This window comes from Lepidochelys kempii, chromosome 28, assembly GCF_965140265.1.
Source record: "Lepidochelys kempii isolate rLepKem1 chromosome 28, rLepKem1.hap2, whole genome shotgun sequence".
NCBI lineage: Eukaryota > Metazoa > Chordata > Testudines > Cheloniidae > Lepidochelys > Lepidochelys kempii.
Window position 1 is genome coordinate 4,539,946 of NC_133283.1, and position 70,243 is coordinate 4,610,188.

At 49.1% G+C, this 70,243-nt stretch overlaps 1 protein-coding gene and 5 non-coding genes across 10 annotated transcripts; 3 read left to right on the forward strand and 3 right to left on the reverse strand.

Moving 5' to 3' along the window:
• Positions 1 to 18,985: 18,985 nt before the first annotated feature.
• Positions 18,986 to 38,573, reverse strand: LOC140904208 (uncharacterized). 5 transcript variants are annotated; one of them, XM_073326603.1, is made up of 8 exons: positions 38,408 to 38,573; positions 37,552 to 37,638; positions 36,734 to 36,756; positions 35,318 to 35,430; positions 34,984 to 35,016; positions 30,612 to 30,700; positions 29,579 to 29,705; positions 18,986 to 22,761 (listed from the first exon to the last, which is right to left on the reverse strand). In XM_073326603.1, the coding sequence occupies exons 1-8, from the start codon at positions 38,471 to 38,473 to the stop codon at positions 21,191 to 21,193; spliced, it is 2,109 nt and encodes a 702-aa protein (XP_073182704.1). In that variant the 5' UTR covers positions 38,474 to 38,573; the 3' UTR covers positions 18,986 to 21,190. The 5 variants fall into 5 exon arrangements, with proteins under 5 accessions (XP_073182704.1, XP_073182703.1, XP_073182707.1 ...); XM_073326602.1 differs by having other exon boundaries at positions 18,986 to 22,764; positions 38,408 to 38,571; XM_073326606.1 differs by lacking the exon at positions 38,408 to 38,573 and adding an exon at positions 37,841 to 37,893 and having other exon boundaries at positions 18,986 to 22,764.
• Positions 38,574 to 45,744: 7,171 nt separating this feature from the next.
• On the reverse strand, positions 45,745 to 45,818 carry TRNAT-CGU (transfer RNA threonine (anticodon CGU)). Its single transcript has one exon. It is a non-coding gene; the product is annotated as a tRNA-Thr (tRNA).
• Positions 45,819 to 48,189: 2,371 nt separating this feature from the next.
• On the forward strand, positions 48,190 to 48,263 carry TRNAT-UGU (transfer RNA threonine (anticodon UGU)). The gene has a single exon. It is a non-coding gene; the product is annotated as a tRNA-Thr (tRNA).
• Positions 48,264 to 50,952: 2,689 nt separating this feature from the next.
• On the reverse strand, positions 50,953 to 51,034 carry TRNAS-GCU (transfer RNA serine (anticodon GCU)). The gene has a single exon. It is a non-coding gene; the product is annotated as a tRNA-Ser (tRNA).
• Positions 51,035 to 54,882: 3,848 nt separating this feature from the next.
• On the forward strand, positions 54,883 to 54,954 carry TRNAC-GCA (transfer RNA cysteine (anticodon GCA)). The gene has a single exon. It is a non-coding gene; the product is annotated as a tRNA-Cys (tRNA).
• Positions 54,955 to 60,084: 5,130 nt separating this feature from the next.
• TRNAA-UGC (transfer RNA alanine (anticodon UGC)) lies at positions 60,085 to 60,156 on the forward strand. The gene has a single exon. It is a non-coding gene; the product is annotated as a tRNA-Ala (tRNA).
• Positions 60,157 to 70,243: the final 10,087 nt, after the last annotated feature.

Genomic DNA, 70,243 nt, shown 5'->3' on the forward strand with positions numbered 1-70,243 from the left:
GGTGCCTGATTGGGTAATGTCAAAGTCAGATTCAGGACTCACATAATTTGTCAGACCATTCTGTTTATTAGCAAAGTGCTTTGCCAATGCACCCAGATGTGTGAGCCCCCTGCAAAGGCTCAAGCTAACTTATTTATACAGATAAGCCAAAGCCAATTTAACATAAGAGACAAAAGGAAGCAGAAACTGACAAATATACATACATATCTTACTTGCATACTAATGTTTACCAATCTCCTAGCTCAGTAGGAGCTCTAAGTTAATTAGTTTGAGGATCCATTGTCTCACACTCCTTAATGTTTCTCTTCCTGACAACTATATTTCAACAAACCCTTCAAGTAGCATTTCTTTAATGAATTATAATTTCAATATAATTCATTCTATTTTCACAGAAACAAGGACTTTCAGGCTGTAGAAATGATGGAAACCAATGAGGCAATGAATGTGTCCGGTTCCAGTTTCAGACTTCCAGATACTCGCATGTTGAGTCCTGATTCTCTGGTTTTGTGTCTGATGCTCCGGCTTCACAATAAAGCTGATGTTGGCACAGCTGCCCCCATGTAGCTGCACTGGTGTAGCATGCTATTACAGATGCTCTAAGCCAATGGGAGAGATCTCTCTCGTCGGACTTCATTAGTCCAGCCCCCTCAAGCTATATGTCCTGCTGACGTAGCGCTATCTACACAGGGCGTTAGGGCTGTGTAACTACATTGCTCAACTCTGGATTTTTCACACCCCTGAGCAATATAGTTATACCGATAAATGCCTTTAGTGTAGGACAGTTTTCTCTTGTGTTTTATGCATTTACATCCCTTCTCCTCTACCTCCTACCAATTTGAAAGATTAAAAAGTGTGAAAAGAGAGATTTTTTTTCCTCGTGATGCAAACATTCCCACATAGGAGACCCCTTCCACCAACACACATGGCAGAAGAACCAGCGATATATGAACTCACAGAAGTGGTTGGGACCTACGTTGGGACAAACCACAACTTGAGCCAAGGTTCAGTTGTTGGCAGTGGGGGTTAAAAGAAAACAAACATAAATGACAAGAATTTGAGCTCTTTGAATATGTTATTGTTTCCAGTGAAAATGAATGTATTGGTTAAAGAGTAGGAGATTAATTGTGGGATAATCTGAATCACTTTGTAAAACAAAGTGTCTCATTTTTCGTTTTGTTAGTCATACAGGAAGTGACAGCTGATCTTGAAAAGTTAATTTGCTTTAATTTACCCCCTGTAGTGTAAGGAGTTCTGGTAGAAAACCTCACTCCAATGGTTGGGGTGGAAGAATGTGTGTGAGAATGTATAAGTGAATATTGGCCCAGTATAGATTTTAAATTTTTGTGTTTCAAATAGAACTTATTTTGCTTAGTTTCAAAGTCTATTTCTAGTGAAAGCAAAATTATTCGAAGAGACAATTTGTAGAAGTTTTTACAAGTTCTTACACTTAGACTGTAAGGGTCACTGACTTCCCCACTTCTCTAATTTGCAAAGGAAAGGCATGACATCTGTCATAGGATGTGTTCAGCAGGTAGGAAAGTTGCAGTCCTCAACCACCAAGGAAAAGGCTGAAGTCCATTACCTTTTAGGTCAAGAAGCCATCTAAAGTCTGGTCTATGCTGAAAAGCGATGTTGACGTAGCCACCTCTCTCGGGGTGTGAAAAGTCCACTCCACTGAGAGTAGTTAATGTGACCTCAGCCCCAGCGTAGACAGTGTTAGGTTGTCAGAAGAATACTTCCAGTGTTTGAAGTATAGACAGAGCCTGAGACAGACTGATCCCCTATGGGAAGTGAGTCATGACATGAATTCCAATTTTGATCCACTTCCCTATATGTGAGAGAGGTACTAGTATGGAGGGCTGGGCCAGCTGTCCGATCGCCTGGTTCCTCAACTGTAGCTACAGCTCTTCGTACCCATCCACCCAAAGACTGAGAGAAATGGAGAGTTCCAACTGTTGTTATTTTAGTATCTTATTGTTCCTTTCTCTGTTTTTTGTGCTGACCTTTCTATTATACCAGGGGGTGAGGGTATAGCTCAGTGCATGTTGTGACAAAGCTCTGTCCTTGTCTCTATGGGTCCCACGTTACCTGGTGGATTTTGCTAGCCTCAGAGGCTCACTGTGACCCTCCACATATCCCTTCTCTCTCTAGAGGCAAGGGTCACAGCTTACTGAGCCATCATAAGCCAGCAAGGGAGGTGAGGAGAAGCAACCCTCCCTCGCACAATCTCTGTTTCCCAGTATCCATGATTAATCGGGGAGGGGGGAGGCCGGGCCCGCCCTCTACTCTGGGCTCCAGCCCAGGGACCCTAATAGTAGCAGCTATGGTAGCTGTCTTTTGGGAAATAGGACGTGTACAATTCCCTGGGCCGCTTCCCCACAGCAGCCCCCACTCAGTATCTGCTTCGCTGTTACCTCAGGGCCTCCTTCCTTGGACCTGATGTGGATTTGCACTGGTTGGTTCCTCCAACAGCACGGCTTCCTCCTACAGATCCTGACACATGCGCCTCACTGAGGAACTGGGAGGCTTTTCACTAGTTCCAGCCAGGCCTTGATGGGCTTCAGGTGTTCCAATCAACCTAGCTATCTCCACTGCTTTCTAGAAGGATCTTAATTGGCCCCAGGTGTCTTGATTAACCTGAAACAACTGCCGTTTGGTTACCATAGTACCAAGGATTTGTTTAGCCTGGGGCTAAAATACCTGTTCCTCACGACTTAACTATAGCCGTCTTGCCTTGCCCCGTCGCAATGTGTGACAAAAGCTTATTGGTGCCAATTGGCAAAGGGGTCACTGTCATTCACAAGCAACTCCTGTCTCAGACCTGACAAATTCACCACACCTGAGACCCAGAGCAGGGGTGGGGGAATCTTCCTTACAGTGGGGGAGCCACCGGCATCCGAACTGTGATGCCCCCATGACACCCCTTTCCCCCCAGCCCTCACTCCGCCCCTTCTCCCTGAGGCCTCAATCTCACACCGCCCCTTCTCCCTGATGCCACCCCTCCCTCCCTCCGAGACCACACCCACAGAACGCCTCTTCCCCCAAGGCTCCACCTTGTTCCCCCCTCCGTCGTCCGTTCTTAGGGCTGCTAAAAAGTGCTGGGCCCATGGCCCTCTAAACCCCCCTCGTCCTGCACCCTGACACACAGCCAGGCAGGCAGCAGTGTGTGTGAGTGTGTGTATGTGACAGAAACTGCTGGGCTGTGCTGAGCCAGTGAGGGAAGTGGGGGCTGATGTTGGGGCTGTCCCGCTCCCCCTGACTCAAGACTGGGGTGTCCCCCCTCCTCCTGACTCAGGACTGGGGTGTCCCCCCTCCCCCTGACTCAGGACTGGTTGCTTCCAGCAGCTGTCTGAACTTAGGGACAGCGTGCCAACACACTCACTCTTCCACAACACACACGCTCCCCGAACACACACACTGTCTGTCCCCAACACACACACACTCTCTGCCCGCCACACACACTGCAGTTGAAAAGCAGCTGGCAATCGAGTCGGATGCCCATGGAACAATGGGATAGAGAAACCTGCCTCTCGTGATGCTGTACCGGCCCACAAGGCATTGCAAGCCCTTCTCACAGCACCCTGCAGCCAGTTGCACAGTGGGATAGCGACCCACAATGCACTGCTCTCTGTGGCGATCCAAGAGCTGCTAGCCTAGATGCGCTCCAGTGACACAAGCAGCCTAGTGTGGACATGCAACAGCGGCTTAATTAAAATGCTTTAACTAAAGCAGCATAACTCCCCATCTCCCCATCTGGTTTGGGAACTAGAACCACTGGAGATGACCATGCACTTCCAGAGGGGTGGATTACACCCATCTGTAACATATCCTGGATCTCCCAGTCTATAGCAGTTTTAGCTTGAGGAAATACCCGGTAAGGTTGGACTTTAATTGGGTGAGCATTACCTGTGTCAATGGAGTGGTATGCCTGTTCAGTCAGTCCTGGGGTGGCTGAGAACGTCGGCACATAGCTAGTGCACAGCTCCTTGATCTGCTGTTGCTGCATACGCCCAAGGGTCATGGAGAGGTTCACCTCTTCCACACCACCAGCACTTTTCCCTTCATAGTAGACACCTTCAGGCCACTCAGCGTCGTCTCCTCCCTGGGCTGTAAACTGACAAACCTTTAATTCTCTGGAATAAAAGGGCTTTAGAGAATTAATCTGGTACACCTTAAGCTTTCGGCTGGAGGTGGGGAATGCTATGAGATAATTAACAGCTCCCAGGCTCTCCTGGACCATGAATGGCCCTTCCCACAATGCTTCCATTTTATGGGCCTGGAGCACCTTTAAGACCATGACCTGGTCCCCAACTTTGAAGGAACGCTCTCTGGCATGTTTATCATACCAGACTTTTTGCTCTTTTTGAGCATCCTGTAAGTTTTCTTTAGCAAGGGCTAAAGAGGTTCGGAGGGTGTTTTGTAGGTTGGTTACAAAGTCCAGAATGTTAGTTCCTGGAGATGGTGTAAATCCCTCCCATTGCTGCTTCACCAACTGTAATGGCCCCTTAAGCTCACGGCCATATACAAGTTCAAATGGGGAAAACCCTAAACTGGGATGTGGTACAGCTCTGTAGGCAAAGAGTAACTGCTGCCACACTAGGTCCCAATCATTGGAGTGCTCATTTACGAATTTACGTATCATGGCTCCCAAAGTTCCATTAAACTTCTCCACCATGCCATTTGTTTGATGGTGGTAAGGGGTGGCAACCAAGTGATTTACCCCATGAGCTTCCCAGGGGTTTTCCATAGTTCCTGCCAGGAAAGTAGTCCCTGCATCTGTGAAGATGTCGGAGGGCCAACCTACCCTGGCAAAAATGTCTGCTAGTGCCTGGCACACACTTTTAGCCCTGGTGTTGCTTAGAGCTACTGCTTCCAGCCATCGGGTGGCAAAATCCATGAAAGTCAGTATGTGCTGCTTTCCTCTGGGTGTCTTTTTCGGAAAAGGACCCAGAATATCCACAGCTACTCGCTGAAATGGAACTTTAATGATGGGGAGTGGCTGGAGAGGGGCTTTGACCTGCTCTTGGGGTTTTCCCACTCTTTGGCATACTTCACAAGACCGGACATAGGTAGAAACATCCTTGCCCATTCCCTCCCAGTGGAATGAGCCCCCCAAAACGGTCTTTGCTCCTGTTCACCCCAGCATGGCCACTAGGGTGATCGTGGGCTAAGCTCAAGAGCTTGGCCTGGTATTTAGGTGGAACTACCAACTGTCTCTGAGGATGCCAGTCTTCCTGGTTTCCACCAGAAAGAGTTTCCTGGTATAAAAGTCCTCTTTCTACAACAAACCTGGATCGATTAGAAGAGCTGAGAGGCGGTGGGTTGCTCCGTGCCGCCGTCCAAGCTCTCTGGAGGCTTTCATCTGCTTCCTGTTTGGTCTGGAACGGTTCCCTTGATGCTGGAGACATCAGTTCCTCATTGGATTGTGGACCTATGTTTGGTCCCTCTGGAAGCGATGTAGGGGATGGGGCTGTTTCCATTGACTGTGAACCGCTCTCCGCTGGGACACTATGTTGGGGTTCAGGCTCTGGCTGAGCCTCTTGTGTAGGGTTATGGGCTGCTGCCGGTTCAGGTTTGGTGGGGACCTCTGGTGTTGAGGTTGCAAGTACTGGATTCAGTGCTGGCAATGGGTCTGGTGCTGGTTGTTCCGCTGGTTCCGGTTCTGGGACTAGTTCCATTGGGGTCTCTGGGACTGGATCCACTACTGCTGTTGCAGACATTGGCCTGGGGTCTGGGTCCATCACCTCTGACCAGGTCCTGATAGAAGTTTCTGGAACAGAGCTAGGCCTCACGGCTTGTTTAGCGTGGCTGCGGGTGACTGTTCCCACCCTCTTGGCCTGCTTCACATGATTGGCCAAGTCTTCCCCCAACAGCATGGGGATGGGATAATCATCATAGACTGCAAACATCCACGATCCAGACCAGCCCTGGTACTGGACAGGCAACTTGGCTGAAGGCAGATTGAAAGAGTTGGACTTGAAGGGTTGAATCGTCACTTGGATCTCGGGGTTGATTAAATTGGGGTCCACTAAGGAAGCATGGATAGCTGACACTTGTGCTCCAGTGTCCCTCCACACGGTGACCTTCTTCCTGCCCACACTCACAGTTTCCCTCTGCTCCAAGGGTATCTGGGAGGTATCTGGGCCTGCGGATCTTTAGTGTGATTCTGGTGCAATGAACTGTAACCTGTTGAGGTTCTTGGGGCAGTTGGCCTGTACATGCCCCAGCTCGTTACATTTAAAACAGTGTCCAGTTGATGGGTCACTGGGGTGAGGTGGGTTGCTGGAGAAGGGGGTGGTGGGATGATAAGGGGTCTGGAGGGTTCTTTGGGAGGTAGGTAGGGCCTTCGCCAGCCCCTGGTAATAGGGTGTGGTCTGGGGTGGTCCCTTCTGGTCTCCGCTCCAACTGCGACCAGTTTTCTTCTTCTCTGCCACCTCCACCCATCTGGCTCCAATCTCTCCAGCCTCGATTACAGTTTTGGGCTTCCCATCTAGGATGTATCTTTCTATTTCCTCAGGAACACCCTCTAAGAATTGTTCCATTTGCATTAGGAAGGGCAAATTCACTGGAGATTCAACACTTGCTCCTGATATCCAGGCATCCCAATGTTTCACAATGTGGTAGGCATGTCGGGTAAATGACACGTCTGGTTTCCACCTTAGGGCTCTGAACCTCCGACGAGAATGCTCGGGTGTTATCCCCATTCTGACTCTCGCCTTGGATTTAAACAGTTCATACTTGTTCATGTGTTCTTTAGGCATTTCAGCTGCCACCTCAGCTAAGTGTCCACTGAGCTGCGGCCTCCGCTCTACCATATATTGGTCGGTAGAGATGCTGTACCCAAGGCAGGCCCTTTTGAAGTTTTCTAAGAAGGCCTCCGTATCATCGCCTGCCTTGTAGGTGGGGAACTTTCTGGGATGGGAAGTGGTACCTGGAGAAGGATTGTTGGGCTATTCTGCTGAGCCTTTACTTTCTCCATCTCCAGTTCATGATTCCTCTCTTTTTCCTTCTCCTCCTCCACATGCTTCCTCTCTTTTTCCTTCTCCTCCTCCACATGCTTCCTTGCCTCCATTTCCCTCCTGTGGGCAGCCTCCTGTACCTCCTTCTCCAGCCGCATGAGTTCTATCTGTCTTTCAGGTTCCTTTTGTTTTTCAGCAGCCTCAAATCTGGCTAATTCCAGCTTTTGTTGAGCCGTGGATTCTGTCATCCTAACCTCTGTGTTTTTAACTGACTTTACACCCGAGGTTTAGAAATTAACAAACAAATCTTGGCTGTAAAATTTTGCTGTGCTGGAATAGGATACCTATTCTCTGATAAAAAGAAAAGGAGGACTTGTGGCACCTTAGAGACTAACCAATTTATTAGAGCATAAGCTTTCGTGAGCTGTGAGCTGTAGCTCACGAAAGCTTATGCTCTAATAAATTGGTTAGTCTCTAAGGTGCCACAAGTCCTCCTTTTCTTTTTGCGAATACAGACTAACACGGCTGTTACTCTGAAACCTATTCTCTGATAGTGATTGTCAGCCTACAGAAAAAGACAATTCCATTCATCTCTGCTCTGGCCCCAAATCAAAACAAAAAACCACCAACTACTTGGAAACCTGCTTACCAGCAGCCCAAAGGAAAAAAAATTCCTTTTCAAACCTGTGCTCCTTGTTAAAAAAAAAAATTAAAATCCTAAAAAAAACCTCTGCCACTTTTGTCTCCAGGCAAATGGGTAGAATACCCCCTATTTACTTTTAGGGGAAAAAAAACCTCCGGTTTGTGAATACTGAACTTCCCTGCAGGAGATTAATTACTCTGCCTCCAGGCAAAGAAAACCTGTGATTCACAAATATACTCCCCTTTTCTCTCTGCTCTGGCCCCAAAGCAGAGAAAAAACTAGCTGCTTTCAGTTGGACCTCCTTTCCAGCAGCCCCAAAGAAAAAAATTTCCTTTTTAAAATCTGTTGTTCTGGTTCAAAAAATCTCAAATTGATCTCAAAAGGATTTCAGGTTAATCCCACCGCTCTGCCACCATGTCAAGGTTCCTTCCCCACTCTGAGCGCTAGGGTACAGATGTGGGGAACTGCATGAAAACCTCCTAAGCTTACTTTCACCAGCTTAGGTTAAAACTTCCCCAAGGTACAAAATTATTTTACCCTTGGATTTCCACTGCCACCACCAAACTTTATCTGGGTTTACTGGGAAACAGATTTTGGACACATCTTTCCCCCCAAAATCCTCCCAACCCTTGCACCCCACTTCCTGGGGAAGGTTTGGTAAAAATCCTCACCAATATCTGAGTGTGTGTTTGCTGGGAGAGCAGTGTGAGAGCCTGAGGGAGTGCCTGATTGGCTGGTAGCCTGCAGGGGGAGGGCACTGGGGCTGTCTGTTTCTTTGTTTCAGGGAAGCCTGGCTGTTTAAAAATAGCCAGAGCTTCCCGAACCAGCTGAGCAGCGGCGAACCAGCTGAGCAGCGGGGAACAGCAGAGCAGCACACAGCAGGAGTTTGCCTGGGAGTTCGCCTGGAGTGAGCCCAGTGAGGCTTACATCTTGCCAACTTCTCTGAGGAAGCTCATAGTAGGAAGGTGATATGGAAGGGGGGGGTTCAGCTGTTGTGACCTGCACTGGATGTGCCATGTTTCTCTTTCTTCCACAGGACAGAAGCGACTTTGTACAAAGTGCAAGCTGCTCTCCATATTGGAAGAGAAGATTGAAGATCTGGAGCAACAGATAACGACCCTGCGTTGCATACGAGAAACAGAGGATTTTCTGGACAAAAGTCAGGATATGCTTCTACGGGCACAAAGCTCTAAAGATTTAGAGCAGGTTGCACAGCGGAGCCAAGAGGCCAGTGAAGAAGCTTGGCAACATGTGACCTCCAGAAGAAGAAGGGGGAATGTCCGGGTTCCAGCAATGCGGACACAGGTAACTAACCGCTTCCATGTTCTCTCCACAGGTACCATTGCGGAGAGTGGACCAGATGATATGTCTGGGGGGAGAAAGCAGAAGGAGACTCCGCTGGTTGGAAGGCATGAGATGCACTGTCCTGAGATGGGGGGTTCCACGACCACCACTCCCAAGAGAAGGAGGTGGGTGGTGGTGGTCGGGGACTCTCTCCTCTGGGGGACTGAGTCATCTATCTGCTGCCCTGACCGGGAAAGCCGAGAAGTCTGCTGCTTGCCGGGGGCTAAGATTCGCGATGTGACAGAGAGACTGCCGAGACTCATCAAGCCCTCGGATTGCTACCCCTTCCTGCTTCTCCACGTGGGCACCAATGATACTGCCAAGAATGACCTTGAGCGGATCACTGCGGACTACATGGCTCTAGGAAGAAGGATAAAGGAGTTTGAGGTGCAAGTGGAGTTCTCGTCCATCCTCCCCGTGGAAGGAAAAGGCCTGGGTAGAGTCCATCAAATCGTGGAAGTCAACGAATGGCTACGCAGGTGGTGTCGGAGAGAAGGCTTTGGATTCTTTGACCATGGGATGGTGTTCCATGAAGGAGGAGTGCTGGGCAGAGACGGGCTCCACCTTACAAAGAGAGGGAAGAGCATCTTTGTGAGCAGGCTGGCTAACCTAGTGAGGAGGGCTTTAAACTAGGTTCACCAGGGGAAGGAGACCAAAGCCCTGAGGTAAGTGGGGAAGCGGGATACTGGGAGGAAGCACAGGCAGGAATGTCTGTGAGGGGAGGGCTCCTGCCTCGTACTGAGAATGAGGGGCGATCAGCAGGTTATCTCAAGTGCTTATATACAAATGCACAAAGCCTTGGAAACAAGCAGGGAGAACTGGAGGTCCTGGTGATGTCAAGGAATTATGACGTGATTGGAATAACAGAGACTTGGTGGGATAACTCACATGACTGGAGTACTGTCATGGATGGTTATAAACTGTTCAGGAAGGACAGGCAGGGCAGAAAAGGTGGGGGAGTTGCACTGTATGTAAGGGAGCAGTATGACTGCTCAGAGCTCCAGTACGAAACTGCAGAAAAACCTGAGTGTCTCTGGATTAAGTTTAGAAGTGTGAGCAACAAGGGTGATGTAGTGGTGGGAGTCTGCTATAGACCACCGGACCATGGGGATGAGGTGGATGAGGCTTTCTTCCGGCAGCTCGCAGAAGCTACTAGATCGCACGCCCTGGTTCTCATGGGTGACTTTAATTTTCCTGATATCTGCTGGGAGAGCAATACAGCGGTGCATAGACAATCCAGGAAGTTTTCGGAAAGCGTAGGGGACAATTTCCTGGTGCAAGTGCTAGAGGAGCCAACTGGGGGGGGGGGGGAGCTTTTCTTGACCTGCTGCTCACAAACCGGGAAGAATTAGTAGGGGAAGCAAAAGTGGATGGGAATCTGGGAGGCAGTGACCATGAGTTGGTTGAGTTCAGGATCCTGACACAGGGAAGAAAGGTAAGCAGCAGGATACGGACCTTGGACTTCAGGAAAGCAGACTTCAACTCCCTCAGGGAACGGATGGGTAGGATCCCCTGGGGGACTAACATGAAGGGGAAAGGAGTCCAGGAGAGCTGGCTGTATTTCAAGGAATCCCTGTTGAGGTTACAGGGACAAACCATCCCGATGTGTTGAAAGAATAGTAAATATGGCAGGCGACCAGCTTGGCGTAACGGTGAAATCCTAGCGGATCTTAAACATAAAAAAGAAGCTTACAAGAAGTGGAAGATTCGACATATGACCAGGTAAGAGTATAAAAATATTGCTCGGGCATGTAGGAATGAAATCAGAAGGGGCAAATCGCACCTGGAGCTGCAGCTAGCAAGAGATGTCAAGAGTAACAAGAAGGGTTTCTTCAGGTATGTTGGCAACAAGAAGAAAGCCAAGGAAAGCGTGGGCCCCTTACTGAATGAGGGAGGCAACCTAGTGACAGAGGATGTGGAAAAAGCTAATGTACTCAATGCTTTTTTTGCCTCTGTCTTCACTAACAAGGTCAGCTCCCAGACTGCTACGCTGGGCATCACAACATGGGGAAGAGATGGCCAGCCCTCTGTGGAGAAAGAGGTGGTTAGGGACTATTTAGAAAAGCTGGACGTGCACAAGTCCATGGGGCCGGACGAGTTGCATCTGAGAGTGCTAAAGGAATTGGCAGATGTGATCGCAGAGCCATTCGTCATTATCTTTGAAAACTCGTGGCGAACGGGGGAAGTCCCGGATGATTGGAAAAAGGCTAATGTAGTGCCAATCTTTAAAAAAGGGAAGAAGGAGGATCCTGGGAACTACAGGCCAGTCAGCCTCACCTCAGTCCCTGGAAAAATCATGGAGCAGGTCCTCAAAGAATCAATCCTGAAGCACTTGCATGAGAGGAAAGTGATCAGGAACAGCCAGCATGGATTCACCAAGGGAAGGTCATGCCTGACTAATCTAATCGCCTTCTATGATGAGACTACTGGTTCTGTGGATGAAGGGAAAGCAGTGGATGTATTGTTTCTTGACTTTAGCAAAGCTTTTGACACGGTCTCCCACAGTATTCTTGTCAGCAAGTTAAAGAAGTATGGGCTGGATGAATGCACTATAAGGTGGGTAGAAAGTTGGCTAGATTGTCGGGCTCAACGGGTAGTGATCAATGGCTCCATGTCTAGTTGGCAGCCGGTGTCAAGTGGAGTGCCCCAGGGGTCGGTCCTGGGGCCGGTTTTGTTCAATATTTTCATAAATGATCTGGAGGATGGTGTGGTTTGTACTCTCAGCAAATTTGCGGATGATACTAAACTGGGAGGAGTGGTAGATACGCTGGAGGGCAGGGATAGGATACAGAGGGACCTAGACAAATTGGAGGATTGGGCCAAAAGAAATCTGATGAGGTTCAATAAGGATAAGTGCAGGGTCCTGCACTTAGGATGGAAGAACCCAATGCACAGCTACAGACTAGGGACCGAATGGCTAGGCAGCAGTTCTGTGGAAAAGGACCTAGGGGTGACAGTGGACGAGAAGCTGGATATGAGTCAGCAGTGTGCCCTTGTTGCCAAGAAGGCCAATGGCATTTTGGGATGTATAAGTAGGGGCATAGCGAGCAGATCGAGGGATGTGATCGTCCCCCTCTATTCGACATTGGTGAGACCTCATCTGGAGTACTGTGTCCAGTTTTGGGCCCCACACTACAAGAAGGATGTGGATAAATTGGAGAGAGTCCAGCGAAGGGCAACAAAAATGATTAGGGGTCTGGAACACATGAGTTATGAGGAGAGGCTGAGGGAACTGGGATTGGAATGACCAGGGATGAGTGTAAAAACATTGCTCGGGCTTGCAGGAGTGAAATCAGGAAGGCCAAATCACACCTGGAGTTGCAGCTAGCAAGACATGTTAAGAGTAACAAGAAGGGTTTCTTCAGGTATGTTAGCAACAAGAAGAAAGTCAAGGAAAGTGTGGGCCCCTTACTGAATGCGGGAGGCAACCTAGTGACAGAGGATGTGGAAAAAGCTAACGTACTCAATGCTTTTTTTGCCTCTGTCTTCACGAACAAGTTCAGCTCCCAGACTACTGCCCTGGCAGCAGACCATGGGGAGGAGGTGAGCAGCCCTCTGTGGAGAAAGAAGTGGTTCGGGACTATTTAGAAAAGCTGGACGAGCACAAGTCCATGGGGCCGGATGCGTTGCATCCGAGAGTGCTAAAGGACCTGGCGGACGTGATTGCAGAGCCATTGGCCATTATCTTTGAAAACTCATGGCGATCGGGGGAGGTCCCGGTCGACTGAAAAAAGGCTAATGTAGTGCCCATCTTTAAAAAAGGGAAGAAGGAGGATCCTGGGAACTACAGGCCAGTCAGCCTCACCTCAGTCCCTGGAAAAATCATGGAGCAGGTCCTCAAGGAATCAATTCTGAAGCACTTAGACGAGAGGAAAGTGATCAGGAATAGTCAGCATGGATTCACCAAGGGAAAGTCATGCCTGACTAATCTAATTGCCTTCTAGGATGAAATAACTGGCTCTGTGGATGAGGGGAAAGCAGTGGACGTGTTCTTCCTTGACTTTAGCAAAGCTTTTGACACGGTCTCCCACAGTATTCTTGCCAGCAAGTTAAAGAAGTATGGGCTGGATGAATGCACTATAAGGTGGATGGAAAGCTGGCTAGATTGTCGGGCTCAACGGGTAGTGATCAATGGCTCCATGTCTGGTTGGCAGCCGGTATCTAGCGGAGTGCCCCAGGGGTCGGTCCTGGGGCCGGTTTTGTTCGATATCTTCATAAATGATCTGGAGGATGGTGTGGATTGCACCCTCAGTAAGTTTGCAGAGGACACTAAACTGGGAGGAGTGGTAGATACGCTGGAGGGTAGGGATAGGATACAGAGGGACCTAGACAAATTGGAGGATTGGGCCAAAAGAAATCTGATGAGGTTCAACAAGGACAAGTGCAGAGTCCTGCACTTAGGACGGAAGAATCCCATGCACCACTACAGACTAGGGACCAAATGGCTCGGCAGCAGTTCTGCAGAAAAGGACCTAGGGGTTACAGTGGACGAGAAGTTGGATATGAGTCAGCAGTGTGCCCTTGTTGCCAAGAAGGCCAATGGCATTTTGGACTGTATAAGTAGGGGCATTGCCAGCACATCGAGGGACGTGATCGTTCCCCTCTATTCGACATTGGTGAGGCCTCATCTGGAGTACTGTGTCCAGTTTTGGGCCCCACATGACAAGAAGGATATGGAGAAATTGGGAAGAGTCCAGCGGAGGGCAACAAAAATGATGAGGGGACTGGAACACATGACTTATGAGGAGAGGCTGACGGAACTGGGGATGTTTAGTCTTCAGAAGAGAAGAATGAGGGGGGATTTGATAGCTGCTATCAACTACCTGAAAGGGGGTTCCGAAGAGGGTGGATCTAGACTGTTCTCAGTGGTACCAGATGACAGAATAAGGAGTGATGGTCTCAAGTTGCAGTGGGAGAGATTTAGGTTGGATATTAGGAAAAACTTTTTCACTCTGAGGGTGCTGAAGCACTGGAATGCGTTACCTAGGGAGGTGGTGGAATCTCCTTCCCTAGAAGTTTTTAAGGTCAGGCTTGACAAAGCCCTAGCTGGGATAATTTAGTCAGGGATCGGTCCTGCTTTGAGCAAGGGGTTGGACTAGATGACCTCCTGAGGTCCCTTCCAACCCTGATATTCTATGATTCTATGATTTGCATAGGTGACCACAGACCCAAACCCTTGCATCTTAGAACAATGAAAAAACATTCAGTTTTCTTACAAGAAGACTTTTAATAGAAGTAAAGGCATCACCTCTGTAAAATCAGGATGGTAGATACCTTACAGGGTAATTAGATTCAAAACATAGAGAATCCCTCTAGGCAAAACCTTAAGTTACAAAAAAGACACACAGTCAGCGATAGTCATTCTATTCAGCACAGCTCTTTTCTCAGCCATTTAAAGAAATCATAATCTAACACATACCTAGCTAGATTACTTACTAAAAGTTCTAAGACTCCATTCCTGTTCTGTCCCCGGCAAAAGCGGCATACAGACAGACACAGACGGTTTGTTTCTCTTTCTCGTCCAGCTTTTGAAAGTATCTTTTCTCCTCATTGGTCATTTTGGTCAGGTGCCAGCGAAGTTACCTTTAGCTTCTTAACCTTTTACAGGTGAGAGGATTTTTCCTCTGGCCAGGAGGGATTTTAAAGGGGTTTACCCTTCCCTTTATATTTATGACAGTTTGCTTGTAACTTTTAAGCTGAACCCCCAAGGAACCTATTTGGGGTGCTAAATTTTTGTAATTGTTTCTTTTAAGATCTAGCAAAAAGCCTAAGTTCCAGATTCATAGATACGAAGGTCAGAAGGGACCATTATGATCATCTAGTCTGACCTCCTGCACAACGCAGGCCATAGAATCTCACCCACCCACTCCTGCGAAAAACCTCTCACCTATGTCTGAGCTATTGAAGTCCTCAAATCGTCGTTTAAAGACTTCAAGGAGCAGAGAATCCTCCAGAAAGTGACCCGTGCCCCATGCTACAGAGGAAGGTGAAAAACCTCCAGGACCTCTTCCAATCTGCCCTGGAAGAAAATTCCTTCCCGACCCCAAATATGGCATAAATTTATCGAGTTTAATCTTAAAGCCAGATAGGTTTTTTGCCCCCACTGCTTCCCTTGGAAGGCTATTCCAAAACTTCACTCCTCTGATGGTTAGAAACCTTTGTCTAATTTCAAGTCTAAACTTCCCAATGACCAGTTTATATCCATTTGTTCTCGTGTCTACATTGGTACTGAGCTGAAATAATTCCTCTCCCTCTCCGGTATTTATCCCTCTGATATATTTATAGAGAGCAACCATATCTCCCCTCAGCCTTCTTTTGGTTAGGCTAAACAAGCCAAGCTCCTTGAGTCTCCTTTCATAAGACAAGTTTTCCATTCCTCGGATCATCCTAGTAGCCCTTCTCTGTACCTGTTCCGGTTTGAATTCATCCTTCTTAAACATGGGAGACCAGAACTGCACACAGTATTCCAGGGGAGGTCTCACCAGTGCCTTGGAGAACGGTACTAAAACCTCCTTATCTCCACTGGAAATACCTCGCCTGATGCATCCCAAGACCGCATTAGTTTTTTTCACGGCCATATCACATTGGCGGCTCATAGTCATCCTATGATCAATCAATACTCCAAGGTCCTTCTCCTCCTCCGTTACTTCTAATTGATGCGTCCCCAGCTTATAACTAAAATTCTTGTTATTAATCCCTAAATGCATCACCTTACACTTCTCATCATTCAATTTCATTCTATTACTATTACTCCAGTTTACAAGGTCATCCAGATCCTCCTGTAGGATATCCTGGTCCTTCTCTGTATTGGCAATACCTCCCAGCTTTGTATCATCCGCAAACTTTATTAGCACATTCCCGCTTTTTGTGCCAAGGTCAGTAATAAAAGGATTAAATAAGATTGGTCCCAAAACTGATCCTTAAGGAACTCCACTGGTAACCTCCCCCTCCAGCCTGACAGTTCACCTTTCAGTAGGACCCGCTGGAGTCTCCCCTTTAACCAATTCCTTATCCACATTTCAATTTTCATATTGATCCCCATCTTTTCCAATTTAACTAATAATTCCCCATGTGGCACCTGTATCAAACGCCTTATGAAATCTAGGTAAATTAGATCCACTGCGTTTCCTTTGTCTAAAAAATCTGTTACTTTCTCAAAGAAGGAGATCGGGTGGGTTTGGCATGATCTACCTTCTGTAAAACCATGTTGTATTTTGTCCCATTTACCATTGACTTCAATGTCCTTAACTACTTTCTCCTTCAAAATTTTTTCCAAGACCTTGCATACTACAGATGTCCAACTAACAGGCCTGTAGTTACCGGGATCACTTTTTTTCCCTTTCTTAAAAATAGGAACTATGTTAGCAATTCCCCAATCATACACTACAACCCCTGAGTTTACAGATTCATTAAAAATTCTTGCTAATGGGCTTGCAATTTTGGGTGCCAATTCCTTTAATATTCTTGGAGGAAGAGTATCTGGGCCCCCCCGATTTAGTCCCATTAAGCTGTTTGAGTTTCGCTTCTACCTCAGATATGGTAATATCTACCTCCATATCCTCATTCCCAATTGTCATGCTACCATTATCCCTAAGATCCTCTTTAGCCTTATTAGATACTGGGCCATTCCTAGATTATCCTTAACCTCCACTCAATCCTCAGTGTTTAGCGGTCCCACTTCTTCTTTCTTGGTTTTCTTCTTATTTATATGGCTATAGAACCTTTTACTATTGGTTTTAATTCCCTTTGCAAGGTCCAACTCTACTTGACTTTTAGCCTGTCTCACTTTATCCCTACATGTTCTGACCTCAATAAGGTAGCTTTCCTTGCTGATCCCTCCCATTTTCCACTCCCTGTAGGCTTTCTGCTTTTTCTTAATCACCTCTCTGAGATGCTTGCTCATCCAGCTTGGTCTACAACTCCTGCCTATGATTTTTTTCCCCTTTCTTGGGATGCAGGCTTCCCATAGCTTCTGCAGCTTTGATTTAAAGTAATCCCAGGCCTCCTCTTCCTTTAGATCCATAAATTCTTCAGTCCAATCCACTTGCCTAACTAATTTCCTTCATTTTTGAAAGTCAGCCCTTTTGAAATTAAAAACCCTAGTTGCAGATTTATTTTTGTTAATCCTTCCATTCAGTTTGAACTGAATTAGCTCATGATCGCTCGAACCAAGATTGTCCCCGACAACCATTTCTTCTATGAGGTCCTCACTACTCACCAAAACCAAATCTAAAATGGCATCCCCTCTAGTCGGTTCAGCAGCTACTTGATGAAGGAATCCATCAGCTATCGCATCTAGGAAAATCTGAGCCCGATTATTATTCCTAGCACTTGTCCTCCAGTCTATATCTGGGAAGTTAACGTCTCCCATGATCACACAGTTTCCATAAGTATTTACTTTATGAAAAACATTAAAAAGGGCTCTATCCATATCCAGATTAGATCCCGGCACACCCCAAGCACTATCCCAGGGGAGGCTCTAATAGTTTTCTTCCCCAATATGATTTTTCCCCAGACGGACTCTGTCTTATCCATTCTATCGCTTCTTATTTCTTTACATTCTACCTCATCATTGATACGCAATGCTACTCCACCACCTTTACCTTCATTTCGGTCTTTCCTAAACAGCATATACCCCTCAATACCTGTAGTCCAGTCATGACGACTATTCCACCATGTTTCTGTTATCCCTAGAATATCTGGTTTCATTTCCTACACCAGTCGCTCTAGTTCCTCCATTTTCTTACCTAGGCTCCTCACACTGGTGTAAAGACATGTTAATTTTTGCTGTTTGGACTCACTCACATTCTGTACCCGATTCGGCACGATCATTCTACAGCCAGTACGACCTATTAGACTGGTATCCACACTGCCCTTCCTCCTTATATCCTACCCACGGCTGTATCCTCTCTTACTTCGTTTTCTTCCCTCTCAATGCTAAAATCCGTTGTGGAGATTACCTGGACATCTCCCAACCATCTCCCCCAAATTCCTAGTTTAAAGCTCTCTTAATCAGTTGTGCCAGCCTCTATTGCCTTCCCTACTCAGATGAAGTTCATCCCGAGAGAACTGTCCTCTGTCCATGAAGGCCTCCCAGTGGCCATACATCCCAAAGCCCTCCTTATAGCACCACTGCCTAAGCCATCTGTTGATAGTCATATTCTTGCCACACCTTTGTTGCTCTTCTCTAGGAACAGGCAGAATCCCACTAAAGATTACCTGAGCCTCCATTTCCTTAAGCGTCTTCCCCAGCCTAGCATAGTCTCCCTTAATACTTTCCAGCAAGAATCTAGCCCTATCATTTGTTCCCACATGAAGGATAATTAGGGGATTCTTTCCTGCTTCCTTTAGGATCCTTTTCAACCTCAAGTCTACATCCCATATCTTAGCACCTGGAAGACAGCACACCCTTCTATTCTCTGGATCAGCTCTGGTTCCAGGCCTGTCTATTCTTCTCAGTAAAGAGTCCTTTTGGTTTTTAATAAAATTTACCTTTTTTAAGAACAGGATTGCATTTTTGGTGTCATAAGTGGTTTGTGCATGATGTTTGATTTGCTCTTCCCGGAAGGGGTGGTGGTGGTGGTGAAAGGGCTTGAGGGTACCCCACAGGGAGGAATTCCCAAGTGCTCCTTCCTGGGTCCAAGGGTGGTGGTGGTTCTTTTTGTTTGGTTGGTTTTTTTTTGTTGTTTTTTGGATTTTTTTTTTTTTTTTGCATTTGGGTGTTGGTAGCATTTACCAAGCCAAAGTCAGAGAAAAGCTGTAACCTTGGGAGTTTAATACAAGCCTGGAGTGACCCGTATTCATTTTTAGAATCCTCGCGGGCCCCCACTTTCTGCACTCAGAGTGGGGATTCATCCTTGACATGAGCAATGTAGTTACACAGCCCTAGCCCCCAGTGCAGATGTCCTACATCAGCAGGAGAGCTTCTCCTGACAACATAGCCACCGCCGCTTGAGGGGGCTGGACTAATGAAGTCCGACGGCAGAGATCTCTCCCATTGGCTTAGAGCATCTCTAATAGCATGCTACACCAGTGCAGCTACATTGGGGCAGCTGCGCCAACATCAGCTTTATTGTGTAGCCATCGTGTCAGACACAAAACCAGAGAATCAGGACTTAACATGCGTGTATATGGAAGTCTGAAATCCGAGGCTGACGCATTCGTTGCCTCATTGGTTACCATCGTTTCTACAGCCCGAATGTCCTTGTTACCCAATCAGGCACCCAGTTTGGGATCTACAGGGAAGGAATGTCCTATGAAGCACTCTCTCTTTGGATCCAAATGGTGAAGGAGGATTGTTCTCAGTCTAACCTTGGTATCCTCTGGAACTGTAATCAGTGACCCTGAACTAGGAAGTAGAGTTGTACAAACAATTTTCCTTGGATCATTGGTCACCATAGCTTCCTTTACTGGAGTGGAAACAAAGAACTGAGTGTGTACACTTTCAACCCCAGTTCTTTCCAAATCCTTGGCCTTGGGTAGGGTAAATTTACACTTCTCTGAAGTAGAATCCTTTACACAACCATTCAAAATCTCAGTAGTGTTCATGAGGAATGGCTTCCCAAACCATACCCAGCTTTTCTTTAATTTGGTGGCACAGTTCCAGGCAAGGGATTGGATACAGGGCTGGATCAGAATCTCTGTTAGTTACCAGAGCTGGAGTTTCTATTCAAAAATTGCTATTTTTCTAAAGCTATTAGATTTCCCACACTGCTTTCATTTTATAAACATTTTTAGCACCTACAAAGGATAAATTCAACAAAAACCCTCTCTTCTATTTCCTCAACATCTGCATCATGAAGAGGACCAATCCCTACGCCACAGAATTAACTAGGAGAGATCTTCTGTAGGGCCTGGGTTACACATGCTTTGGGAACCAAATACAAGGGCATTTTGCCTAGTTCAAAATCACTTACCATGGAATTTTCTCCCCAGATCATCTGTGACAATATTGCCTTAAACAATTGAACTACACTGTGATCATATGCACTTCCTTCTGTTAGCTGGGGTTCTGCTGTTGTTCACCATTTCCGAGCGGAGATTTTAAATCACTATTTTTTCTTTGTTAGCATGTCCAGTAAATTGGAGAGTTCTCTCCTGTTGACAGAACTGCACTTGAACTTTCTCCATGTCATCATGGAGGGATGGGGAAAAAGCAAGGCTGAAGTGAGAAATGATAACGTTAGCAAATGGTCATTTGTCTTAAATTCTCCAATAAATCTGAGCTATAGCCTATCAAACTGAACTAATATCTAATTGGGTGACCAAACAGCCTTCAGGAAAGATAGAAACCCACATCACAGAGAGATAGAATACATGACAATGAAAGTGTCAAGTGAAATTCCAGAGCAGGTTACATTTGATTATTCAGAATCAGGACAAGAGAGTCTCCCATCACATTATCCTCTGATCCATTCAAACATACCTCACTCAACACTGTCTCAATAGTCAGTTATGTTATTTACAAAATTTTTAGTATCCTAGCATCCCCCATAATGGGGGGGGGGGGAGACGGACGGACAGCCACCTTGCCAGAAGAAGCTTTACCAATAGATGGAGCCTGGGATTTAAACTCCAAATGATCACAGTGTGTTTGGGATCCATCTGAATTCCCCTTCCAGGTTTTTGACACTTTCATCTCCAGTCATAGCGACTCTGATATAGGATTAAAGAAGTCAAAGCATCGGCTCCAAGCACAGACAGCTGAGAACGCTTCATCACATGACACTTTGAGAAGTGGAGGGATAGAATGTGATGAAGATACCTTTTATATGAGCCATGCAGAGTGTAACAGTTCTGCAGTGATGGGGAAGGAGGGAATCTCTGAGTCACTCCATCTCCTTGCAGTGTCACAGAGGCTGAAATGACACTTTCCCCCCTGCCCCTGCTCCTCTTCATTTAAATATAATCTGAAAAGTTCCCAATATAACTGCTCTTCAGCACAACCCAGAGCAATGTGAGAACAACTGGCAATGATACAATTTGTATCATTGGTGACTCAAACAATAACTGGAATAGGAGGAATGGTATAAATGTGATGCTTCCTGTTTCCCTGGTAGGAAGTACACACTCGAATTACTCATGGAACAACTGAGTCGATAGAAAGAACCAATGTGTCAACCTCAAAACAGGGCGAACTGCAAAAGGCAAAAATGGACCACTCCTCTGGACAAGCTGAGGGATAATGGTGCTGCAAACAGTTCAAAGAGCTTAAAAGTTACTATTTGGGAATCAGGAAAAATATTCAAGAAAAGGAAGTACGGATAGCCCTAGAGGATTTTACGGTGTTGACCCCCTTGCAGATTCTCTGATGCCTAACATGGGCTGAGTACCAAGAGAAGGTTTTCCCACACTCACGGCATTCATAGGGCCTCTCCCCGGTGTGGATTCTCTGATGTTTAGAAAGGGCTGAGGTGTAAATGAAGCGTTTCCCACACTCACGGCATTCATAGGGCCTCTCCCCAGTGTGGATTCTCTGATGTTTAGAAAGGGCTGAGGTGTGAATGAAGCATTTCCCACACTCACGGCATTCATAGGGCCTCTCCCCTGTGTGGATTCTCTGATGTTCGGAAAGGGTTGAGCTCTTAGTGAAGGTTTTCCCACACTCACGGCATTGATAGGGCCTCTCCCCTGTGTGGATTCTCTGATGTTCGGAAAAGTTTGAGCTCTGAGTGAAGCATTTCCCACACTCACGGCATTTATAGGGCCTCTCCCCTGTGTGGATTCTCTGATGGGTAATAAGGTTTGAGGTGCTAGTGAAGGTTTTCCCGCACTCACGGCATTCATAGGGCCTCTCCCCGGTGTGGATTCTCTGATGGCTAACCAGGTTTGAGGTGCGATTGAAGGTTTTCCCGCACTCACGGCATTCATAGGGCCTCTCGCCGGTGTGGTTTTTCTGATGTTCAGAAAGGGATGAGTTCTTAGTGAAGCATTTTCCACACTCACGGCATTCGTAGGGCCTCTCCCCTGTGTGGATTCTCTGATGTTCAGAAAGGGCGGAGGTGTTGGTGAAGCCTTTCCCACACTCACAACATTTATAGGGCCTCTCTCCTGTGTGGAGTCTCCGATGGGTAATAAGTTTTGAGCTGCGATTGAAGGCTTTCCCGCACTCACTGCACTCATAGGGCCTCTCCCCTCTGTGGATTCTCTGATGTTCAGAAAGGTTTGAGTTCTTAGTGAAGCGTTTCCCACACTCACAGCACTCATAGGGCCTCTCCCCTGTGTGGATTCTCTGATGTTCAGAAAGGGCTGAGGTGTTAGTGAAGCGTTTCCCACACTCACGGCATTCACAGGGCCTCTCAACTGCGTGGATTCTCTGATGAACAGAAAGGGCTGAGGTGTTAGTGAAGCGTTTCCCACACTCACGGCATTCACAGGGCCTCTCAACTGCGTGGATTCTCTTATGGGTAACAAGGTTTGAGCTGCAATTGAAGATATTCCCACACTCACGGCATTCACAGGGTTTCTCACCTGTCTGGATTCTCTGATGCTTTATATGGGCTGAAAAGTCACGGAAGCTTTCCCCGCACTCAGTGCATGTATTTTTGCTCTTTCTCCTGAGGATTTCCTGCTGTGTTGTGCTTTCCTTCAGGTCCTTCTGAGTTCCCCGACAGGAAATACATTTATCCACTTTCTCTCCTGGTTGGTTTCCCTGCTCCTTTTCTGGTCTGGGCTGATTCTCACAGGATTTTCCCTGCTCATGACTCCTGGACTCATTCCTTTCCGATCTTTGCGATAATGCTCTGTGTTTATCCACTTGCTCAGCATCTTCCTGCTGAGAATTCTGCTCTTCTTTCTCACACGCCATTGCATCACCTGCTGTGATAGAGACAGAAACCTCAAACAGGGACGGAAAGGGGAAGGCCAAACCAAAACAAGTGCTTGAGAGAGGTCAAATAAAAATCAGAAACTGAACTCCCCCAAACTTTTCCCCCAAATGGAGTAGTAGGATTTTATGTTGGTATTTTATAGAATTTAGAATGAAGGATAAAGAATAAGAACGTAGCATGTATTAAATGCATTGGTGTATGATTTGATCGTATCCTGCCAGCCACCCTTTTTGAATAACAGAAAGGAATGGCCCAATGGGTCAACGAGTAGAGATCCATCAGCCAGAATCTGTGTCTGGACTGATTTCAAGGCAGTAACAGACCTTTGCGGGTCACCAATTTGTTCTAGGTTTAGCATTTTAAAATAAGTAAACGAATGCCATGATTGTTTTCTTTTGTATTGGAATTTGATGTTCCTGTTCAAAATGTTGTATGTAAATTAATTTTGTTTTGTGTGTGAATGAGAAATGTGTGTGTTAAGAGATAAGTGTGAAGGCCATCGCTGAACCAGATGCACGAGGGAGGAATGAGAGACGGACGCAAGGGCGCCGGGAGGCTGCAACACGCCCCTATTGAAATGTCAAAGGAGGGCAGATTGATGACTCAAAAGATGAGACAGGAACCTATCAATGAGGACAAGACAGCTGTGAACTAAACGAGCATGGGATAGCTCCCTGAGGGACTTGATGAAAGAACAAGATAAAGGATGAGAAGGACTATTTAAGAAAACAAGAACTCAAACAATAATTGATTACAGCATCATGGTGCAAAACTCATTGGTCCTAATGAAGGAAAATCACTATATAAACAGGGGGCCTTCCCATGAAACTTTGGCTTCACCCTGCCAAGATTTCCGCAGAGCACCGTGTGACGATCAACGTAACCCAGCTTCTCCTACCCATGATCAACCTAGCTGGCCAGTAGGTTGATCCGGACTCTGGACTGGTAACTATAGCATCAACTGGCGGGACAATGTGTGTGTGTGTGTGGTGTGTGATTGAATGCGTATACTAAATGTTGTATCTTCAATAAACGCAGCATATTGCCTTTTCCCCTGAAAATGATCCTGTGCGTTTCTTATAAGCATAACAGGGTAACGCCTACAAGGTAGCTAGCTAGCACATCTTGGAGGGACTGTTCAAATTAAGTGGTTCATCAAGAAACACTGGGTTGACAACGGACCATGGGAGAAGCCCATCTACACTGAGTGGACTGTCATGTAAATGTGCTGTCTGGAACCTAGGTAATGGCTTCCTGCAATGACTGAGGGAAAATGGGCATGAACACGTGACTTGCCCATGTGACCTCAAACTCCATCTTGTTGTTCTAATTTTCCACAGTAAGAACAATGGGATGCCCTCCACATGGCAAAAGCTATAAAAGGCCCTGGAAACACCTCCATTTTGTCTTCAATCCTGCTTTTTACCTCTGGAGGAACTTTGCTACAGACTGAAGCTCTGAACAAAGGACTGAATGACCCATCCAAGCTGTGGATGTGTTCCAGAGACTTGACTTAAGCCAGCAGTTCATTCCATCACTGCGATAAGCCTGAACCAAGAACTTTGCCATTACAGTATGTAATTGATTCCCTTAGCCAATTTTAACTCTCACCTTTCTTTCTTTTTATGAATAAACCTTTAGATTTTAGATACTAAAGGGTTGGCACCAGCATAAGTTTTGGGTAAGATCTAAGTTGTATATTGACCTGGGAGTGGCTAGCCCTTTGGGATCAGAAGAACCTATTATTTAATGACATTGGTTGTATTAAATACTCATATCTGAATCCAGTGTTTTTGGTGGTGTTATAAGAACTGGAATGCCTGCGAAAACTGCCTTTATGTTTTCTTGTTAGCCAGTGTGGTGAAACAGGAGTTTACTTTTGTGGCTGGTTTGGTCTATTTTATAAAAGAATAACCACCAGTTTTGTTTTGTGTTTGCCCTATTTCTCAGCAGTTTGTCCTGAATTTGGCATCCTCAATTCTGACCCCTAAGGCACGGTGACAGGGTGCCAAGGGAGGCGGCTGGGTCATGGATTTACAGGAAGTTAGATGACCCAAACTTCATACAGTATCCCTTGGGACCACCCTCTTTAGGGTATGTCTACCGTGCATCAGGAAGTCAGCCACCTTCTAGGCTGGGTCTCACACTAGTGCATTAAAAATGGCTGTGGAGACATTGCTTTGATGTTAGGGCCTCCACCGTTATTTGTAGGGAGTCAGCATGGACTCTGGCTGGGAGGCAGCCTCCAGATGCAGTGCAGACATACCCTTAATGGGCGACATGCTAGCTTTAGCTTTTTCAAAGGGCTAACCCCGGTTTCCCTTAGAACCACAGAGTTAAAAGGAACCACAAAGTTAGTCATCTAGTCTAACCCCCTGCCAAGGTGCAGGATTTGCTGAGTCTAAACCACCAGATGGCTCCAGCCTCCTTTTGAAAACCTCCAGTGAATAAACTTCCACCACCTCCCTAGGCGTCTGTTCCTACTGTTCTTCCAGTTAGGAAGTTTTTCCTGAGAGCTAATCTAAATCTGCTGTCCTGTGGTTTGAACCCACTGCCTCTTGTCCTGCCTTCTGTGACAAGAGAGATGAACTGTTCTCCATTCTTTGTACGGCAGCCCGTAGCGAGGAAGACCAGCAGGGACCACAACCTGCCCCTTGGGCTACAGAGCCAGGAAAGCCACGTCCACCCCTCCGGAAGCTGAGGGGCGGGACAGGAAGCAGAACTACAAAAGGGGGGACTTGTAGCTCAGTTGGGCTGGAGCTGCTGTGGAAGACAGACGCTTATCACCCACTGCCAGAGTGGGACACCGAGGAGCTGCTTGGACTGCCGCCAGTGGAATGGCCAGACCAACCAGGGTCACCGGCCACTTGAGGTGCCGACAAGCTGATGGGGTTGCCAAAGACCACTGATCCCAGGGAAATGCAGGCCAGAGGTACCAAAACCCTGGGGACTGTAGGAAGTAGCCCAGGGAAACTAGACCATCGTCTGATTGAGTGTTGGCCTCACACTAAGTCAATGTGTTGCGGGTGGATCCCCGCTGATCCAGTGGCAGACTACACTGCCACTGTTAGGTCCCTGGGCTAGGACCCAGTGGAGTCAGGTGGGCCAGGGTCTCCCTACCTCCTGCCACCCAGACAGTTGGGTGGTAGCCTCCCCATCTTCAGCCAGGAGGCCTGTGTTGGTCTACCATCCACCGAGCTAGGATGCCAGGCTGTTTGGTGCTTGCCCTTACCTGAGCCCTAGCCTGTTTGCTGCTCGCCTTGGGCAAAGCCCCTAATTGTTTGCTGTCCCACCCTGACTGAGGGCCTGGGCTTGGAGACTTTGCAGCTCTCTCCTGATTGCAGGCCAGAGCATGGACTGTTGGTGCCCAGTCCTGCCTGAGGGCCGGGCACCACAGACTCACTATTGCTCAGCCTGGATCAAGTGGCCTGAGCTTTGAAGACTGATAATCCCCCTTAATTGATTGCAGTGCTAAGAGCATGACCGTGAGGTGGCATGGCCTCCCTCAGGGATAGACCAGGAGGGATGGCCACGCACATTTACACAGCCTTTTGAGTATTTGAAAACGACTATCACCCCCCCAACCCCTTCAACTCTTTTTTTCCAAACTAAACACACCCAGTTACATCAGCCTTTGCTCACTGGCTTGTGTTCCATCCCTTTGATCATCTTTGTCACTTGCCTCTGGAGTCTTTCCAGTTTCTCTACATCCTATCTAGTCACTCGTGACCAAAACTGGACACAGGAGTCCCCCTGAGGCCAAATCAGTGCTGAGTAGAGCATTACCATCACCATTTGTGATTTCAATGCTATGCTTCTGTTAATGCATTTGCTTTTTTTGGTTTTTTTGCATTATCATCACACTGTTGACTTCGTGTTGAGGTTGTGATCCACCACAACTCTCAGATCCTTCTCAGCAGTGCTGCTGCCATGCCAGTTATCCCCCAACCTGTATTTGTGCATTGGGTTTTACTTCCCTAAGAGTAGCACCTTACCCTTGTCTTTGTTGAATTTCATTTTGTGGTCTATAGCCCAGTTTGCAAATTTATCAAGATGCTCTATCCTCCAAAGTGTTGATAACCCCCCCTAGCTTTGTGTCATCTGCAAATTTGATTAGTATGCTCTCTATTCCTACATCCAGGTCATTAATGAAGATGTTAAATAACAGTGGACCCAAAACAGATCCCTCTGACACCCCACTTGAGAAATCCCTCCAGTCTGACATCATTCCATTCATAGTTACTCTTTGTTTGTGGTTGTGTAACCAATTATATAGTCACTTAATGGTAGTTCCGTTAAACCCGCATTTCTCCAGCTTACTCATGGGATTGTGTCAAAAGCCTTTTTGAAGTCCAGGTCTATTTTAGCCACCAAACCAGTTACCCTATCAAAGAAGATGATCAAGCTGGTTTGTCACACTATGTTCTTAGTAAATCCATGCTGGCTGCTCTCGATTGCCCTTCATCCTCCAGGTATTCACAAACTGAATATTTTATTCATTGCTCTAGAAGCTTCTCTGGTATTGAGGTCAGGCTGAGTAGTCTATAGTTCCCCAGCTTCGCCTTTTCCCCCTTTGTAAAGATGGGCACTAGGTTAACCCTTCTCCAATCTTCTGGAACCTATCTTGTCATCTGAGTTTGCAAATTTTGCCAGACGCTCTGAGATTTCATCAGCTAATTCTGGGGTGAACAGCAAGAAAGGAGATGGCGGGAGGGCTAGCTTGGGGGATTAAGAGCTCTGTTCTAGACATTTGAGATGTTGAGCTTGAGTTGATGGCTAGCTATCCACAAGGAGTCATCAGAGGGAGGCTGAGATTTCTGTTTGGACAGAAGGAGACAGGGCTGGAGTAGAGCGGTAGATCTGTGATTGATCAGCATAGGGACAGAAGCTGAATTTGTGTTTATGGGTGAGATTTCCCAGAGATAAAGTGCAGAGGAAGAGGAAGTGACCAAGGACTGAGCCCTGTAGAACCCCCACAGAAAACCAGAGTGTGTGTGTGGGGGGGTGAGGAGGATCTTCTTAAATACACGCTGAAGAGTGGTTACAGAGGTAGGAGAAGAGCCAGGAAAAAGACAAGATGTCAAGAAGACAATCATGGTCAGTGGTATTAAAGGCGGCTGACGGGTCAAGAAGAATAAGGATGGAGTGCTGATTCTGAGCTTTGCTTAGGGAGAGGGCATTAGAGACTTTGGCAAAAGCATTCTCAGCGGAGGGCCCCAAATATCTGCCTCCCTGAAACCTTCCCTTCCCACTGCCACCAGATCCTTCCTGCTCCTTGGAGCAACCACTCCCCATACCCTTCCCACTATCCTCACTCTTCTCCACTTCCACGTATCCCAGATCTCCTACCCAATCCTCCCCCTCCAACACCACCACTGCTGGGACCTCCACCCCCTTTTCTCCATTCCCAGTCTCCCACTCCCCAGACCCATCACACTACCTGTTCCCAGGAGATTCTGCCTCTGATTCCTCACCTCCTCTTCATCCCTCCCTGATTCCCTCTAGTGTAATCTTCCACATACCTATCCCCTTCCTCCCACTACACTCAGCCTTCCCTAGCTTCTGGCACCAAACAAGCACTAGTTCCCCCATCATCTTTTCCCTTCCCACTGCTCCCTGCTCTCCTCTCCCCTCCTCCACAAGAACTCCTGAATAGTAACCTCACACTGCTCTCAGTCATTGGTTGGTGGGGTGAAGAGGACATGCTGTGGCCACTGCCTCTGAGCTACACCAATTCATCTGAGTCAGAGCCGTACCACTGTTAATTCTCAGACTATGTGTATTGTGCATTATGCTTGAATTCTGCAGGAGTTTCTCTTCGACATTTCCCCCCGGATTCCAAAATTTCAGGGCTGAGAGCAATATTTTAAAGTGTTTTAAAATCCACTTGCAGACTCTGGCCTCTTCTGAGCTGCAAAGTTTTGTCAGCATAGCTCTGTTTGTTAGGGATGCAAAAAAACATATCCTTAATTGATAGAATTATGCCGGCAAAATCTCTCATGCAGAAACAGAGCGCCGAAAAAGTCTATTAAAAAAATGAGGACATCAAAAGCCCCCAAACTATATAAATATGGAGTACAGGTTGCCCAGTTCTGCTGCATGCCTTTCCACTAGGTGTGTGGTGGCTAAACTTAAACCTCTGAAAACCAGAAAAGGAAGAGTTAATATACACACCAACCCTAAAATGTAACCTTAACTCTGCCCCTAGCCCTGCAGCTGGCGCTAGCCACTGGGAGTGGCTCAGTATGGCTGGTGCAAAGGTTAACAAACTAACAAAGGAAGTGGAGGCTTCTTCATTTCTTGAAGTCTTCAAGTCAGAGTGGATGCCTTTCTGGGGGAGGATTTAGTCCAACACAGCATATTCAGTTCAGTACAGCAGTAACTTGAGGAAATTTTATGACCTGTGTTATATAGGTGGTCAGACTAGATGTCCTAATAGCCTTTTCTGACCATAAAATCTATGATTCTACAATAGATATGAAGGACTAAGAACATCCTCTTGTTTGTGTTGTGTTCACAGGAGGGAATCCCAGCATTTATCCGCATGCCCCCCAGCTGTGTGCACTGGGTCAGCTGTAGGCGTAACTGGATGGTGGAGGGAGTAGTTTGAGTAGCTTGGCAGAGCTGTGACCATGATATGAAGGGAGGCCCATGTGAACCCTGAGGGACCTAGTCTGCCCCATTTCAATGCACTTAATGGGCTGTTGCTGAGATAGGGCAGAGTAGAGGTGGCGTTGTGGGGGTGGTGTGAACCTCAACTCGGCATTTCCCCTTCTAATAACCAAGGGCACAGGAATCCTTACCCAGCGAGGTCACATTCTCGTAGTTCTCCTGCATGACGTCTCTGGAGAGGGCTCTTTGACGGGGGTCCAGCAGAGCCCACTCTTCCCTGGTGAAATACACAGCCACCTCCTCGAAGGTCACCGGCCCCTGAAAGAGGAAGAGTCCAACCCTCAGTGCTTGCTGCCCCAGACACAGCCCCACTATTTATGGAGGAAGAGAAGCCAATCAAATGGAAGCTCTGGGAGGCTGACAGTCAACAGAGTCCCACCCCACCCTGCTCAGAGCAGCCAGGAGGCAAAACAGGAGGGGAGATAGAGATCCCCTTGTCCGTCGCAGCAGACAGAGGGGGAAGTGGTTTGAGCATTGGCCTGCTAAACCCAGGATTGTGAGTTCAATCCTTAAGGGGGCCATTTAGGGATCTGGGGCAAAAATTGGGGATTGGTCCTGATTGGAGCAGGGGGTTGGACTAGATGATCTCCTGAGGTCCCTTCCAACCCTGATATTCTATGATTCTAAGGTCATCTTCTCATTCATCACACACCTACAAGCCAGAGGCTGATACATGGGATGGGGCCCCCAGTAGGCTCCAGGGTTGGCTCCGCAATAGGAATCCCAACATGCTTCCCATTGCCAGCAGCTGAAAGGAAGGGGAGGGGTTAACTACTCTACGCCCCACTGGTGAGTAACCCTTCCCCCCCCCGCCCCCCCGCTTCATATCTCATAGCAGCCTCTGGCGGGTAGGTTTATGTTCTTCCACTGGGAATCTGATCCCTTTTCCCAGCACTGTCCAGTGTTCCCCAGCCAACCCCATTCTACAAATAGGGTAATTTCCTCCCCCAAACCCCTACGTCTGTTCCCGGAATCCAGGACGTGGGGTCAACAACTCCCTGCAAGTTTGTCACATGCCTTGTCCCCCTCCCTTTCTCCACCCTGGGTATTTCCTGCCCCCATCCCACCTCCAGACTAAACTCCTCCAAAGATCCCAGGCCCTCAGTATTTCCTGCCCCTCTCCCTCCAGCAGGAACCCACTAGCAACCCCGCAATAATCCCTACCTGGACTGGCTCCACGACAGCCAGTTCCCTTCCCCGTCCTGTGAGAGGCTGGGACAATCTGGAGCCAAAGGTGTGGATTATTCTGCCACCTGTCAGGGTGAGAAGGGGGACAGGGAAGATTTCAGAAGGGCCTCTAGTTCCTGTCACATCATGATTTGCCCCGGCCCTTTCCCTGCACAAGATGTTTCTGACTCGCATGCTGGGAAAACATTCCATCACTTTATCACAGCCCAGACCCAACCCCTCCCACCAGCACTAAATCCACTGCCCTAGTTTTAAAACCCTGAGAGCAACTCCCCCAGTGGTGGGGACCAGGCAGGGACAGGACAAAGTCTGCCCAGTGCTGGTGCAGGAAATGAAAGGAATTTTGCTGGTGATATTCAGCTGGAAGGCACTGTCAATAGACACAAAGAGTGGACCATTAAGTGGGGCTCACTTCTATTTTATGCATGACATTCCTCACGCTCACGCTTCAGAGTCTCAGCCACCACTGCCAGGGGTCTGGAAGGCACTTTGCCCCGTAATGTATTCTGAGAGGGTTTTTTTTAATCTCCTTCCTCTGAAGATTCAGGAACAGCCAGAGAAGAAGACAAGTCAGGTTGTCAGTGACCTGGGGGTGGTTTCAGCTTCTTCTGCAACGTGGGGTGTGGGTCACACACTAGGATTACCCGGAAACATCTCACTTAACCATTTCCCTGCCACTGCGGGGGTCTGGGGCACTGGTGCATCTCAGTCCCTCCTGTTCTCTGCCTGGGGCATATAACAGTCTAGTCTCCCGTGGGCTGCAAGACTTTGGTCTCACTCCAGCTGTTGTGTTTAGTGCGGGGGCGGGAGCTGGGTGGTGTTGGTGGCCAGTGCTAGACAGGAGGTCAGACCAGATGTTCCAATGGTCCCTTCTGGCCTTAGGCTTTGACTGGATGTGGGCAGGTTTGGGAGCTTGTGACCTTCTCACCTCCCACTCATTTCTCCTTCATTTTCTGTCTTGTCTTTCCCCCGTCCCCTCCCTCTGCCCGGGAGACTTAGTGACCAAGGATCTCCTGCAATTGCGGATAGCACTGAATGCCAGTTTGGATCCAAACTTTCTGCCTCCTCCCCGTCTCTACTAACCACCCAAGGGGTTTCAGTCTCTCTGGCTGTCATACAGGCAATGAAAGGGTTACTGTGCACAGCTGCAAAAACTGCCTAATTTCCCAGCTGAAATAAGTAAGCGAGTACCACTTACTGCAAGTTTGCGGGGAGGGATAGCTCAGTGGTTTGAGTATTGGCCTGCTAAACCCAGGGTTGTGAGTTTAATCCTTGAGGGGGCCATTTGGGATCTGGGGCAAAAATTGGGGATTGGTCCTGCTTTGAGCAGGGGGTTGGACTAGATGACGCCCAGAGGTCCCTTCCCACCCTGATATTCTATGAACAATTTTTTTCTGACCCCTGAACATTTACTAAAAAAGTAAGACTAAAACATGCATCCATGCCGAGTCTCTGTATAACTTGTATATTTCAAGAGGCTGACAAAGAATACTTGACCGTAATGAACAAGGGAGTGCAGGAGAGGGGGAATGAGATTTTGTTTGCTTTGGATCATAATGAAACGCTCAACATCTCACAGCCTCCTGCCTGCCTTTCCTGAGCCCCCGGGGGTCACAAACCACCAGCCGAGAAACACAAGCCTAGATCTTTATTTTGTATTGTCATTGACTACGACTGGAGAGAGAGGGCTACATTGTACCCAGACAAACCATGAATGAGCCAAGTGCTATGGCATATATGGACCGACCCTGGCAACTGTTAATTCCAATAATACCCACGTTTTGAACTCTCTTCCTTACTTCACTGTGAAAAGAATATGAAAGTTCAGAAGATCTTACAATACCCAAAAGCAACAAGTTGATGAAAATTACGTTAAATTATTTTCAGCCATGAATGTGATGCACAGGTGCAAGAAGACCAAATGCAGAAAATTAAATGAGTCCAAACAAAAGGGGGCTAATGATATCGTTCCGGGACAGTACTAAGAACATGCTTGGAGAACAAGAAAACGTAGGAACAAAGTTACCTATGCCAAATTTGGCCTTAGGGACATGGATTTAAAAATGGGGGAGAGGGAAGAAAGAAAATCATCTATCAACTTGGCAAGTTTGTCTCTCATCACAACTCCTCCAAGGTTCCTCAACCCAAGTCAGAAGCAGCAAACTGATGATCCATGATTCTTAATTTTCATTTTTTAAATTCTGTTATATCCTGTTCCTTTCTTACAAAGGCTGTAAGGGCTTGTCAGTTAAAATATATTCCAAAGAGACCCATTGCTCCAGTGAGCAGTGACTTTCTTAAAGTCTCTAAATGCTTGTAAGTTAAATTATTTTCTAAAAGGACCCCTCAAAAGAGCAGGATTAGTAATGAAACATATTCTGTTCCCCGCAGGCCACTGCCTCCGTGCCTTTCCTCTCTGGTGCATCGCCTTTCAATAATTCTAGCTCTGCTGAAGATGTTCCCCAGAAATTAATTATCCCAGGGGTGAACAGGAATGTATTGGGGGGAAAATTAAGAGTCTATCTTAAATGTATAAAATCATTCCAGGAAACTTTCAAATACATGTTCAAAAAGAGCTCAGCCTTTGTATTTTGTAAAAAAGTCTCAAGCAGACATTCAAAACCAGGAAAAGTTGTCAAAATCTTAGCGGTCTTAAAAAAAAACAAAACAAAACCAACCTTTTAAATCAGACTATGTAAACTTAATGACTAAACACTTAATATGACCGCAATTAAAAATGCCAAAATGAAATGACTAAAATTAAATTAGTAAACAATGCAATACTTAAAAAAAGTAAAAGCAAGAAAAAATTAGAGGACAAAAAAATCTTGCAAAAACTTTAAATGCTTAAGTGACATTGATGAGCTAAAATATTTAAGAGACAAGTCTGCTGAAAATACAGTGGTGCAAGAACAAAGTAACATCGCTTCACATTGTTCCACAGCTTCCAAGGGCTGGAGGCTGCTATCCCCCGTCACTAAAAGCACTGAAGCACTTAGAGGAGAGGAAAGTGATCAGGAACAGTCAGCATGGATTCACCAAGGGCAAGTCATGCCTGACTAATCTAATTGCCTTCTATGATGAAATAACTGGCTCTGTGGATGAGGGGAAAGCAGTGGACATGTTCTTCCTTGACTTTAGCAAAGCTTTTGACACGGTCTCCCACAGTATTCTTGCCAGCAAGTTAAAGAAGTATGGGCTGGACGAATGGACTATAATGTGGATGGAAAGCTGGCTAGATTGTCGGGCTCAACGGGTAGTGATCAACGGGTAGGGCTCCATGTCTGGTTGGCAGCCGGTATCAAGTGGAGTGCCCCAGGGGTCGGTCCTGGGGCCGGTTTTGTTCCATATCTTGATAAATGATCTGGAGGATGGTGTGGATTGCACCCTCAGTAAGTTTGCAGAGGACACTAAACTGGGAGGAGTGGTAGATACGCTGGAGGGTAGGGATAGGATACAGAGGGACTTAGACAAATTGGAGGATTGGGCCAAAAGAAATCTGAGGAGGGTCAACAAGGACAAGTGCAGAGTCCTGCACTTAGGACGGAAGAATCCCATGCACCGCTACAGACTAGGGACCAAATGGATTGGCAGCAGTTCTGCAGAAAAGGACCTAGGGGTTACAGTGGACGAGAAGTTGGATATGAGTCAGCAGTGTGCCCTTGTTGCCAGGAAGGCCAATGGCATTTGGGGACGTATAAGTAGGGGCATTGCCAGCAGATCGAGGGACGTGATCATTCCCCTCTATTTGATATTGGTGAGGCCTCATCTGGAGTACTGTGTCCAGTTTTGGGCCCCACACTACAAGAAGGATGTGGAAAAATTGGAAAGAGTCCAGCGGAGGGCAACAAAAATGATGAGGGGACTGGAACACATGACTTATGAGGAGAGGCTGACGGAACTGGGGATGTTTAGTCTTCAGAAGAGAATAATGAGGGGTGATTTGATAGCTGCTGTCAACTACCTGAAAGGGGGTTCCGAAGAGGGTGGATCTAGACTGTTCTCAGTGGTACCAGATGACAGAACAAGGAGTAATGGTCTCAAGTTGCAGTGGGAGAGATTTAGGTTGGATATTAGGAAAAACTTTTTCACTCTGAGGGTGCTGAAGCACTGGAATGCGTTACCTAGGGAGGTGATGGAATCTCCTTCCCTAGAAGTTTTTAAGGTCAGGCTTGACAAAGCCCTAGCTGGGATGATTTAGTTGGGGATCGGTCCTGCTTTGAGCAGGGGGTTGGACTAGATGACCTCCTGAGGGCCCTTCCAACCCTAATATTCTATGATTCTCTGATTCTATAAAATGGTTATTGGTCTGAAATCTGCCCATGACCCGTCAGAGACAGACACGTACCCATGTCACTTCCCAGCTCCAGTCGCAGCATCTCTAGGGGAAGGAGAGGAAGAGAGAGGAGAGAATTCAGGCCCTCGCTTTCCTGGGGAGGTTCCCATTAGTTATTAATATAACTGCTGTTAACTATGAGATGATGACAGAGATCTGAGGCTGATAATGCAGCCGCTGCAGACAGAGCCAGCCCCAGAGGGCTACACCATGGGGAAGGGCGACTCGCGGAGCTGGGGCTGTGAGATGGAGCCTGGGGTCAGTGACATCCCGAGAGTCCCCGACTCCTCCCCAGGGCCAGGGTCACTCTAACCAGAGGAGACGCCACCCCCAGACTCCCACTCACCTTTGAATCCCAGCAGCCCCTCCTGCAGGACAGCACTTTTCAGAGAGAAATCAGTGAGTCTCCTCTCCAGCTCCACAAACCCCGGCTCCGGCTTCCGAAACGCCCCGTCCTCCCTGCCGGGGAAAGGAAGAGCGGTGAGAAATAGGCCTGATCCCCAGACCCTGAGCCCAGCAACCCCCAAACTCCAGGAAACCTGGATCTGAGCTTTGTAGCCCGAGATGGTCCTTGTCACGGTGAGTCACCCGCCCTCAACCCTGGGCTCTCCAGAGAGATGGGAAGTGGGGAGACACCAGAGCAAGGAACGGAAACATTCTTCAGGAGCTTTCTCCGGGACGCTCTGGTTCTGTGGGGTGCTGAGCCACCTCCCACGCTGGTTTACTGCAGTAACAAGGGGCACCAGCACTGGGATTATGTGGAAGGGGAGGAGACAAAGACCGAAGCCTGGGCAGGTCCTACATGCTGACAGTGGCCACAGACGGAGCTCAGGTCTCCACCAGGGAGTGAACCTGGGCCCTTTAATGCCAACCCCCCCAAGCCCTTCAGTTGAAGCAGTAACCCTGGGGCATCCAGCTCATTTGGCAGAGAGGGTCATATTGCCCTGTCCGTTATGGTCAGTGGGCCAGGGCGTCAGTTTAGGACTCTGTGCCCTGCTCCATTCACAGCAGAACACCCACTGCTCTCCATGGGACACCCATGTGCAAAGGACAAGGTGAGAATCTGCCCTTCGTATAGGAAATACAATTTTAATTCTTAGTATTTTGCTAAGTCTTTGTCTGTCACACTCAGTGTCACTCAGGAGGAAAACAGACCCCCTCCTGGACTCCCCTGTAGGGCCCCCGATAGTTCTTCCCCTCCTTTCTCCATTTCCCTCTTGCTTCCTTGTGTCTCTCCTCTGTTCTTCCCTCCCTACAGCAACCACCAATTTCCACCCCACGAAGGCTTCACTCCCTCCCCTTCCCCCCTGCTCAGGTGATCAGCCAGGGAACGCTGAATGTTGACATCAAAGTGTCCTCCCTTCAGTTGACACCCCGATGACATTAACAGGGGACAGGAGAGTTCACGCTCTCTGAGCTACGGCTTCGGGCAGCCCCAGCAAGGCAACGCTGTCTCCCTTTACTCTGCGGAGATGCGGGGGGCCAGCAATTCGCTTTAAAAAATTCAAAAGCTGAGTTTCTGCGCCCTCAGAACACGGGATGCGGCCGGGAGACAGGCCAGGTCGGGCCCATCGGCCCTGTGTCTAGCAGCCCTGCTGTGACCTCCTGAGCGATCAGACCGTGAACGGCTCTTCTCCTCCCTGAGTCAGCCACTGGGGGAGGCAGAATCACATGCTCCAAGGGCAGGGGGCAGCTTCCTATTCAGTGCAGTTATCAACCCTAATGGCCCATGACGGGGAGCAAAGTGGAGCCCAGGACTTACCTGCCCCCAGTGCTCCCAGCACCCTAAAGAGGGAGAGAAAGAGGAGGCAGTCAGGGGGCATGTCCCTGGGTGGGGAGGCCTCCTGGTCTGCAGGGGAGACACCACTGAAGCCTCGGGTACGAGGGGAATTTCAGGTTGCCATTCCCAGAGCAGCTGCCACCCCCTACCAGGGACTTTCCCCTATTGCCCGCAGGTCGCCAGTGAGGAAACCTTCTCCCCAGGCACTTTACAGGCGGAAGATATTTCTCTGCATTGAGAACCCAATTCCTCCAGTGCTGAGAGACCCAGAAGGCCCCTGGCCCCACTGAACCCATTAACCTGCTGTGAGTGGGGCCTTAGGCCTGGGGCTCAGCATGGTGCGGGAGGGGATTTCATCCTCCAAGTGAAAATGCAGACAGACATTTCCAGGAGAGAAGGCCTTGGGGCTGCAGCATCCAGGACTCCCAGGACCCATCCCTGGTGCTGCTGCCAGACTCACTTTGTGACCTTGTCCAGGGCTCTGCCCCTCCCTGTGCCTCAGTTTCCCCCTTTGTCCCATAGGGATAATTGCCCCGACTCCCCTTTGTAAAGTGCTTTGGGGTCTGGGGCGGAGACGCTCCTATAGGAACGCTGCCCGTGGGCAGGGGCTCTGGGCTCACACAGACTGACCCGCTCCTGCCCAGCAGCCTCCCGCACCCTACGGGCACCATGCCACCCCCGTGTCGGACCCTGGGCTCCGGTGGGGACGGGTCCCTGGATGAGGCTGGCAGGCTGGGCCCTGCATTCGCCGTCACTCGGGGCACCGGGATCCCTGCCGAACCTGGGCCCTGGGCACCTACCAGCAGCTCCTGGCTTTGCCGCGGCTCCTCGGCTTCGGCGGCTTCTCTCTCTTTGCCCGGAGGGGCCCGACGCTCTCGGGGGGGCTCCTGGAAGACGGGGGGAAAGGAGAGGAAACTGCTACAAACGGCTGTCAGATTTCAGGGACCCCTCCTGCCCTGCAGACTCCTGTACAGAGTCGGGGGGCGGGGGGGGGGAGGCTCAGACTGAGAGGAGACGGTGAAACGCAGGGCCCCCGGCTGGGTGCAGCCCGACCCCCAGCGCCCCACGTCCCCCTGCGGGGGGACGGACCTCGCTCACATCCCAAGCAGCCAACTTCAGACAGTCCCAGCTCCAACCCCCAATGCTCCCGCAGGGCCAGATCTGAGCATGGAGCCCCCCCCCCCCCCGAAAACATCCCCCCAATCGCCAGCTCTGAGCCCCCCCACCCACCCCGTCAATCGACTCGCCCCAAACTCCCAGCTCCAAGAATCCCCAGCACCAGCCGCTCCCCCCCCCAGCTCCGGCTCTGACCCCCCCCCAGCTCCGGTTCTGAACCCCCCCCGGCTCCCCCATCCCCGGCTCCGGCTCTGACCCCCCCCCCAGCTCCGGCTCTGAACCCCCCCCCAGCTCCGGTTCTGAACCCCCCCCCCCAGCTCCCCCATCCCCGGCTCCGGCTCTGACCCCCCCCCCCCAGCTCCGGTTCTGACCCCCCCCCGGCTCCGGCTCTGACCCCCCCCCCCAGCTCCCCCATCCCCGGCTCCCGGCCGAGCCTGGGCTCCGGGTCCCTCCCGGGCTCCGTGGCTCCGGCCCGGGACACTCGCCCCCCGCGGCAGGAGCGCGTCCGCCCCACGCGTGTCCCCGGCCCCCGCCGCCCACCCGGGCCCTGCCCCGCCGGCCGCCGGCCTGGAGCAGCCTCCGCGCTGCGCTCCCGGCCCCGGCCATGGCCCCGCTGCAAACACACAAAGGCTCCCCGGGCTGGGGGGGGCAGGAAGGGGCGGCTCCCCCCCCCGGGCCTGGCCCTGCCCCAGCGGGCCCCTCGCAGGGCGTTTGGGACACTCGGGGATCGGGGAACCCCCCCCCCCCAACACACACACAGCCTGGGGGGGCAGGAGACCGGCTGGATCGTCTCAGGAGAAAAGCAAGGGGAAGGGGGCTGGTTTTCCCAGCTGGGGATATGCAGAGATTTCCTCTGATTTCGGCTTTGGAGACTGGGCACCCTGTACAAGCCCCTTCCTGGAAAGCGCCTAAATCCCCTGGCCACAGCTCTCCCCTGCCCCGCTGTGGGGAGCTCCCGGGGCAGCAGAGTGGCGCAGCGGAAGCGTGCTGGGCCCATAACCCAGAGGTCGATGGATCGAAACCATCCTCTGCTAGCCTGGCTTTTATTGCCGACTGCCCTGGACAGCGTTCAGCCTCCCTTTATTCCTCCTCTCCCTGCGTGACCCTTCCCCGGCCCTAAAACCCCCGCAGCCACCCTCTCCCCCCGAGTCCCCTCCTGTCAGGAGAGAGCTCTGCACGGTCTGGCTCTGGCTCAGGGGGGCCAGGTTTATATAAGTTTTGGTGGTGCCCAGAATGGGTCCAAGTCCTGCCCCGTTCCTCCCCTTCCCTCCCGCACCCTGTCAAGGTTCCTCCCCCACTCTGAACTCTAGGGTACAGATGTGGGGACCTGCATGAAAAACCTCCTAAGCTTATCTTTACCAGCTTAGGTCAAAACTTCCCCAGGGTACAAAATATTCTACCCTTTGTCCTTGGACTGGCCGCTACCACCAGCAAACTAATACTGGTTACTGGGGAAGAGCTGTTTGGACGCGTCCTTCCCCCAAAAATACTTCCCAAAACCCTGCACTCCACTTCCTGGACAAGGTTCGGTAAAAAGCCTCACCCATTTGCCTAGGTGACTACAGACCCAGACCCTTGGATCTTAAGAACAATGAACAATCCTCCCAACACTTGCACCCCCCCTTTCCTGGGAAATGTTGGATAAAAAGCCTCACCAATTTGCATAGGTGACCACAGACCCAAACCCTTGGATCTGAGAACAATGAAAAAGCATTCAGTTTTCTTACAAGAAGACTTTAAAAAAAAATAGAAGTAAATAGAAATAAAGAAATCCCCCCTGTAAAATCAGGATGGTAGATACCTTACAGGGTAATTAGATTCAAAAACATAGAGAACCCCTCTAGGCAAAACCTTAAGTTACAAAAAAGATACACAGACAGAAATAGTTATTCTATTCAGCACAATTCTTTTCTCAGCCATTTAAAGAAATCATAATCTAACCCGTACCTAGCGAGATTACTTACTAAAAGTTCTAAAACTCCATTCCTGGTCTATCCCCGGTAAAGACCAGCATACAGACAGACACACAGACCCTTTGTTTCTCTCCCTCCTCCCAGCTTTTGAAAGTATCTTGTCTCCTCATTGGTCATTTTGGTCAGGTGGCAGCGAGGTTACCTTTAGCTTCTTAACCCTTTCCAGGTGAGAGGAGCTTTCCCCTGGCCAGGAGGGATTTCAAAGGGGTTTACCCTTCCCTTTATATTTATGACACCCCCCCACAGCTCTGCCTAAGGCTCTGGGAGGGAGTTTGGGTGCAGGAGGGGAGGTGGGCTCTGGGCGGGAGTTGTGGGCTCTGGGCTGGGGCAGGGGGTTGGGGGGCAGGGGGGGGACACTGGCAGGCTCTGGGAGGGAGTTTGGGTGCAGGAGGGGGGCTGGGCTCTGGGAGGGAGTTGTGGGCTCTGGGCTGGGGCAGGGCATTGGGGGGTAGGGGGGGGACACTGGCAGGCTCTGGGAGGGAGTTTGGGTGTGAGTGGGGTGATGGATCTGGGCTGGGGCAGAGGGTTGGGGTGTGGCACTTATCTTGGGTGGCTCCTGAAAGTGACCCGCACCCCCATCTGGCAGCAGCTCCAAAGTGGCCGGGGGGGGGCCGGGGGGTCTCCGGTCGCCCACAGGCCCCACCCCTGCAGCTTCCGTTGGCCGCAGCTTTACAGTGGCAGAATTGGTGCTCGGCGCAGGGGCAGTGTGCCAGAGACACCCCCCACACAGGGGCTGCAGGGATGTGCCAGACGCTTCTGGGAGGGGCGCTCTGCCTGGAGCAAGGGTGGGCAGGAAGCCACGTTAGCCCCAGGAGTGGCGGCAGGGGCCCCTGGGCCCTTTTAAATCGCCCGGAGCCAGCTGCTCAGGCGGCCCTGGGGGGCAGCCACACCGGCCGCTGCTGGGACGGCCCCGGGCGGCTGGCTCTGGGGACGGCCTGAGCAGTGGCCAATGCGGCTCTCCCCAGCCAGAGCCCCGTGGCTCCCGGCAGCTGTCCCAGGGCAGCCAGAGTGGCAGAGGGCCCCCCAGCAGTGGCCAGAGTGACAGGGGCTCCCCCCTCCCCAGCGGCACAGTGGACCCCCTGGAGCTTCCCCTCCCCGCAGCTGGTGCTGTGGGCCCCCCACATTCCCCCCCCCCCCCAAGATTCAATCAGGGGTATTTATGGTATAGGTCGGGGGCCATGACCTGTCCACGACTTTTACTAACAATACCCAGGAACAGTTCTGGGGAGTCGGTTGTAGGCAGCAGAGGGGTGCAGCCTCGCCACCAAGTCTGTTTCCCAGGAGGGGAGAGGGGACTGCAGGGTGATCTCCCACCTCCTTTCATCCAGCAGCCTGTGCTCCTCACTGCCGAGCTGGAGCCTCCACATGTATTTACTGGCAAATAAAACGTGCAGAATTTTAAAATATCGTGCACAGAATCTCCTCAGGAGTGCAGCCTACTCAGGGAACCTCCTTGGATGGTCACTGCTTAGTCAACCCCTCAGCCATCACACCGATGCACAGAGAGAGTACCAAGCCCTCCTGCTAGGCGGGGAGGGAGTGGGGGACGGGGTCGGGTCATACACATTCAGACTGTACGCCTCCCCCAGTTACAAACCGCTGCTGAGTTCCCATTCAGGACATTAGCCTTTACCGACCATTTTTGTCTGTGTTCCTTTTTTCAGTATCGCTTTTTTCTTTCAAAAATACGCAACCCCCTGAACCTGCTTTCAGCAATCAGAATCTGTCAAGGTTCCTCCCCCACTCTGAACTCTAGGGTACAGATGTGGGGACCTACATGAAAAACCTCCTAAGCTTATCTTTACCAGCTTAGGTCAAAACTTCCCCAAGGTACAAAATATTACACCCGTTGTCCTTGGACTGGTCGCTACCACCACCAAACGAATACTGGTTACTGGGGAAGAGCTGTTTGGACGCGTCCTTCCCTCCAAAATACTTCCCAAAACCTTGCACCCCACTTCCTGGACAAGGTTCGGTAAAAAGCCTCACCAATTTGCCTAGGTGACTACAGACCCAAACCCTTGGATCTTAAGAACAATGAACAATCCTCCCAACACTTGCACCCCCACCCCTTCCTGGGAAATGTTGGATAAAAAGCTTCACCAATTTGCATAGGTGACCACAGACCCAAACCCTTGGATAAGAGAACAATGAAAAAGCATTCAGTTTTTTACAAGAAGACTTTTAATAAAAAATAGAAGTAAATAGAAATAAAGAAATCCCCCCTGTAAAATCAGGATGGTAGATATCTTACAGGGTAATTAGATTCAAAAACATAGAGAACCCCTCTAGGCAAAACCTTAAGTTACAAAAAAGATACATAGACAGAAATAGTTATTCTATTCAGCACAATTCTTTTCTCAGCCATTTAAAGAAATCATAATCTAACACATACCTAGCTAGATTACTTACTAAAAGTTCTAAGACTCCATTCCTGTTCTGTCCCTGGCAAGAGCAGCATATAGACAGACACAGACCCTTTGTTTCTCTCCCTCCTCCCAGCTTTTGAAAGTATCTTGTCTCCTCATTGGTCATTTTGGTCAGGTGCCAGCGAGGTTACCTTTAGCTTCTTAACCCTTTCCAGGTGAGAGGAGCTTTCCCCTGGCCAGGAGGGATTTCAAAGGGGTTTACCCTTCCCTTTGTATTTATGACAGAATCATAGAACCATAGAAGATCAGGGTGGGAAGGGCCCTCAGGAGGTATCTAGTCCGACCCCCTGCTCAAAACAGGGCCAACCCCCAACTAAATCATCCCAGCCAGGGCTTTGTCAAGCCTGACCTTAAAAATATCTAAAGAAGGAGATTCCACCACCTCCCTAGGGAGGAAGAAAGAAGAGTAGCAAAATATGGAAACTGGACTTCAGAAAATCAGACTTTGACCCCCTTAGGGAACTGATGGGCAGGATCCCCTGGGAGGCTAATATGAGGAGGAAAGGAGTACAGGAAAGCTGTCTGTACTTTAAAGAATCCTTATTGAGGGTGCAGGAACAAACCATCCCGATGTGCAGAAAGAATAGCAAATATGGCAGGCGACCAGCTTGGCTTAACAGTGAATTCTTCGGGGAGCTTAAACACAAAAAGGAAGCTTACAAGAAGTGAAAACTTGGACAGATGACTAGGGAGGAATATAAAAATATTGCTCGAGCATGCAGAGGTGTAATCAGGAAGGCCAAAACACAACTGGAGTTGCAGCTAGCAAGGGATGTGAAGGGTAACAAGAAGGATTTCTATGTTAGCAACAAGAAAAAGGTCAGGGAAAGTGTGGGACCCTTAATGAATGGGGGAGGCAACCTAGTGACAGAGGATGTGGAAAAAGCTGAAGGACTCAATGCTTTTTTTGCCTCTGTCTTCACAGACACGGTCAGCTCCCAGGCAGGTGCACTGGGCAACACAGTATGGGGAGGAGGTGAGCAGCTCTCAGTGGAGAAAGCACAGGTTAAGGACTATTTAGAAAAGCTGGACATGCATAAGCCCATGGGTCCAGATCTAAGGCATCCGAGGGCGCTGAGGGAGTTGGCGGATGTGATTGCAGAGCCATTAGCCATTATCTTGGAAAACTCGTGGCGATCGGGGTAGGTCCCAGACGACTGGAAAAAGGAAAATATAGTGCCCTTCATTAAAAAGGGCAAGAAGGAGAACCCGGGGAACTACAGACCAGTCAGCCTCACCTCAGTCCCTGGAAAAATCATGGAGCAGGTCCTCAAGGAAACCATTTGAAGCACTTGGAAGAGAGGAAGGTGATCAGGAACAGTCAACCACTTACTCCTGTGCACCAACTTGCCTTCTTTTTCTCATGAGCCTGGCTAGCTCAGTTGGTGGAGCCTCAGGCTTTTAATCTGAGGTCCAGGGTTCAAGGCCCTGGTCAGGTGATGAACTATATGCCTAGATAGCTGTCTCTTTGACATTACTTTTCCTCTTCAGGATTTTGCCTTTCCTAAGAAGGGCCTTTTTGTTGTGTGATTGAAGGGGCAACTTCCTGACATCCCCTCTGTCCTTGCAGGCTGGAGGAATAAAGGCCTGTGGACATATAGCATGTTCCTCCTTTGCACACACATACAAACACACAAAATATCTCTAAAGAATTAGAATCACCTGCTGCCTTCCCCTGTCCTGCTGAAACCCTAAACGAGGATGCTCTTCATCCCAAACCCACATCCCCTCTATTCCCAGTGCCCCTCAATCCCAACTCACGGTTTCCCTCCTTCCCTCCAGCAGCATGTGCTTCAGACCCCCTCAAGAAGCTTTTCTTGCAAGGTTTCGTGTGTGTGTCTGCATGTGGCTTTTACAGTATGTTGGAAATGTTTATATTAAATATGTAAGTAGGGTCGGAATGAGCGCTCCCCTGACATCTAATGATGAGCTGTGGAAGAGGACTTCTGAAGCTGATCTTGTTTGCATGGGCAGAGACAACCTGCCTAGGTGCTCAGCATGATGGGATTGCTTGCTGAAATGATCACTTTGGGCTGGTGTTGGATTCCCAGTCTCCTTGTTATTGGGGCAGGAGTGTTAAAGCGTTGTTGTCCTTGTTGTGTGAATCGAGGGCAGCAGAACTCTACTTGGCAGGCCCCAATTGAGGGACTCACCCTCAACTGAATAGCACTTGCTAGGCAGGGGACATGGGTTCCAAAGCCAGGCAGATTGAGGAATAGAGTTGAGAGGCATGGGTAATCAATCACAATCAAATACTAAAATTTAGGTGTTTGACCAACTTTGGGACTGGGTGGCTATGGAGGGATGAGTGAGTCCCTAGACAACCTAGTGAGTATGGTGCCTTCTTATTTTCCTCCTTTTTCCACCCAGGATGGGGGGTGAACTCTACAGATGCACCGCTGGGTGTGTACTGACTAAGGACAACAACTGTGAGTGGGATGCAGGGAGGGGATGGCTCATGTTAAAGGACTTTTGGTTGCTGGACTTAAGAACCTGAGGGAGAAGGGCACTGCCCAGCTTATTTGGGGGTGGGTCTTTTGCTGCTGGTTTATGTTTGTGTTGTGGCTGCTGATGTGACTTCTACTGACCCTGGGCTCACATTGCAATGTAGACATACCCTGAGAGCGCATCGATCCTGTGATAAAAGCCCTGCAGCCCGGCTGTCCTGGATCGTCTGACATGGACTTCTGGGGCTCACATTTTGGGGCTAAAAATTGCAGTGTAGACATTTGGGCTCAGAGACCCTCACCCCTTGTGGGATATCAGAGGCTGGGCACAAGCTGGAGTGTCTACACTGTAATTTCATAACCCTGCCCCACAAACCTGAATCAGCTGAGCCAGGGTTTGAGAAGAGTGACTTGGGTATGTTAGCGGCGGTGTAGACACAATGCTCGGCTGTGTCCACACTGCAATGAAACACCCAGGGCGGTCCCGTGCCAGCTCAGGCTCCCGGAGCTTGGGCTGGGGGGTGGTAAGTTTCCAGTGTGGACATCTCAGCTCAGGCTCAGTACCGGGCTCTGGGACCCCACAAGCTTGGGAGGGAGTTTCGCAAGTGAAAAAGGTAAAAGGGCAGTGGAGTATTCCCCTGGGCTCAATGGCAGTTCTCCATTGGTCTGTCTGCTTTGGGGCAGGGACAATAACACGTCCTGCTGCATTCCTTATTTCAAAGGCTGGCTTATGGTTTTCATTCTCAGACTCGTGCGCACACAGATTCTGGCAGCCACAATTAGACATTTGGTGTGAGAGCTCAGACAGGTCCCTGTCCCAGAGGGAGGGGGGTCATCTGCAAGGGGACTGAAACACAGACCTACCAGCCCTTAACACCCAAACTTTCAATAACTCTCTTATCAGTGTCTGTGAGTGTAATTTAAACCATAGGAAAAAGCCATTCTCGGCTAGACCAAAGACCCATCTAGCTCTGGTTCTTTGTCTTCTGACAGTAGCCAGTCCCAGGTGCCCCAAAAGCCACTCAACAAGGCACCACAGGGAGTCGAACCCAGGATCTCCTGTTTACGAAACAGGTGCTTTCGCCAGCTAAGCCATGGTGCCTGCCCGTCCCTGACTCCCTGCCAGACCCCACCTGGGCCTGACAAGCTTTGCTTGTGTTTGACTTCCGCAAAGCAGGGGAGCAGCTGACGTTTTCCTTGCAAGCTGTGGGGGTGTGAATCCTTGGCCAGGTCCGCACTACAAAGTTCTTTCAGCATCGTTCTGTTGCTCAGGCGTGTGAAAAGCACACGACGCTCCCTCGGTCGGCAGCTTTTGGCTGGTGCATACACTGCGATGCCACGTCTGGTGAGAAAACGGCCCTGTTTTGGCGACAGAATAAAACCACCTCGATGAGAGGCCTAGAGCTTTTTGCAGGGCACTTAAAGCAACAACGGGTCAGTGTAGACGCTGCCGGTCATTAGATCACCATTACTGACCTCCGCCGGTATCCCACAATGCCCGCCCTGAACCCGCCCGCCCTGCCTTCCTGCTGCAGAGGCTGGGCCCCCCTCCCGTTTCGTCGCTCCGGGAAGCTCTGACGGCTGAGCCGGCGGCTCTGCTCCGGCAGCCAGGAGCAAATCGCTGCCGTGGGACGCTGCCCCCTCCCGCACTGCGACCACGGAGCAGGGGTGACGGAAGCTTCCTCACAGGGGCCGGGGGGGCCACCCGCATCCAAACTGCGGCACCCCCATGATGCCCCTTTCCCCAAGGACCCGCACTCATGCCACCCCTTCTCCCTCAGGCCCCAACCTTACACCGCTCCTTCCCCCTGAGTCCCCGCCCCAGGCCGTGCCCCCGAGGCCACATCCACAGAACGCCTCTTCCCCCCAAGACTGCACCTTGTCCCCCCCCCGTCGTTCGTCCTTACGGCTGGTAAAACGTGGTGGGGCCATGGCCCTCTACCCCCCCGTTCCCGTGCCCCCGACACAGAGCCAGGCTGGCGGCAGCAGGTGTGTGTGAGTGTGTGTCTGTGACAGAGACGGCTGGGCTGGGCTGAGCCAGCGAGGGAAGCAGGGGCCGAGGTCGGGGTTGTCCCCCTCCCCCTGCCTCCGTAGTGGGGTGTCCCCCTCCCCCTGCCTCAGGACTGCTGGCTTCCAGCGGCCGTCCGCGCTTAGAGGCAGCGTGCCGACACACTCCCCGAACACACACCCGGTCTCTGCTCACCCTGCGGCTGGAAAGCAGCTGGCAATCGAGTCGGATGCCCGTGGGACAGAGCAACCTGCCTCGCGCGATGCGGCACCGGCCCACGAGCCACCGCCAGCCCTTCCCAAAGCTCCCCGCGGCCAGTCGCCCAGTGCGAAGGCGACCCACAGCGCACGGCTCTCTGGGGCGAGGCAAGAGCTGCTAGCCTGGATGCGCTCCGGTGACACAGGGAGGATTTAATTAAAAGACTGCAACTCGAGCCACGTAACTCAGTAGCGTAGACGTAGCCTGAGAGCGAGACAAGACCGAGCTCCGTTGGCCCGAAGGGCGCTCGGGCAGTGAAACAGAAGAGCCACAAGTTCCTCTGTCGTTGACAGGATTTGAACCTGGGCAGGGAGACCCCCAAGGGATTTCTAGCCCATCACCATAACCGCCTGGCCACCGCTTCCTGGCTGATGCAGGTTTCTCACGACTCTCTAGTTCTGTTCTCACTGAGTGATCGTTTGGGGTGGGGGGAGAGAAAACCTTTTGAAGTGATAAACACCCATTTTTTCATGGTCTGTGTGTATAAAAACATCTGCTGTATTTTCCACAGTTTGCATCCGATGAAGTGAGCTGTAGCTCACGAAAGTTTATGCTCAAATAAATTGGTTAGTCTCTAAGGTGCCACAAGTCCTCCTTTTCTTTTTGCGTTTCCAATTGTTTCCTCAGACCAGCGTCCACAACACACTCACTGCTGTGCGGTTGTGTAAGTGTGCCCAGGGCTGAACAGCGAGAATTCCTGCCCGTTTCCCTTCTGGCTGGAGCATGAGGAGAGTGTGTCTGTGGTTAATGACGTTGCTGTAGATTGTTGTCCATTTCCTGCCTCGATAATTCAGACAGTCCCTTTCCCCGTCATATCCCCGGTCCATCAGTGATGGCAATAGCAGGGGGCAGGTTTTCTGTGGGGCACAGAGCTTTGCCAGGGAGTTGGTGGCTCCTTTCTTTCCTCATCCTGGAGGAAACTCAGCTTTTCATTCCATCCTTGATGTTTCATGGAATAACAACTGCAGCATGAAGAAAGAGGACGGCAGGGCGGGTCTCAGGGGAGGGACAGGGAGGTGCGGGTGTAGGCTACACTGACTTAATTTTGTAGCATAGACCTGTCCAAAGAATCACACACACACCTTGGGAGCAAAACTTCACCTGCTTCTCTGCTTTACAGAATCCAACACAAGCAACGCTTGTCCGGCCGTGGGGGGCGTTGGCAGGGAGTCAGGTCTGGGCAGACACCATACGTTAGCCAGAGACAGGCACCATGGCTTAGCTGGCTAAAGCACCTGTCTTGTAAACAGGAGATCCTGGGTTCAACTCCCAGTGGTGCCTTGTTGAGTGGCTTTTGAGGCACCTGGTATTGGCTGCTGTCAGAAGACAAGATACAGAGATAGGTGGACCTTTGGTCTAGCCCTGTAAGACTGTACTGTTCTTATCATTTAAATTACACGCACAGCCACTGATGATAGAGTTTCTGAAAGTTTGAGTGTTAAGAGCTGATAGGTCAGTGGTGCAGTCCCCTCGCAGATGACCCCCTCCCTCTGGGACAGGGGCAGGTCCAAGCTCTCACACCAAGTGGCTCATTGGGGCTGCCAGAATCTGTGGGCGGCTCATTCAGTTTACGCCACGGGTTGAGTCCTGCTTTGTGCACCGTGTCTGAGAATGAAAATCCTAAACCTCCCTTTGAAATAACGAATGCAGCAGGATGTGTTTTTTGTCCCTGCCCCAAAGCAGACAGAAAAATGGAGAAATGCCATTGGGTCCAGGGGAATACTTCACTGCGGTTTTACCATTTCCACTTGCTAAACTCCCTCCCAACCTTCTGGGCTCCTAGAGCAGGGTCCTGAGCCTGAGCCGAGACACGTACCCTGATTAATGTGACACGGGCCAGCTGTGGGTGTTTCATTGCACTGTAGACGTATCCTAACGTTATGTCTGCACAGCGATTAAAACAATCAAGGCACCTGTCTCAGACCCCAGGGCAGCTGACTCAGGCTTCTGGGGCTGAGGCTGCAAGACGATAAAATGACAGTGGAGACGGATGGGCTTGAGCCCAATCTCTGAGGCCCCACGAGGGGTGAGGGTTTCCAAACCCAGGCTTCAGCAGGAACACCAGTATCTGCACCCCAGCTTTGAGCCCCACAGCTTGAGCTCCAGGAGCCCACGTCAGGCGACCCAGGCCAGCCCTGCTGCCATCTTTATCCCGGGAGAGAGGGACTCTACGGGGACGTCTCCATTGCAGTGTCAGCCCAAGGGTGGCAGGCTGTGCTCAAAGCAGCACCCTGGAAGCCCCATAGTCACCACTCTCATAGAATTAAGGTATGATTTGTACAAAGTCGGCCTGGTGAGCTATCATTTCAAAAGTCGTGATCTGGTGAACATTAATATCTTGTTGGGTGGTGTGTGTTAGCATTATCTGGGAAGTTATGAAGTTTTGCTCTGTGTGCGTTACTAACATATGTTATGAGGCTGAGAAATGCCCATCACCAGCCTTTCTGGAGGAGCCAGACTCGCTGCTGGCCCATTAAATGTATCCACACTCCCAAGGTCTATCCCAGGAACCGTGTACAATGCAGACTTCTCCGAGATAGCCCAGAGACAATGGACACTGCTTGACTCACATCATAGCAAAGGAACTTCCTAGCAAGTTGGAAGAAACTATGAAAGAGGGGAAGAAACATCATGACTTGGCTTCTCTCCCCCACAACTCAACACCTGGCAACACTTCTGGAGGACAAAGACTGAACTGAAATAATTGTAGAGATCAGAAGAGAATAATTGTCATAAAAATAAAGGGAAGGGTAACCACCTTTCTGTATATAGTGCTATAAAATCCACGCTGGCCAGAGGCAAAATCCTTTCACCTGTAAAGCGTTAAGAAGCTCAGATAACCTGACTGGCACCTGACCCAAAATGACCAATGAGGGGACAAGATACTTTCAAATCTGGGGCGGGGAGGGGAAGGCTTTTTTCTGTCTGGGTGATACCTTTGCTGGGAACAGATCAAGGATGCAAGCTCTCCAACTCCTGTAAAATTAGTAAGTAAACTAGCTAGAAAATGCATTAGGTTTTCTTTGTTTTGGCTTGTGAAATTCACTCTGCTAGAGGGAATGTGTATTCCTGTTTTTGCGCCTTTTTGTAACTTAAGGTTTTGCCTAGAGGGATTCTCTATGTTTTGAATCTGACTGCCTGTGAGATTATCTTCTATTCCAATTTTACAGTGTTTCTTGTATCTTTGTTTTGCTCTTCTAATAAAGTTCTGTTCTTTTAAGAATCTGATTGGGTTTTTAGGGTCCTAAGAAACCCAAGCTGGTCTGTGCTCAACTTGTTTATTCTCAGCCTCCCCAGGAAAGGGGGTGTAAGGGCTTGGGGGGATAGCTGGGGGAAGAGGAACTCCAAGTGGTCCTTTTCCCTGGTTCTTTATTAAAGCACTTGGGGGTGGCAGCATAGCCTAGTCCAATGGCAAAGATTTTGTGCCTTGGGGAAGTTTTTAACCTAAGCTGGTAGAAATAAGCTTAGGGGGTCTTTCATGCGGGTCCCCACATCTGTACCCCAGAGTCCGGAGTGGGGATGGAACCTTGACAATAATAATAATCCATTCAAATCAAAGTCCCCAAACAGACTGGTATTGATTTCTCAGCAGAAAATTTTCCATTTGGGGGATTTTGTTTTCCCACTCAGACCTTGCCAAGGGAAGCAGAGAGAAAATCTTTGAGTTGCCTCCTTCAGAACAGCTTGGCCTAGACACTCTAGCTGTGGGCCACTGTCGTGGCCTTGCTGAGGTGGGGGCATTTTAATTATTTGGGCAGGTCCCAGGGTGTTTGGGGGAGATTATGAGGATGTTACCTAAGAAACACAGAATTCTTTAAGAAATCTGGGATTTAGACATATTTTACTGAAAGCAAGAGAGGTCTGAGTTCCTGAGAAGGTTTTTGTTTACAGGAAGCAATGTGGCTCGATCTGTCATTGTACCAAAGGGGAGACGGCGGTTTGTGAAGAAGGGGAGAAGACTAAATGCACACAACAAAGATGGGATTTGAACCCATGCGTGCAGAGCACAATGGATTAGCAGACCATCACCTTAACCACTCGGCCACCTCATCTGAGCTGCCAAAAAAGAGACGGGAGGAGATGTCTAAGGCCAGCAGAGGTAGGGACAATAAGGAGTTTTTAAACACTAAGTGTAAGGAGGGTCTGAATGACCTCCCCCTCACATCTAGTGATGAGCTGGGGGAAAGACTTCAGGAACAGACCGTGTTTACATAGACAGGCCTCCTCTGCCTAGGTATGCAGCAAGTATCCTATGTACAAAACAAACAAACAAAATATAAAGGTAATTCTTCGGTTTTCCTGCAGTCAGGCAAAAAAATGTGAAAAGAAAGGGGCATTTTTAAGCAATCATCTGTCCCCACCCAGGGGCTGGGGAATGCTTATTTTGTTTTTCAGACACTTTCTGGGCAAGCTGGCACCAGTGGAAGAAAACCCAGAACGCCGTGGGTCCCCTGTCGCAACAAAACATTGTGTTCTGTGTTTGTCTTGTTGTTCCTGTTATTTTGGTGGATATTGTAAATTCTTCAGGCGTGACACCCCCTTTTAATTGGGCATGTCGTGCTGCCCCTTTCGGGGCCAAGGGAAAATGTACCCTAATTCAACCTCTTCCACCCTCTACTCCGCCACCTCCCTCCAAATTGCCTCTGACACCCCCATCCCCACGGTGGCCTACCCCCATCCAGAGACCTGTGGTTCTTAATGCAACTGGTTTACAAATGACTATCGCTCTGTTCCCCACTGACTGGTCTCTCAGTACAAGATTTCCTAACTGTTCTCAGGTTTCAGAGTATGCATCCGATGAAGTGAGCTGTAGCTCACGAAAGCTCATGCTCAAATAAATTGGTTAGTCTCTAAGGTGCCACAAGGCCTCCTTTTCTTTTAACTGTTCTCAGTTTACCAAAGTAGGTGAAAGAATGTTGCTATGAGGAATTTCAAACTCATTTGAATTGGATGGATGGGAATTAAACAAGAACATCCGAAAACGGCGAGCCCTCACAAATTACCTCTGGGAAGGCTGAAACTCACTGCAGGAAGCTGACTCAGCAGCTCGAATCCAACGCTTGGAACGTGCCCTGGGGCTACTGGACAGAGGGGGATTACGAGAGGGATTTGCACTTAGCTCAACGGACCGTTTGTTGGGATATGTTATTCTAAGCCTCGATCAGGGTTGGACGAGACCTCAGGAGGTCATCTAGTCCAAACCCCAGCTCAAAGCAGGACCAACCCCAACTAAATCATCCCAGCCAGGGCTTTGTCAAGCCGGGCCTTATACACCTCTAAGGAAGGAGATTCCACCACCTCCCCAGGGAACCCATTCCAGTCTTCACCACCCTCCTAGGGAAATAGTGACAGGTTTCAGAGTAGCAGCCGTGTTAGTCTGTATTCGCAAAAAGAAAAGGAGGACTTGTGGCACCTTAGAGACTAACCAATTTATTTGAGCATGAGCTTTCGTGAGCTACAGCTCACTTCATTGGATGCATGCCGTGGAAACTGCAGCAGACTTTATATACACACAGAGAATATGAAACAATACCTCCTCCCACCGGACACAAATCAGATGTCAAGAATTATAACATTCATAAACCAGTCGGAGAACACTTCAATCTCTCTGGTCACGCAATCACAGACATGAAGGTCGCTATCTTAAAACAAAAAACCTTCAAATCCAGACTCCAGTGAGAAACTGCTGAATTGGAATTCATTTGCAAATTGGATACTATTAATTTAGGCTTAAATAGAGACTGGGAGTGGCTAAGTCATTATGCAAGGTAGCCTATTTCCCCTTGTTTTTTCCTACACCCCCCCCCCCCGAGATGTTCTGGTTTAACTTGGATTTAAACTTGGAGAGTGGTCAGTTTGGATGAGCTATTACCAGCAGGAGAGTGAGTTTGTGTGTGTGTGGGGGTGGGGGGGTGTGTGTGTGTGTGAGAAAACCTGGATTTGTGCTGGAAATGGCCCACCTTGATTATCATGCACATTGTAGGGAGAGTGGTCACTTTGGATGAGCTATTGCCAGCGGGAGAGTGAGTTTGTGTGTGTGGTTTTTGGGAGGGGGGTGAGGGGGTGAGAGAACCTGGATTTGTGCAGGAAATGGCCCAACTTGATTGTCATGCACATTGTGTAAAGAGTTGTCACTTTGGATGGGCTATCACCAGCAGGAGAGTGAATTTGTGTGGGGGGGTGGAGGGTGAGAAAACCTGGATTTGTGCTGGAAATGGCCCAAAGTGATGATCACTTTAGATAAGCTATTACCAGCAGGACAGTGGGGTGGGAGGAGGTATTGTTTCATATTCTCTGTGTGTATATAAAGTCTGCTGCAGTTTCCATGGTATGCATCCGATGAAGTGAGCTGTAGCTCACGAAAGCTCATGCTCAAATAAATTGGTTAGTCTCTAAGGTGCCACAAGTACTCCTTTTCTTTCTAGGGAAATAGTGTTTCCTAATATCCAACCTAGACCTCCCCCACTGCAACTTGAGACCATTACTCCTCGTTCTGTCATCTGGTACCCCTGAGAACAGGCTAGATCCATCCTCTTTGGAACCCCGTTTCAGGTAGTTGAAAGCAGCGATCAAATCCCCCCTCATTCTTCTCTTCCGCAGGCTAAATAATCCCAGTTCCCTCAGCCTCTCCTCATAAGTCATGTGTTCCAGTCCCCTAATCATTTTTGTTGCCCTCCCCTGGACTCTCTCCAATTTGCTTCTGTAGTGGGAGGGGGCCCTGAAAACTGGGCGCAATGCTCCAGATGTGGCCTCATCAGTGCCAAATAGAGGGGAATAATCACTTCCCCCAATCTGCTGGCAATGCTCCACCTAATGCAGACCAGTTACCCATACTGAATGCAGGCTCAGCAATATTTGATAAATTGGTTACCGCTGATCTGCTTTCAATGCTTCTACTAATGCAGCCCAATATGACCAGTGTGACGCAGCAGGGAGTGGGGTGGATTGACTGGGGAATGTCGTCTAGTTCTGCTGGGACTGTCTGCACGGGGGATGGGAGAGCAGGGGATGACTGCACCTGAGTGAGGAGACCTGAGCCTGTAACCTGAGCTGGGAGGGGTTGGACCCAGGTGACACCTTTGCCCGGGAAACTGGACAAAGGCTGGAGGAGGAGCTGGGGGACGGAGGAGTGAGACTCGGGGAGGGGGTTTGTTTTCAGTTTTGGGCTGGGTGGTCGAACGCAGGGAACCCCAGGGCTGGGGTCTAAGCTCCCTGACCCCCAGAAGGACTTGACTGAGGGGTTCTGGCTGTACCCACAAGCTCTGTTTTGGACTGTGTTCCTGTTGTCCAATAAACCTTCCGCTTTACTGGCTGGCTGAGAGTCTCGGTGAATCCCAGGAAGAGGGGTGCAGGGCCCTGACTCCCCCACACTCTGTGACAACCAGTTACCCATATTGAATGCAGGCTCAGCAATATTTGATAAATTGGTTGCTGTCCATTCAGTCGGTTATTTCCTACTTATTCATAATTAATGAAGATTGGGGGAGGGATAGCTCAGTGGTTTGAGCATTGGCCTGCTAAACCCAGGGTTGTGAGTTCAATCTTTGAGGGGGCCATTTAGGGATCTGGGGCAAAAATTGGGGATTGGTCCTGCTTTGAGCAGGGGGTTGGACTAGATGACCTCCTGAGGTTCCTTCCAACCCTGATAGTCTATGATTCTAAGATGCTCTAAGGGGATGAGCGAGAGCTGTCCCGTCCGTGTAGTTAATCCACCTCCCCGAGAGATGGTAGCTATGTCAGTGGGAGAAGCTGTGTCAGTGGGTGGGCAAGCTGTGGGGTCTACATGTATAGATAAAGTTTAATCAAACCCCATTTTTAAAACCACCCATGGTCTGGGAATGGAAAAGGAGCTCTCTGAGCAAAATCCTTAAGATCACTGACTTGCCTATGCCAATGCCATGGGGGTGTAGCTCAGTGGTCGAGTGTTTGACTGCAGCTTAAGTGATCCTTGGTTCAAACCCAAGTGCCCCCTTACAAGCCTGTTCCCTTAACAAAAATAAGCACATATCCATTTCCATTATGTTCGGGAGCTCCACTGAATAGGGATGAATGGAAACACTCAGTGTTTTCCTGTGCAAATGCATAGAAACCTAGCAAACAGGTCCCTCATCTGAAATCACTTCCAATCCTCTGAGTGTCTAGTTTATGTTTTCATCAATGAAACAAAGACACATGAAGACACATTTGCAGATCCTTGGTCTCCATGGTCTACAATGCGTAGAAGAACAAGAACCCCATCCCCTTGGGAGGAATGGACTAGTTTGTGTTACATTCGGTAAGTAAGTTGCCATTGGGACTGAGAACTCTACTGGAGGTGGACAGGAGTCTGCTCCAAAAATAAAATAACCACGATTTACCAAACTACCTGTTACACATTCGATCCTCTCTTTGTGCACACAATATAAATTGGGGCTCGAATAAATGGCCACCTTCCTTGAACACAGATCGTTGTTCCTTGTGACTGTCAGATGCCTTCCAATGGCAGCTGTTTAAAGGGAACGTGCTTCGAGTTCATGATCACCCGCAGTGTCTCTGTAAGGTTACCAACCACAGAGCCGGTTGTGGCTGCATCTAAGTAACCGCAGAGTTAGTGTAGGACCAGATCGTTAATGGCACAGCGTCACTTTCTGGTCTCACTGATCATTTGGGTAGAAACAGGAATGGTTTGGTGGGTTTCTTTTTGTTTTTTTCTCCCTTCATTTTCTCCTAAGGAATGTGTGATCTTGAGCGTGTTATGTTAAGTTCCCTGTGGGTCGGGAAAATTCCATCTCCTTGAAATAGCTGGGGAAGTGGCCTGTTTGTATCACCTAAAATAAAGGAACTTTTGTAAAGCAGTTTCGTCTTTAAATATGCTGGGATAAAAATAGGAAACAGGAAATTCCACGGCCAGACACCAGGCCAGGATCAACTGATGGGGCCGGGATTAATTAATTACAGAAGAAACAAACTCTTGGGAAGTAGCTGTAATTTGTCCCCAAACCTTTCTTTGTTCTCATATGCGATCAGGGATTCTCTTCTAGAAGGCAGAGTTAAGGTTATCTGGGCACATACCGTCGCTCTGTATTCCCTGTTCTTCCAGGGTTTGAGTTTTACTGAACTCAGTTTCTGGAAGGGTAAGAGATATTCACAGTCAAAGTTAACTCTGTGTTAACAAAGGCTCTTGCTATTAACAAATAATGACACTAATCCCTCGCTGCGGTAATTCCACTGACTTCAGTGTACTCTTTCCCCATTTCTAGCTCCAAAAACATAAGCAAATTAAAACAACCTTGAGAACTAAAATGCTGTGAGAAAGTGGAAATTTTAGTAGCTCACATAATTCCGTTTCTGCTGTGTCTCGTGCGTGTGAAAATGGCACAACACGTTAATTAATAAGCGCATCGTTCTTAACTTCTTTAAATATCATGTCGTACATTAACTATATCAAGTGGGTTGTTCAATGCCATGAGGTTTTCACGCACTCCCAAAGCGTATTTTTCATATTACTTAAATGAACACAACTCACTGAGCATAAAATTGTGTATTTCATCCTGTGAAGTGTGTCAGTAGCTGAAATTAATAGGTTCATTTTCTCTCTCCCTGTGAGACACAACAAAATAATTTAGTGATGCTGAAAATGTTCCCGTCTCCTCCAAAACTGCCTTGGAATCACTTTCCCTTTGTAGATTAATCTGCTCCTCTGTCTCTAAGAGGAAAATATGGTTTCTATGAAAAAAAAAACAATTTTTTAATTCAAGGGACTGAGACAGAATGGCCACCTGATGGCGATACAATGTCAGGAATGAGAAAAGGAGTACTTGTGTACTCTGAAAAATGTCAGGAATGCAAAGCAACAGGTTCCTTCCTGGTTTGCACATTAATGGGGACAAGGGATTGAATTCGACTCCCCTCTTTTCACAGACACATTTGTTTAACAGCCGTAAGATACACAGACAGAAATAGTTATTCTATTCAGCACAATTCTTTTCTCAGCCATTTAAAGAAATCATAATCTAACACATACCTAGCTAGATTACTTACTAAAAGTTCTAAGACTCCAGTCCAGGTCTATCCCCGACAAAGACAGCCACAAGTACTCCTTTTCTTTTTACATTTGTTTAATTCTCTGAGGTCAAACATAAGTTTAAATGTTGTACTTAGTACTCTGCCTTGTAGCTTCAACAGATGCAAGATGAATTCCAGCAGCCTTGAGCTTGTTTCCATGTTTAGGAGATTTTCACCTAACTATTCAAGCAACTCACAGTAATGTCCCGAGCTCCCCAAGTCCCATTGACAGCTGAGCTCTTCCTGCCCAGCAGAGACAATGGGTGGTGGGTTAGTTTGTACCCAAATAACTGACAGAGCCAAGCAAAGAGCAAAGAAATGTTTCCTTCAGTCACTAGGTCTCTGTTTCTGTGGCTCACTCTCTCTCCCCTTCTCTGATAACGAGCAACGGTAAGAGAAGAAGAGGTTCAAACATGTGCTAGGTGGTGGCTAGGGTGGGATGACAAATTGAAAACCATCACAGAGCCCTCTACTGTGACACTGAGACGACCCCATTCTGACCTTTCACTGACACTTCATTAATACGTTCCCCTGACGTACGTTGCTAAGATTATTTCAATAGCTCCTACACCGATACCTCCTGCCCCTTCTGGCTGGTTCATTGCGCTGTTTGGAACCTGCACCTAAAATCACCCCCTGCCTGGGAGCAAGATTCAAAACTGCCCAAGGAAACCCCATTGGGTTTCAAGTGCCGCACAAGCAAGGAGGCAAAGGGACAGTACAGGGTCGCAGAGCTTCTCCTTTGTCCCAGGGAGAAGGGTCTAGTGGGCTAGATTAGGGGGGCTAATAGTCATGACTCCTGGGTTCTATTCCTGGCTGTGGGAGGAAAGGGGTGTCTAGGGGATTAGAGTGGGGGGGGCCTAGGAGTCAAAGAGAAAACACCTCCCTTTTTAGCTTCAATGCACATTGAACAAGAACATGGCTTCTCATATCTTAGGTTCTGATGCCATCGTGTGGCCGTTTCATTTCACTTCTTCTTGTGAAAAGGTTTGGGTGCCTTGCTCAGACACGTTATTTCCTGGGGAGAGACGGAGAAGTGGGAGCTGCATGGATTTCATCCTCCGAAAAATAGATTAAAATAATCCCCAGACAGCTCAGTCCCACCCGTCCCCCCTCGCTGCTGCCAGTGAAGCTCAGTTCTGCCCCGCAACCCCGAGAACTGCCGGGTGCAAGCCCTGGGCCTGGTGTGCAGTGGGGTGACGCTGCCTGCCTGGACTTTTCAGGAGAAAAAGTCAGACATGACGCCATGCCTGGTGCAGGAGATGCAGATGTGTTGCTTGGTTGTTTTTCTCATTTTAAATGTACTTGATCATTTTGATGGCAGAAATATTTGAAAGAGACGATGAAAAAAGGAAGAAACCGTGAAAATACCCAAGGGAGAGAGGGGGTTTCTGAGAGCCGGGGTAGCGATGGAGATTTTCATGAAACGGGGACAGGCCAAAGTAGGGAGCAAAGGGGGAGGTTTTTTGTGCAGTTCTATTTTAACCAGCCTCACATCCTGGAGTCCCTAATGTCCCAGCTTACCCGCAACGTGTGACCTACAGCCTCCCCACTGGCAAAGCCAACTGTGACTCCTAAGACAGCCCCACTGGTCTGGCCCTCCTCCCCCCTGCAAAAACTGCAGATCCCCCAGTGCTCCCTCTCCTAGCCGGACTCACTAGCAACCAGATGTCTCTGCAGAACCGCCGTGGTTACTCTTCTGAGTGTCTGTTCAGGGACAGCTACCGGCTTCTCCTGAGAATGCAGCTGAGAAATGGCTCGCCCGTCTCTAGATTCTCTCCTGTGGGCTCTGAGAAGCAGGATGGGGCGTGTATGATAAAGTCCACGCAACATTCCCCTTTCATCCCAGCCCTGGGACGTCACCAGTTGCCACCTATCCCCTGGCAGCAGTGAGGGATGTTTCCCACTGTCCAGGAGACACCAGCCTTGGACCAAAGGCAACTTCAGGCTTCATCTCCCCCCCTTCTTGGAATCAAGTTCATGTTTTTTCCAAGAGTTAAAGCAGCCCGAACCCCCAGGGTCTGGATTAATGTCACAAGTTTGCTATCTCTCCCTGCAAGACAACTTCTTAATGAGAGGAGTTAAATGAGATGAGTGGAGTTAAATCAGTTCTCAGCCTGAGTCCTTTGCTCTTAATCCTGAGGATATTGTCCCACCATGGGGCCATTTCCTGCCTCTCTTTCACACAGAAGGACAATTTTGTTTGCACAGATGCAGGAACATCAAGATCTTTCTCTGTCCCTTGTGCAAAGCAGGGTATCAAATTTCAAGGAACCTTCCTCTTCTGCGATGGAAACAGTGGAGAAGCAGGGGGCCCTGGGCAACTCCAGCCCTGGCCGGGAGATGTTCCCTCCCTGCTTTCTTTATGCTGCTGTTGTTATTTCATGGAGTGTCCAGGTGGAGGGACAAAAGGACTCTGAGAATCTCAGGGCCTCAGGGAAAACCCAACCCCTGCTACCGGGATCACGGAGGTGCTGGGGATTTGAGCAGGAAAGGGACTGTGTGAATTGTCCAGGTGGGGAATGAATAACCACCGACAACTAGATCCACCTCATTAACCACTGACACAGGCTAATCGTGCTGCAGATAGAAGGGAAACTGGGAGCAATGCTTTGCTGTCAGCCATGGAAACAGTGACCCGACTGCACTGCAGTGAATGTGCTGGGGAAAGCTGGACTTTACAGGCAGGTGGAAATAGCAGATCCGAGAAAAGCCTGGAGCCCCCCCCCACCAGTTCTTCCACCGGGGTGAGGTGTTGAGCGACTCACAGCGCCCCCCAGCGCCGTTACCTTTCAGCAGGGGCTGGCAGCTCCAGCCAGTCAATGCAGGGGAGAGGGCCGAGTGTATCTCTGCACCCTGAGTCCAGGGCAGGCCCTCTCTCTCCCCCACATAGAGAAACTGGCCCTGCTGCAAAGTGACCCCTGAGAACCAGCAACCTCCAGGACAGAGGGTTTGGCCCTCAGAGCAGGGAATGTGTCCCCCATGCTGCCGTTAGGCCCCTGGAGGCTCTGGAAACAGGAGGGCTCTGAGCGTAACCCATCCCAAACAGCCCCCGTCTGGGGATGTAGCTCAGTGGTAGAGCGCATGCTTTGCATGTATGAGGCCCTGGGTTCGATCCCCAGCATCTCCAAGTCTCTTTTCACCCTGCTGCTTTGCTCAGGCCCAGAGGGGATGTGGCCCTGCAGGAGTTTCAGTCCTGCTCAGTGCGGGGCAGGTGCCCATTGCACGGAAGGTCTGTGGGGGTTTCTGCTCCTAAGTCACCTTGGTACATTTAAGATTCCCACCCATGGGGTGACTTGGGACAGTAGCGGATGAGAAGGGGGAATCCTCCAGCCCTGGAGGGAAAGGTCCCGTCTGCCCAGACTGAGGGGCAAGGAGACGGAGGGGCAGTCAGTGCTCGGAGAGGAGAGAGGTCAGTGATTTACACCCACCAGGGGACACTGTCTTTTTGAGGCGGGTGCAGCTGGCTTGGGATGGTGCTGACGATGGATAGAAAACAGGCTGGAGTCAATGACAGATGGGACCACAGAAGGGGAAGGCGAAGGACAGCTCCACCGAAGGTCCTGGGTGCTCAGATGCTCCAGGTCTAGGCACCCTGGCCTGTCCTAGAGAGAGAAAAGACAAAGAGGGGCCCAGCCCCCCAACAGTCGTCCCATGGAGAAGAATCTGGTTGGGAGTGGGGTGAAGGTTCCCACTGGACAAAGGGGAGCTGAAGTCCCCCAGCGTCCTGGAATTTAAGCAATGCAAGCTTCAAACCCTGCACGGGTGGGGACTGAGGGGCACCTGCAGAAGGTTGGGCTGGACAGGGGCGGCAGGCTTGTATAATTTTTGGTGGTGCCAGAAGGGTCCACTGGGCTGCGGCCTCAGCTCTACCTTGTACTGGTCTGTAGTGATGCCGTACCCAAGGCAGGCCCTTTCAAAATTTTCTAAGAAGGCCTCTGTATCATCGCCTACCTTGTAGGTGGGGAATTTTTTGGAATGGGGAGCGGTACCTAGAGAAGGAGTGTTGGGGCTACCTGATTGATCCAGCTTAGTCTTTTCCAGCTCCACTTCTAAGCACTTTACCTCTCTCCTCTCCTCCGCTTCCGCCTCCAAGCACTTCGCCTCCGCTTCCAAATCCAAGCGCTTCGTTTCCAAGCTCTTCTTCTCTCTTCTCTCCTCCAAGCATGTTGCCTCTAGGAAGAAATTCCTTTCTGCCTCAGTTGGAACTCGGCCTGGGTTGAGGGCATCCCTCCATCTTGGCAGCTGGATCTTGGTCAGGGGAGGGCTGACTCTTCCCTCCTGGGATGTGCCCGTTCCCCCATCCGCTCCCTGCATTTCCATCATGGAGCTGGATGTCTGGGCTTGATCTGGGTCTGTCTTGTCCGTGGCGTGCCACTTTGGGATTTCGGTGCCCGACCTCACCCTCATGCACAGGCTGCCCTACTCTAGCCTAACTATTTCATTGCCATGGAGATAGAAAAGAAAAAAAAAATAAAGCGTTTGTTGGACTCCCTGGCTTTGCAGGCTGCCAAAAGGAAAAATGTGTCCTTTTAAAATCCTGAGACCTGTGTTTCTGGGTTCAAAATGATCCCACCGCTCTGCCACCATGTCAGAGCTGATTCCCCACTCTGGCACTCCGAGTGCGGAAGCTGGGGGCCCGCCAGGATTCTAACAATTCATACGGGCCACTCCAGGCTGGTATTAAACTCCCAGGGTTACAGCTTCTCTCTGACCTTGGCTTGGTAAACGCTGCCACGACCCAAGTGAAAAACTGCCTCTTGCAAATCCTGGAAAAACTCACTTGGGAAGTTTTCCCTGAGACCCCGCGGCTTTTTTACCCCTCCCTTGGGGAAGCCAAGAAAGAAACAACAAAAAGGAAACCCAGCGGTTGCCACCAGCTAATTGAAAAACATATGTACAGACCTTTTCAGACATAAAACCAATCAGGTTCTTTAAAAAGATAAATTTAACTAAAAACAAAAAGAAAGAAAATACATCCAGAACTTAGGCTTTTGCTAGATTTTAAAAGAAACAATTCCAAAAATTAAGCACCCAAACTAGCTTTCTGGGGGATTCAGCTTAAAGGTTACAAGCAAACAAAAGCATCTAGGGTTAGCACAGAGGAGTCCACAAGCCTTACAGAAAATAAAAGAAATAAACCTAATCGCATCTATCTAAACATCCCCTGTCCCAGTGAATTCTTCTAGGTATGGACAGTGAATTTTCATACCTGGTCCAAACTTTACACAGCATTCCAGATGCCCCTGTCTCTTCAGCCCAGGGAGAACAGCAGAGAGAAAAAGGGAAAACTTTTTTCCCATTTTAAAAAGTTCTAGCCTTCCCATTTGCTCTTTTGGTCAGGTGCCCACTCACTTTTCTTAACCTGGGGGACTTTTTAACCCTTTACAGGTAAAGCAAGCAGCCACCAAGAGGGACTTTATAGCTAACTGGCTGGCTGAGTATCCATAAAAGGGAGTGTCCCCCCCCCCCCAATTTATCACAGAGCCAGGTTGTGTTTGGTGTCTGGGGAAGATGCAGCCTTGAGCACTCTCAAAGATAAAGGAGAGTTCACAGAAGAAAGGGGCCCTGGGCTAAGAGACAATAAACTGTGACTGTATCAGAGAGAAGAACTGGCCCAAGCAGGGATCCCTTACAGAGTGACTTTGCTGGGGGCGGGGGGGGGGGGACTAACTCATGAAAAGTGGTTCTCAGCTCTTTGAACTGGACAAGCGATGCAAGGACTATCCTCTGGGTGAGAAACACCTTATTGGCCAGGAAAGTGACTTGTTAGTAAGTACAGGCTATAAATTGTGTTTCGTGTTTCTCCTTTACCTGTAACCTTGGGTTTTCAACTCCTTATACTGGCTTTGATTTGAATCTCTGTCTCCAGCTCTGTTAAATAGATTTCAGTTGGGTTTTAGTACAGCCACGTCCCAGGGCCTTCTGTTAAGGAGAGTGTTGGAATGAGGGGAAACCAGTGATCTGGGGTGCCCTGCTTGCACAGAGGCAGCAGCTGGTGGACATTGTGGGTATCCAGAAGATGGGGGACTGGGCACTGGAGTGTAACAAAGAAGGGGGGGCGGGTGTAGATTGCTAGCCTGCGTTGGAAAAGAGCAGGGCTCACAGAGCCTGGAGCAAAGTGGCTGGGGAGTGGACGCAGACAGGGCTCCCTCGCGCTGTGACTAGGTGGTGGTGATTCACCCCCAGACGCCTCGGGGTAACCCTGAGAAGTGTCACAGACAGTCAGGCCCAGAGGCCCAGATGCACAAAGGAGTTAGCTGACAGTCCCAGCTTCGGGACCACTGCGATGCACAAAACTCCTGCTATACCCTAGAGGCTCCTAAGTTTTCAGAGTGAAAAATTCCCTGAATGCCCGAGTTTCTGCCTTTGAGTGCGCCCCTATCTCCTGCCTAAGCCCCCCAGTGACTCTCTCAGCACCTAGCTTGTGTGAGGGCCCAGCCCTAGAGACGTGCTGAGAGGCTGTTTAGTGGATCGTGTCACATTCAAAGTCCAGCTGGGGGAGGTGTTCGTGCCCACCTTTAACGTTTAGCCCAGTGGGCAGAGCATCTCTTGGAATGTGGGAGACTCAGTGTTAGGATACAGATATTCAGGCCTGTCCGTAAGGGCCAAGACTCTGAGAGTTTAGGTGTATTCTTATCACTTGGCTAGTTAGAGGTATAAAAGAAAGAATCAAAATCACTGACTGACTGCATAAGGCCTTTTCTCACTGTGACAGTCGGAGGCCCTGTGCTTAGGCTGAGATCTCTGGCTAAGCAGCAGAGGCAGCCATAAGCTGGGAAGCGACCGGTCACCTCCTCACATCCCAAACTAGTCACATTGAAAGGAAGGTGCTATGGAGCTGTTAGGATACAGTCCTGTCCTGATAATGCCTATCGCCTCCAGAGAAAGGGAAGTGCCTAGAAGCTGTAAAAGGAAATTGAGGTTGATAGTTTTCTGTCTGGTAAGAACTCACTTATCAATAGACACAGCTGGGAAACCCTTATGTCTTTATAGATATAGTTGTGAAATCCTCACTTCTGTATTGTTTTGTCATTATAGTTCCCACTTTGCTGTTGTTTATTGGCATGGTCTCTGTCTGGTTCTGTGATTGTTTCTGTCGGCTGTATAATAAATTTTGCTGGGTGTAAACTAATTAAGGTGGTGGGATATAATTGGTTCGCTAATCATGTTACAATATGTTAGGATTGGCTAGTTAAATTTCAGTAGAATGATTGGTTAAGGTATAGCTAAGAATATTACTATATAAATTAGGGGCAAACAGGAAGTAAGTTGGGATTCGAAAATAAGGAAAAAGGAACTTGGATTTAAGCTTGCTGGAAGTTCACCCCAATAAACATTGAATTGTTTGCACCTTTGGACTTCGGGTATTGTTGCTCTCTGTTCATGCGAGAAGGACCAGGGAAGTGGGAGAGTGAAGGAATAAGCCCCCTAACACTCAGGTTCAATTCTATCTCTTGGATTTTAAATGGGGCCCTGCAGATGAGGTAGATGGAGAAGCGCCCATCCTCCTCTGATTTGTGAATCACCCTGGGGTTTAGGTGGGCAATGGGAATCTGGATGCACAGAGGGAGGTAGCAGTGTGCAGGGCCAGAAGCAGAAACATAGGCATCTAGAGCTTTTACCCTGAAAATTTAGGCACCGAGTGAGTTTAGGCACGTACAGGGTTAGGCAGAAGCCAAGCTGATGTTCTGTGGATTTCTGTGCAGCCTAGAACAGAGACTGGGCACCTAACTCTGATGTTGAGACACCTCAGTACATTTTTGGATTGGGGCCACATATCTAGGGCACGGCCTTTCCTATCAGTCCACCCAGCTAAAACTCTTGGCCAGGCTTTCATCTTCCTGCATCTTCATCACTCCAACATCCTTTTTCCTGGCCTGGGCAGAGGCCATCTTGCCCCACTTATATCCATTCAGAATGCTGCTGTGAAGATCGTTCTCCCAGACAGTTGTTTTGACCCCTCTCTTTGCATCCATCAACTGGTTCCCCCTTCTCTAGCACATCTAACAGAAGCTACTTGTGTTCAGTGTCAAGGCCCCTCACAGTCTGTCCACACCCTGCCTATCCTCTCTCATGCGGTACTGAAAGTTTGGCTCTTGCCTCTGATTGTCCCAGGACTCCAGCCTCCGTCGCCCTCTTGTTATATTTTCAAAAAAAACCTTCTCCCATGCTGCTGTATTGATTGGAAAGAGCTGCTCATAAATATCTGCAAAACTCATGAATTAGCCTCCTTTAAACAGCGGCTTAAAACTCTCCTTTGCCCTGACACCTACAAAAAAAATGTGAGAACTGTTAGGCTACTGGGGAGCAGAGACCACAGCCAATCATGCTGCCCAATATTATCTCATGGTTTCCTTGTTTTCCACAACTTGCATGTATCCAAGTGTTGTCTTTTGTCTTATAATTAGATTGGAAGCTCCTTGGGGTAGGGACCATCCTTTTGTTCTGTGTTTGTCCAGCACCTAGCACAGTGGGGCCCTTACTCCACGACTGGGGCTTGTGGGTGCTACAATAATAAACAGCAATAATAAAGGGATAGAGGGGAATCAGTCTATGACTCTCCTATTCAGTGACTGCAGGGGCCATCCCAATCTTTGCATGTGGACTAGACTTTTAATATGCAGAGATAACCCAGTCACAAAGCTTTGCTGGACCCAGAGAGCACTGCGTCGAAGTGATGCCTAGGCTCTTATCACAGTGACATCTGTCTGTCTGGGCCCTGCTGTGTTTAGGTCTCCGATATCAGCGGGGAAACAAATCTCTGAACAAACCCTGATCCTCCCCGCCCCCAGATAACGGCAGTTTGAAAACCAAACCAAACACTCAATCCTCATATGTGAGCAGAGAGGGAGGGTGGGACGGGTTGGGTCACAGAAACCCCTTGGGACCGGCCAACTGATGCGCCTAGACTAGCTCTGAGCCCGTTTTCCCTGCCAGCTTGGGACTCCAGTGCCCTGCCTTGTTCAGCCAGACACGCCAGCCTGCTGCAAACACAGACCCAGGTCTCAACCACGTCCCCCACAAGCTGCAGGCTTAACTGAAAACAGCTTAAGAACTGCTCCTGTCTCCAGCACTCAGATACCCAACTCCCAATGGGGTCCAAACCCCAAATAAAACCATTTTACCCTGTATAAGCTTTACCCTGCTTGCCCTCTATAACACTGATAGGGAGATATGCACAGCTGTTTGCCCCCCCCCCCTCCTTAGGTATTAATACATATTCTGGGTTAATTAATAAGTAAAAAGTGAGTTTATTAAGTATAAAAAGTAGGATTTAAGTGGTTCCAAGTAATAAGAGACAGAACAAAGTGAATTACAAAGCAAAATAAAATAAAACACGCAAGACTACGCCTAATACACTAGGAAACTAAATGCAGGTAAATCTCACCCTCAGAGATGTTCCAATCAGCTTCTTTGACAGACTAGCCTCCTTCCCGTCTTGGTCCAGCAATCACTCACACCCCTGTAGTTACTGTCCTTTCTTCAAGTTTCTTTCAGGTATCCTTTGGGGGTGGAGAGGCTCTCTCTTGAGCCAGCTGAAGACAAAATGGAGGGGGTTCCCCGGGGTTTATATAGTTTCTCTCTTGTGGGTGGAAACCCCCTTCTCCCCCTGTGTAGAATCACAGCTCAACATGGAGTTTTGGAGTCACATGGGCAAGACACATGTCCATGCATGACTCAGTTGTCTGCAGGCCAAGCCGAAAGCTCAGATGTGGATTGGCGTCTATCAAGGTCCATTGTGAACCAAGTACTTCCATTTACTTGAATAACTCCTTCACACTATGTTGACCAAATTTACCTTAAGTGCTTCCTACAGCAAACACTTTAAGTACAAGCATAGAGCCAACGCTCATAACTGCAGCTATAAAAATGATACACGCATACGAATAGGATGAATTCATTCAGTAGAACATAACCTGTGCAAAGATAGGTTACATGGCATTTCTAGCATAAAACATATTCCAGTTATGTCATATTTACACTCACAAGCGCATTTCTATAAAGCATTAGGGGGTGCAATGTCACAGAGGGTCACAGATCAGCACCAGTCTCTGGGCGATGCCTCATTTTCATGCCACAAGAGGGTTGAATTTTGGGAGTTGCAGCAAATAGTTATTTTCCCCCTAGTCCAGAAGGAGCTGATCCCCCAGAGCCTAACAGAGTCCAGGGGTGTATCCAAGCCCCACTGAGGGGTTGCCCATATCAAGGCGCCCAGGTGACTTCAGAGGTGCAGGATATTTTGAACATCTGCCTGAGTTACCGTGAGCAGCATCTCGGTTTGGTAACTCCCGTGGGTGAAGCTGATTCTGTGGGAGGAGCTTGGAATAGTATCTCCACCGTCATTGCAGGTGGGACTGCACACAAAGGCGAAGGAGGGACAGGAGGAGGAGATACAATATTGTCCAGATTCGTTGCTGTATGTCAGGACATGTCTGCACAACCTCCCTCCCCTCACGATGTGAAATGCAGGATGTTGCCCGGCTGCCTCCATGAGCCCAGCTGGCTCTAAGCAGGTCAGGTGGAAGATACCGGCCCCCCCCGGGGCATGGCACCCTGAGCGGTGGCTGACCTCGTCCACCCCTAAGGCCAGCCCGGCTTGTGAGCTCTGCCCTGAACGCTGACGTCCCCTCCCATGGCCACAGCCAGGGGAAAGAAGCGAGACGTTCGAACTGGATTTGGACATTGATAGAATCTGAATTTTAGTTACCTTCTTCTACAGGTGCTGCAGTTCTTCCCAGACCTGAAATCAGCGTTGAGGGCTCATCTGAACACGTGTATTAACAGAAGTCCGTGTGGTTGAGAGGTCACTCGTCCGGAATGAAAACGGACCATCGTCTTTTTGAGAGGTTTGTCCCCTGTCTAGCACTGGGTCAAAACCAGACCTGGTTTTGTTGAGTGTTGAATGCCCCCTCCATCTTTTAACAATGGTGTCCCGCAGGCGGTGTGAGCTTGCACAGGCTATCACACCGGCAGGCGTGTAGTCACACCAGAGGGGGTGGGGTGACCCTGGCAGCGGTGGGCCCACGCCATTCCCGGCAGTCAGGAGATGTACGGTGTCACGTGAACGTGCGAGTGGCAACATTAATGATATAAATAAATAAAATCTCAATACCCCCAGTACCCAGCGTGTGAGCATTTCTCTGTCAGTGGCTACACTGTTACCAGACTCTTTTTTATGATCAGAATAGCTAGTCCCTATACAAGTGTTAATAATTATAAGTTAGACTTTCCCTTCTGTCGTGACATTGCAAGCCTGCTAACAAAGACCCCGTTCTGTTGCCGTTCATGTCACTGGCCAATCTCCCCTTGAATTCCATGGGAGCAGGTCTGGGGCCAGGAAGGGGAAATCTGAAAGGGGGTAGGAGGAAAGTGTTTTCTTTTGACTCCTCTGAATATGATATGAAGGCTAGAGGGCAGCTGGGGCATGGGAGAAGATGTGATATTTCCCCTCCAGAGTTGCCTAGTGTAGCAAGTTTTTGTCCCTGAAGACAGTCTGTTGGGGTTAGGGGTCACCATCCTTAACCAAAGGCAGAGAATGAGCATGAATGTGTTGGCTCCGGGTGCAATTTTCAAAATCTCTGTCATAAATATAAAGGGAAGGGTAAACCCCTTTGAAATCCCTCCTGGCCAGGGGAAAGCTCCTCTCACCTGGAAAGGGTTAAGAAGCTAAAGGTAACCTCGCTGCCACCTGACCAAAATGACCAATGAGGAGACAAGATACTTTCAAAAGCTGGGAGGAGGGAGAGAAACAAAGGGTCTGTGTCTGTCTATATGCTGGTCTTTACCGGGGATAGACCAGGAATGGAGTCTTAGAACTTTTAGTAAGTAAGCTAGCTAGGTATGTGTTAGATTATGATTTCTTTAAATGGCTGAGAAAAGAATTGTGCTGAATAGAATAACTATTTCTGTCTGTGTATCTTTTTTGTAACTTAAGGTTTTGCCTAGAGGGGTTCTCTATGTTTTTGAATCTAATTACCCTGTAAGATATCTACCATCCTGATTTTACAGGGGGGATTTCTTTATTTCTATTTACTTCTATTTTTATTAAAAGTCGTCTTGTAAGAAAACTGAATGCTTTTTCATTGTTCTCAGATCCAAGGGTTTGGGTCTGTGGTCACCTATGCAAATTGGTGAGGCTTTTTATCCAACATTTCCCAGGAAAGGGGGGGTGCAAGTGTTGGGAGGATTGTTCATTGTTCTTAAGATCCAAGGGTCTGGGTCTGTAGTCACCTAGGCAAATTGGTGAGGCTTTTTACCAAACCTTGTCCAGGAAGTGGGGTGCAAGGTTTTGGGAAGTATTTTGGGGGGAAGGACGCGTCCAAACAGCTCTTCCCCAGTAACCAGTATTAGTTTGGTGGTGGTAGCGGCCAGTCCAAGGACAACGGGGGTAATATTTTGTACCTTGGGGAAGTTTTGAACTAAGCTGGTAAAGATAAGCTTAGGAGGTTTTTTCATGCAGGTCCCCACATCTGTACCCTAGAGTTCAGAGTGGGGGAGGAACCTTGACAATCTCCAAAGTGCCTAAGCCCTATTTTCCAAAGGCACCTAGGAGACTAAGTCCAATAGAAACCCAGTCTTCTCTCCCCACCACCAAACTCATGCCCCATGTTACCCTTCATCTAGTCTAGTGACCCTGAATAGAAGCAAATGATAAAGGAAACATTTCTTTTGCTCCCATTCATCTGCTGGCTTGTTGATTTCCCAAGCTGGATGGTTCATCTTCCTGTCTGACACTGGCCAAGGCCTGACTACCTCAGCAGACACATGTTAACACACATAAACACCTCACACACCCTTTGGCTCAGCCTGATGCAATATCAACCCCGTCACACATTGACTGCAAAGATCACAGTGTTTCTGGGGTTGGACCATTAACCAGTCCCCCTTGTGTGTGTGTATTATGATACAATCTCCAATTACATGACCACACACTGGTTTTGGCCACAGGACCCCTGCCTCATTCTTTCACTGCCCTGGATGGAGGCAGGTGAGAATTAAGGCTGTAAAGGGAAGGATCAAACTGCCATTTCCTAACTAGCAAGTGTCTGACACATTGTAACCTAAATCATTTTCTGTTCAGGGGTTTTGTGTAATATTCTATACGTTTACCATGTCCCCTCTTGCTCCTCTCTTTTACCCAGGACTTGACTAGCCTGAAGAAGTTTGTATCAGAGGGAAATTTTGCTACCTCACTTCTTGTCACGTCCTTCTCG

What these genes read in the sequence shown, in the direction of transcription:
- LOC140904208 (XM_073326602.1), bottom strand. Translation starts at nt 38,473, where the DNA reads ATGGCCGGGGCCGGGAGCGCAGCGCGGAGGCTGCTCCAGGCCGGCGGC. An exon ending in GGGGCTGCTGGGATTCAAAG is followed by an intron (nt 35,017 to 35,317) that starts GTGAGTGGGAGT and finishes TCCTTCCCCTAG; the next exon opens with AGATGCTGCGACTGGAGCTG. An exon ending in GGAGCTGGGAAGTGACATGG is followed by an intron (nt 30,701 to 34,983) that starts GTACGTGTCTGT and finishes TCACCCTGACAG; the next exon opens with GTGGCAGAATAATCCACACC.